This window comes from Drosophila hydei, unplaced genomic scaffold (genome assembly GCF_003285905.1).
Source record: "Drosophila hydei strain 15085-1641.00,03,60 unplaced genomic scaffold, DhydRS2 tig00000172-arrow-pilon, whole genome shotgun sequence".
NCBI lineage: Eukaryota > Metazoa > Arthropoda > Insecta > Diptera > Drosophilidae > Drosophila > Drosophila hydei.
This window is the reverse complement of record NW_022045682.1, coordinates 4,981,586-5,053,674: the sequence shown is the minus strand read 5'-3', so window position 1 is coordinate 5,053,674 and position 72,089 is coordinate 4,981,586. Positions and strand designations below refer to the sequence as shown.

The window sequence follows — 72,089 nt, the reverse complement described above, 5'->3', positions numbered from 1 at the left end:
GCCGTTTCCGCTGCGAGGTATCCGGCGAGGCGCCGTCCTTCCAAACGGTCACTGAGCATGGCGACATGGTTGTTGTGTGTAAGTATGCGAATAATAGTAATAAGAACTGTGTAGATATATATATATATATATATATATATATTTGGTAATTGAACTCTGGTGAAAACTTATAGTTCTAATTGCAATTGGCGCAAGGAAGCCGCAGAGAGTTTATTGAGAATGGCGATTAGAGTTTGGCTATTGCAATTAACTGGACTCAAGTGTAGAGTCTTAACTGGCCATCTATCAATGGCTGAAGTGCGTCTAGAGTGATATTGTGGACTTGAGCATGAGTGAGGTGATGGGCGTGCTACAGATTTGCTGTTTAGTGCTCTTAAAGTTGAGTGTAGTTGGTTGGAGGCATAACAAGCGAAGAAATTGGACATTGCTTATATCTTTCAAGATATAAACTAACCATTCAATGAGATAGATTGACTAGGCTAGGAAGATAGATCCATATCTTGTGCCCCTCAAATAGTTTTAGAATACTTCTTTATATTGATTACAGTAAACTTAATAACTCTAGCTATACATTCCATATCTGCTGAAGGCGTCTGTAATAAGCTGCAAAGAGTTTCACTTCGAGAGGGTATAAAAGTAGATGATAAATAGTTCAAATAGTTCATAACAAGTAGATTGAAAGAATCAGTTAAATAAGCTCTTATTGAGAAGATATTAATGTAGTTAAGCAACTGCTAACTGCTGGCTGTAAAGTGCGAGCTGTTAACTGTTAACTGCGAGCTGTTAACTGTTAACTCTGCTAACTGTTAACTCTTAAAAGCTTTTGTCTGCTTTATGTTAACTGCTTATGTTATTGGTTAGCTGTTAATGGGCAACTGTTAGCTGCTAGCTGCTGACTGTTAACTGCAAACTGTTAAGTGTTAGCTGTTAACTGCTAACTATAAGCTGTTAACTGTTAGCTGTTAAAGCTTAACTATTAGCTGTTAGCTGTCAACTGCTAACTGTTAACTATAAGCTGTTAACTGCAAACTGTTAGCTATTAAATGTAACTCTTCTGTTAGATTTTACCTCAAAATACATTCAGCTTAAAGGCAATTCCATCAGGAATAAGAAACAAAGCCAATCACTTGTACTTGCTAGTCAGTCAGACACATACCTCGAAGCGTTTGGAAGACAGTAATTCTAAGAACTAAGCTAATAATTCATGCCCTGTCATCTCGTGTGCCAATCAACAACTCTATACATAGTTAATTGCATAGTTGATGTAAATCTGTGCATATGTAACATCTAAGTGATTATCAACACGCTCGAAGCAATTATAATTTACAGTGCTTGACCTGCTTTCGTTGTTGTTGTTGTTGTTGTTGGTGTTTCAGATCCAATTTGGGGAGAGAAAATTCAATTGTTGATTGCTGGCTGCTCAAGTGTTGAACTGCATTTGACAGGCTTCATTTGATTTCATGTTTATAATAAGCTTAGCTAAACTCGCAGATGTGGCTCGGCTTGCCGCAAGCCTTGCTGCTGCTTTTGTTGGCCACTAACCTGCCAAAGCTTAGCATCTAACTCAATTTTGCAACTGTCTGTCTTGCTCAGAAATTTTTTGCTGGAGGCGAAACAAAAATTTCGAAGATGTCGCGACCAACTCGCAATGCAAACAAAACAACAACATCAACAAGAAAATGTTGTGAAGTGCTTGCAGGGCTCAGGATTCAGACCGGAAATCACGCTTATTGCCATGGACAACGAGAGTCACACGTGGGCGAGGCAAACCGGAACGCTTTGAGCTGGCGTTGACATTTCGTTTGTTCAATTATAAACTTTTGCGTGGGCAAGAGAGATGCTGTCTCGCTCCTGCTTTCGCTCTCGCTCTCTCTTTCCCTTGCTATCTCTCTCTCATCTGGCACTGGCTTTGTCTTTGTTCTAACGCGCTTTTGTTTTGGCTTTTGTGTTGCTCATATTGTGCAGGCTGCCTGTTTGGCTTTCAATCAAACTTTTTAAAAGCTTCAACAACACAACAACAACAGCAGCAACAACAACAACTGGCACAGCTCGCATATGCCACAGCTCCGAGTCCAGTTTTGGCAGTTTACAGCTCTCTGCGCCCACAGCTGCCGTTAGCCCTCTGGCAAAAAAGCCATTTCCGTTTCCGTTCGCATAGTTTCGCTCGGCACTGATTTATAGTCTTCGAGCGGGTATTAGAACTTTGTCATGATGCACAGTCAACAGCATGTCAGCAGGCATCAGCATGCTACAGCTGGCAGGCTAACTGCATTGCTTGTATTAGTTTGACAATTTGTGTGAATTTTGTTTCAGCTAAGGCATGAAAAGCCGCTAAGTGGACTGTGTTGAAAAATAAACAAATAATATATATATTTTGCATAATATAAATTAATAGAAAAACAACAAAATAAATCAGATTTTATCTAATATGAAATGTGATTTTGATTAACAGTGCAGATATTGATATTTGTATCATGTGCTTCTTACAGTAACACATTAGAGCTATGTTGCCGTAACAGCACTTGAAAACTGTTAAAAGGACAACCAAAATGCAAATATAAGAACCATGTTAGCTTAGCATTGTCAAATCACTGTTAAATAACATAATAATATAAATATGCTATCTTAACAGAGTTGTATAACTGTTAAGAGTTTAATTGATATGCGGATGTACTTTCTTTAACATGTTAGAGCTATGTTAGCAAAACTGCACACAATAACTGTTAACGAATTCCATAATAAGCAAATATGAAGCTAACATATGTATAAGAGCTGGGTTATTAGTTCAAAGCTGAACGGCTGTAAAATGTATCACTGGTATGCAAACTTCTGTAAAAGAACAGAGCTATGTTAGCATAAGGGAACTAAAGAACTGTTAAGTGATGCACTCGTAGGCAAATACCAATTGCTTAACATAGTAGCGAGGTACTAACATAGCAGAACTGAGCTACTGTTAAATATTGTATTCAGTAAAAATAGGCAGCAAATGATGTAGTCACATGAGAATCTCTGTTGTATGATATACAAAAGTAATGTTAGCATAACAGAACAAAGCAAATGTTAAGTGAGTCATTAATAACCAAATATCGTTTTAGGTAACATACAAGAGTTATGTTAACTTTACATATTTGATATTTTGTGTTTGATCTGAAAATCTCTGTTGAGTAGCAAACAAAAGCTTTGCTAACATTACAGATCAACTGTTAGTTAACATACGAGAGCTCTGTTGACACTACAGTGCTGTCGTTGATTGCTGTGGCAAAGCAAGTGTGCATCGCTCAACTAATAAACATGCATTGGCTGGTTAGGGTATTAAGAGATGCGATGCGATCAAGTGTTGATTCGGCTTCATTTCAATTTTATTTTTATTTCACTTGTTTTCTTTAGTTTGTTTTTTGCAATTTTATCAGCAGTCTGTCAGTGCATCAGCGGCTGGAACTTTTATTGAATTTCCGGATGGGCGCCGGCGACTTTGTTGTTATTGTTGTTGTTGGCTTGGGTTTGGTTTATTATGGTATTTCGAGGCTTCGGCAGCAATGTTTGCGGGTTGGGCGTGCTAGGGTGCCGCCTGTGCTGTCTGTAACTAGCCGTAAATTAAATTCAGCGCAGCTTGACTTCGTTAGCCATGCCAGCAACTAACCAGTCTCTTTCGGTTTCTTCTTCCACTTTCATAGCTCTGCCAGATCAGGGACCGCCGAAAATAATTGGAGGACGTCCGCGTTATCAAATTGGCGACTGGGTGCGCATCAACTGCACCGCCGGCCGCTCCAAGCCAGCTGTCAATCTCACCTGGTATGTGAACGGGGAGCCAGCCGAGCCGCAAAAGCTACGCAAATTCGAGACAATTGTATCGGGCCGAGAGGGCCTGGAGACCTCAGTGCTGGGCTTGCAGTTTCGCGTCGAACAGCATCATTTTCGCAACGGAGATATGAAGCTGAAGGTGAGTAAACTGCTGAGATTTTTCTAAAAATATTTAATTAATTGACTTTATTTATTGGCGTTGCAGTGTGTGGCTGCTCTCTCGTCGTTCTACTGGCGCAGCAACGAGGAGTCTGTTGAGGGCGACCGGCCGCAGAAGGCGCCAGTCTTGGAGTCGCGAGAGAGTGACAGCGCCTTTGCCAGCAATTCGCGCGCCGATCCGGTGCAAGGTATGTCATACCGGGAAATATTTGTTACCAAAATCTTATCGCTTTTTCTTCAACCAAATGCAGCCAGCAAAACGGACTCGCTCCTAATGGCCCGGGCGCCCAATGCTCTGCTGTTGCTGGCGCTGGCCTTGGCTGCCACCTTAGCGGGCGGCAGCCTCCACTCCAACTGGCCAGCGTTCAGGCACAGCAAGGCTGGGCTCGGGGCCCGAGTGCATCGAGCTTCGATAAGTGTTGTTAGTCAAGAGCGAGGCAATGAGCCAAATGATAAGCTCATTGCGAAATTCATTCATGTTGAGCAAACGCTTCAAGATTCTCTCTCAGTCGCGCAGCATCGGCAGTTGCTGCTGACTGCGCGGTAGCTGCATTAAGTTAGCCATGCCTCCCATGCCCCGCCCATTTTTTCCACTGAATTTTCCGTCTTCGCTTCGCAGAAAATGAAAATCAAAAGCAAAAAAAAATTTTAAAAAAAAATATGAAAAAAAAGAAAACCAAAAATGAAAAACTGAAAAAAATTGCTAATTTATTTATGTCGTTAACAAAAGCTTTCTTGAATTTAATTTGTATAAACATAAAAGCAAAACCATATTTATATGCATAAAATATTTAAATTTAATAAAACATAAACTACGTATATTTATATATTTTAAATAGAGCCACAAAACCTGTTTTTAGCTGGAGAAAAAAATTGTTGAGCGTATTCAAAAGTTATTGATAAAACTGTACATAGTTAATAATTAATGTGTGTGTATTGTATGTTATTAATTTATAAGTAACTCCAGACGAAAAGATAAACCAGAAAACAATGAAAATTAAAAGAAAAATAAAATTAAAATAAACAAAAGCAAAATTTAAAATTGAAATTAAACGCAAACAACAAATACGAAAACAAAGAGAACGCTCAACGTAGAGCACTGCAAAAAAAACGAGTTTAAACACAAACAAAATATAAATATGCATAAATTTAAGAAAAATATATAATTAAATATAAAGTTAGTTATAAGCATTCTGTAGTTAAAATCATAAAAGAAAAGAAAATAAATAAAAACCAATTAAGCACATAAATTATGTAAGAATAAAATGGAATTTTCAAGTAAAAAGCAAAGTAATTTTGAATGTAATTTGAAGTTAAGCAAAACACTTATTTAGGCTATGTGATTTCATTTTTCCACAATGTTGTTAAATGTTTTCAAATATATTAATTCATTTTCAATGCACTCGAATCAAATTTTTGTATATTCACAAGTCTTTCTCACAAAAAAAATAAAAAGGAAAATAATAATATTGAAATGAAGAAAGCAAAGTTTTTGAATGGAATCTAATCAAATGTAGCATTTAAAAGCTGGTGACTGTCGAAAGGTCTTAAAACTAACAAAAACATATCGTAAATTTATAAATTGCCAAATTTTTTAATGTATGTATATGCATGTATGTGAACTCAATTAACAAATATACAAAGGAAAATAAAAATGAAAGAAATGAAAAACCGAAACATATTTAAACATTAAGTGTTCGATCTGTTCTCTGTCCGTATTTAGTATGTACAGCAACGTACCTATAAATATATATATCTATTATTTAGTCTAAACTGTATGAATTGAGTAAGAGAATGAACTACTAATAACATTCCATGTTATTTTGCCAGCAATTGACAGACAACAAAAAATTTTTATAAATGTTAACATTTTAGTTAGCCAAATTTTAGAAACAACACAAAAAAAAAAAGAAAAAGAAAAATGAAATGAACAAAAACAATAGAGAAATGATTGTGATTAAGCCTTAATGAAGAGTCAAAATACATTCAACATTCAAAACACAATTATTCATTTATGTAAATAGCCCCGAGAGCAGCGCCATATCAAATGCTTTGTCCAATTTTTCTCTCTCTCGCTCGCTTTGATTTCCGATTGCAATTGCAAATTTTAATTTGCATTTTAATTGTCATTAAATACAAAAATAATATTTAAATATATAAATATATTCATAAATGTTATGTGTAAATACTTGAATTAAAACGCTAACTAAATTAGTATTAAGATGTCAAAAAATTAATAATAATAACGAAAAAACAATGCAAAGAGCAAAACCATAAAATGAATGCGAACATTTAAAATACTAAGCGAATAAATTTATGCATAAATTAAATATCAATGTGCAGACATTTAAATGCTAATTAAGTAGCCGATATGAGTGTGTGTGTGTGAGTGACTGTATGTGCGTGTGTGTGTGATCAGATTTAAGTACATCTACATATACAAACTTTAATAAAAATCAATGTGCATTGTTGTAAACTGTAAACTGTTTTTAAGTCCCACTTAATCAACGCTATAAACTACACTTAAAAAAATATTAAAGCAAAATATAAAAAAACGTGTGCTAATTGTAAGTGTAAATTATTTGTGTATTTAAACTCAATTCTTAGATGTATACAAAACAAAAAGTAAGATAAAATGCATTCGAATATATAAATATATATGAATGATGATTTAAAAAAAAAACAAAAAAAAAATAAAAAACGAAAAAAATACAAGCTGCATACTAAATAACAAAAACCAAATGCCATAAAGTAATTTAAATTGAATTTAACAACAATAAATGAAAATCGAAAACGAAAATCTGTAAATATCTTTAAGCATAATTCAAATGAAGATACGAGCATATGATACAACAACAACAAATCTAACAAATTATGAATGAAAAAGCGAAAATCTTCAAAAATAATTATTAATAAAAACATAAAACAAAAATAATTGTTTCGAAATCCAGCAAATTTATTTTCTCTGCTAATTGGAAAAGCAAAAAATTTCTGTCTTGTATGTTTACATCTTGGCCAACATTCGATGGCAAGGCTGACAGAGCTTACGGAAAATTGGGTAATTTTTGGAAAATATTTGAAATACGTGAAAATGTGCGTTGCGTACGTGACAGCTGGAGTCAACGACTGTCCAGTAGCAGTAGCGACAGTAAAGAAAAAAGAGGACAGTCGAAACCGTTTAGCAGTAAAAAAGCAGAACTGGGCATTTGAACCAACGCAAACGACAGGACATTCCATAGGTGCGAGCCCGTGGCACGATGTTACAGAAAGTAAAAAAAGTATAGCATACATCACAGCGCATCCTATTGATAGAACAATTTTCAATAGAGCAACAATTTAACTATTTATATATATACAACATTTTTTTGTAGCATCAAAAGTATGACCACAATATATAAAAAATAAATAAAAATTAATTAAATATTTTATTTTTATTTATTGCAGAACAAATAAAAAGTGCAAAAAATTAATTCTGGAAAATATAAATAAAAGAGATCATAAGTTATGTTTATATATTCAAAGTTTTATTAAATATACAAAAGGTAGATAAAACATCTAACTACTTCACTATTTTTTATTTTGTTTAAATAGCTTGGAAGCTATGGAAACTCTATAAGCATAGCACAAAATTCAAATTCTTATTTATATTACATTTATTTATGAAAATATTTAGAATAGGTAAACAAAATTGCAATTATTTAATGCACTTCTTTTTTTTAAATTTTAGCAGACACAAAACTCGTACAATTTTTTATTTATTTTTTATTGCGCTGTATGGTGGGGAAAACAAATAAAAAAAGCCAAAAATTAATTAAAATTGTTTCGTTAATATCAGTGGGAACTATGGCTTCGCAAGTAACAAATAGATATAAAAAGAGCAAAACTTTAATTTATAAATTTATATATTCGTGTCTTTTTTTAGTCTGTAGAAAGGATGAAGCATTATATAATAAAAACAGCGAATACTCAATTTATTTATTATATTTTGTATGATATATGATATTCTGAATAATACAAAACAAAAGAGTTAAAATTAAATTCATATTTTTTGTTCGGGGTCAATTATGCTGTTGATAGATAGATATAAATAAAGCGAGAGCTGATTTGCATGCAGTAGATAGTAAGTAGAAGGTATTAAATAGTATGTATATATATATATATATATATTAAATAAGATAAAGTATAATTTTGTATTTTTTGTCTTAGCCAGGAATATACATTTGATAGTAATAGATTAATAAATTTATGAATTATTAATTTATAATGATTAAAAAATACATCAAGATTTTTTGTTCGATAGGCAAGTCTTATTTTTATATATATAAAAATATATATAAAAAAGTAATAACTAAAATAGCAAAATATTATGATATGTTATTAAAAGTTATAAATCGAATGCGATTTAATTCCAAACTTGTTACAAAAATATGCTTTAATAGCTCTGATAAGTAAGGTTTTTATGGCAATTAAGACCAGTCTGCTGCACTCTAAGGTTCGAACCGAAATTGCCTGTGGACAACTCATCTACCAAGTAGTCTTATTCTATATTATGTTTCTTCTTGCAAGAAATGTGGCGAAATTTCTGTGTGTCTTATCGGAGTCAGAGCTTACGCCCCATTCGTGGCAATAGCTGGCGTCTTAGCCCTAAGACTTTGCCACTAATAAGCTGCCAAAAATAAGCGCTTTTGATAAATAGATGACAAAAGCCAAACAAATTATAGGAGCAAACCAAGTCGAGGGGTGCCAGCAGATTTATTAAGCCAAGCAAAATCTGCGCACAACAAATTGCTCAGCAAACACCTGCTTGCCCACCTGGCAATGCCTTGGCTCTAATGACACGGAAAATCTCGCATAAGCCAAATACCGAGCAAGTGCGTTGCTGGTCAAGCTTTATTTGCTGTTTGCTGCGGCTATCAAATGTCACATAAATCAGATTTGTCATTTAATTACAACAACAACAACCAGAACAACAAAGTTGTGTAAGAAAATTCTTGGCTCCAATGAAGCTGAACCCACAGCTTAAGCTGCTATTAGACAGACGTTATACAAACAAGCGTAATTTTTATGCCACTTAAGCCATGAGTCGAAGTGAAAAAATGCGGCGGCACCAACTATGTAAGTGTGTGTGTGTGTGTCTGTGTGTGTGTGTGTGGCACCTTTGCATATTAAGCTCAATTGTCTGCAGCTTAAAAACTTTATGTTTGATTTCACACAGATAAAACGGCATAAATTGCCGCACAGGTAAAGTTTTCTCGATTGTTCTTAGTGATAAGTTAAGCTGCTCATTTAATGTCTGGCAGAAAGTTACACAAGTGCCAATTAGCACTGTAGACAGTCAAACTTATTTCAATTAGATCAACTTGCCATTTGAATATTAAAATATTATTTATAGCCAAAATTTAAATCGGTTTGACTTAGCTGGAGCTTGAGTCAAGCAGTAAGTTACACAACTGCCAATTACTACTGTAGATAGCGAGTCTTTAGGACAACTGTGTGGACTCAGCTGAACTCATTCGTATTACACAAACTGAATCGGCTTTACTGCTTAAAATTCTAGTCTTCAATGGCTGACGGAAGAATTGGATTCTCTGTAGTTGTTGGGAGAACCTTTTTATTAGATATTTATATTTCTATTCATATCTTTTTATTACAACTTTTTTAAGTTCCTATCTTAATATTTAAAACATTTATATTGAAATATATATTCCACTTGGTCACAAAAATATAATTGAAAGTATTTGCTGTCTTATTTTGTTCTTGCAATTTACTTCGCCACTTGACACACTCGAACTGCTGTGCTGATTGCGAAAGTTATTTTTTATTCCATTCAAGTTGATTAAATTACTAATTTTTCTGATCTGAGACTGCAAAGCGTATCATTCGAGCTTCAATTGAAAGTTCTGCACTCTGTGTTCTTAAATTACGTTTTACTTGCAATCGATATCAGACTCTTCTCTGTCTAGCTCTTTCTTTCTTTCTCACTCTCTCCCTCGCTCTCTCTCGACGGTCAGCTTTACCTTAACTGTTGCAAATTATACATCGATGTACTGCATAGACGTCTGTTCGCATCCAGCTTCATCTACCCTAAGATTCAGTTGAAAAATCTACTTCTTTCATTGAAACCTTAAATTCTATTTTCAGAGAATGTATTTCTACTTTCTCTGTCTACAAAATAACTCTTTTAATAATCAATTATATTCTTAATATGTATAATCAGACACTCAAAACCTGCTTCATTTCCTCATAGAAGCAGTTGAGAGTGCTTTCAGTGCTTTTATTACATTTTATTTCCAGTCAATATTCCCCTTCTCTCTCTCTCTCTCTCATAGTCTCCCCCTACTTTCTACAATTTTTCCCATCTTATTAGCCTTATTAATAAGCATTCATAATATTTCTAATCTGACACTCAGAACCAGTTGCATTTGCCCTAAGAAAGTTCAGCTTTCTTTCTGGCTTCATTAAATTTTATTTGCAAATATTATCACGCACTCGGCTCTGTATATTCCTCAACTTATGCACCTCTTCTGCTACTACTGCTACTACTCTTTTCTTATCCATTAGCACTGTTTGTAGTGCTGTTGTTGCTGGAATCCGTACAGACAACATTGGCAGGCACGATTTCCATGCAGCACACAAATGCCACACAGTCAACAGAATGTCATGTCTGCTTGCAGCTCGTTTTTAGCACTGCTTCAGTTATTCTTTACTTTATTTGATGTTGTCGTTGCTTTTGTTGTTTTTGTTGTTGTTATCATTTGCAGCATTTGAAATGATTTGCAATAAAAAGTGTCTGTTGTTGGCCATTGGCCACACCCCATTGGCAAATTACGTGCTGCTGCTCTTGCTGCCGTTGTCGTCTCTCCGCTCGCCACGTCTCCTGGTCTCCTGGTTCGAGTTCCTGTGCTATCCACCATTGTCATCGTCATAGCCCCTGTCACCGTCACGTAATTTCATTGCCTTTGTTTATTTATTTTTGGTCTATATGTATTTGCTTTTATCCCTACGCGCTTGCTGCCTTCAGTACAGGACCGAACAGCGCCCAAAACTTTTTCTTTCTTTTTATTTTTTTTTTGTTGTACATTAATTTTAACTAATCTACTTTAAAACTTTCAGATACCTTTTTTTTGTTATAGATATATTTATTTTTTGTTGAATTTATATATACTTTTGCTGCTAATAGATACTTTTTAATCTTATATATATATATATATAAATATATATAAATATATAATTTATTGAATTAACTAAGGAAATGTCTTTGCTTCAAAAATATCTGCAAATATGAAAGAAGCTGAAGTAATATAATTCAATAAATTATATATATATATATATTTATATATAAATATATATATATATATATATATATATATATATATATATATATATATATATAAGATTAAAAAGTATCTATTAGCAGCAAAAGTATATATAAATCGAACAAAAAAAAAAAATATATATATATATATATATATATATATATATATATATATATTTATTTATGTGCATATTCGTCTGTATCTCAAAGATATATTTTTATTTTTTATTTTCTTTTTACAGATACTTTTGCATCTTTAGACATATTGAAAACGAAAAGTTTTCTTTATTTAATTCAATCAATAACTTTTCATTCTTGAGATACTTTTGTATCTTTGGAATACTTTTGTTTGTGTTTGTTAGGCTAATATATTTATAGACTGAGACTCTTTACCGACAGCAACTTACGCATTATGTTAGTTTGTTTCTTTCAGATTCTATATAATATATGATAGCTATTTCTTATGTATATACTCCTGTCTATATAATATACAATTTACATTTTATTTATGTATATAAAAAATCTTCGAAGAAGATTTTGACTTTTTATAGGGAGAAACAATTAAAGGTCTTTACGTTATCAGACTTATTCTAAGAAAGCTCAGATGATATGGTATCTATCAGATAAGTCTAGAACTATTGATAAGAACTTTATATTTGTGATACTTTTACATTTAGATTTCAATTCAATAAATCGCTGTTGACATATTTTGTAACTTACTATTTAAAAGGTATCTCAAGGATGCTAACCAAACTGTTTAGAGTCTTTGAAAATCTTTTTGCATATCAAAAATAGCTGTTATATATTTATTTTTGGCTTAAAATCAGTTAAATAGTTCCAAATATATTTATATTTTAAATTTGAAACATAATACTTATAGAGTCCTCTGGCCGCTCCTTTAAAGCAGCGCCAAAAACCTGATCTAGCCCGAGTCCCATCCTGTGCTGACAAGGGCTATGAATGCTTTGCAAAAACGAAAAATAAAGAAAGAAGCTTGGCAAACAGAGCAGAGGCAATAGAAAACAAAATGCAAGCAGCGGCGGCAGCACAGACAACCCAAAGATACAATCATAATTTTGCGTACTGCAATAAAAATGCGTAGCAAAAATAAAAATGCCCATAAAACGCTGCTTGCCAATTGCCGTCCGTCTGTCTAGCTGTCCATCTATCTGTGTGTCTGTCTGTCTGCGAGGACTCTGTGGATTGCAATTGCTGGCACACATAATTTGGCATTGCCAACGCTATAAATTATATAGAATCTGAACAAGAGTCAGATGGAGTCTAGGGCTGACATTGAAAGGCATTTTTAGTCATGGAAATGATTCCATGTCATTGCAGCTACGTGATCTGTGAAGTGCAGTTGTATTTGGGTCTCTAACTCAACTTTCTTTAAGCCAAAAATAGTTGACTCGTTGCAAGCGCAAAGTTCAATGAGCTGAACTCAGTTTCAGTTTTGCTACTTGAGATTTCTTAACTCCCAATCGAAGAAGTTAGCTTTCCATCCAAAAAAAACTTTTCATCAGCAAAATATTTACTTTAAGCATTTGCAAGTATTTCGCAGATAAGCTGAAGTTGCTTTTGCCAAGCTGCTAAAGTTGTTTTCCAATAAGTAAACGATATGTGCATTGATAAGGTGAAATATCCCCCGCACACATGCGAGACAACAATTTACATATTATCGAGATTTTTTTGTGCTCTGCAAACCTTTTTGCTTTGCGCGTGTGTCTCATTATTGCTGCCCATTTTATTGGCATCGACAGATTTTCAGCTAAGCTAGAAACGAAACTTTTGCTGATTTCATCAGTAAAACGCATTTCGTTACCTTGATTTTTTATGGCCTCGCTGTGAATGTGTGCCTCGTCCTCGATGTCGAATCCTTTTTCTGCCAGGCTTATCTGCCACAAGGCCGAATCATTCGAATGGTTTATTTGCCTGGGCTGCTGTCCACTTTTGTTGTTGTCGTTGTTGTTGTTGGTGGGGAGCTCAAGCGATATTTGATTTTTTATGTCTTGGCTACTTTTCTTTATTTTCTCTTCGACTTTTTACCTTAGCTTCTGCCTCACTCGCTTAAAATAACAATTTCAAATGGATTTTATTGCCTTGGGGTTAGATTTGCGCTGCTGTCGCCCGCTTGCTTTGCCTTTTATCGTTTTGCATAAGCGCCGCTTGTCAATTTCCCAGCTCTCGGACATACTCACATGCGCCTTAAATCTAGCCCTTAAAGCACTCAAGTGCACTACAGACACACACACACACTCACACACTTCGCGCAGCAACCAAAAATATAATCAAAACGACAGCGTTCCAAAACTTTTCCCAACAGACAATAATTGAAAACGCCGTGGCGGTCGCTGCGTTTGTTAGCCAACTTTGTGCTGCCATAAAATTTATGTTAATTGAAATTTATGTGCAGGCAGTGCTCGGCTGCACTAGCAGCAAACCAAACAAAGTCAGACACACGCTAAAGCCAAACAACAAAAAAATCTAGTCCAAACTTTGCGGCAGACGCATCAAAACTCATTTGGCTAACGCATGTGTTGACCAAAAACTTGCGATATCCCATTTTTTTGTAAAGAGAATATGTTGGGTAAGTAAATATGTATATAAAAACATTATATTGTAAACTATTTGGTATGTGCTTTGAATAATATTTGTATGGCTTATTAAATACAAAGTTTGAAGTCTGGCTAAAAGAAAAATATAAAATAAAATATGAATTAATTTATGGAAAATATTTCAAGTATATTTTTGTGTTGCATGAGTATTATTAAAATACTTGATTTTGAATTTAAAGTTATTATCTAAGTGCAATTTAATGAGAAGAGAAATTATATAATGAAAGAGAAACTTTGAATTCAAAGCATTGCCCTCAACATTGTTGCTGGCTGCAGCTTGAGGTCCTTGCTTGGCAGCTAAGCATAATTGGCATGGCAATGTCTGTGTTGCTGGGCGATAGACTTGTATATAGTCACATATTGGACAGTTCAGAGGCACGGGCACTAGTACCCGATTATGTATCGAACACTTAAAATAATTAATCTGGGTCATTTAATTAGTCATGGAATTTATCAGATTATGGAACCATTTTTCAGACAGATCATATGATCAACTAATGAAAACTAGACACAAGTGCCCTCCCACGATCAATGTCACTAATACATAGAAATATTATACATACATGAAAATGTGCTTAAGCACATTTGGTGATAATCTTATTCAAACTCTAAGGACGATGATTGAACAGTCGATTTTCAAATCAACTTCAACGTAGCTAAATAAAAAATATTTATTTTGCCTTAATTGGAAGTGACGTTAAGGAACTTAAATATAAATATATAAACATATATTTATAGCTGCTATTGTAAAAATTTTATATACTATATATATATATTATATTAAAAATTTATGTATATATAAGATATTTATTTGATAAATTTTTCAATATGTTTATAAACCAGAAGCTGTCCTAGACATCTGGCATTTAAGCCGAGTTTTAGTTGTTCAAATGTCGATTTTTCTTTGTAGTATTCATTTATTTGTAGGAATATTTAAAGGGTTATTAATATTTCTATACAAATTTTTTATGGCAGTGCAAATTTGCAGTTGTTGCTGCAGCAGCTGAAACTCGGAATGTTGTCATAAAAACGGTTTCCGGCTGCAGCCTTGCAGTTGGAGTTTCGGAAACGATTTTCCGCACATTATTGACACATGCGGCGCATTATGCAAAAATTTATGGGCGGAAGCATTTAGGCAATGAACATTTATGGGCAGGCACTTAAAAGTGCAGTTAAGCGAGCGGACACGGATTAAATTAGTTAATTTTATGCCGCACGTCAGCAGAAAAAAGTTACAAAAAAAGAAAACTCTCCACTCCCACTCCCAGTCCCAGTCGCAGCTTTAATTTTAAGCACTCGGTAATCGTCTGTGGGAAATGCGCATGTTTTTCTCTTTTTTGAAAGCCCGTCAGATAATAACGAGCAATATGTATCTGTGTGTGGGTGAGTGTGGCCTAGTATGTTTAACATAATTACCTGTTTATAATTAATTAAAATGCAATAAGCGTAAATTTGATAAAAACAGGGCACAGGCTGCTTACTTTGCACTCTTATTGCCAGCTGTGTTTGGGCTCGCGTGTCAGCAATTTTTGCGGGCACTGTATATGACCATTTTATAGCCGCTAAATTAAATGAAATTGATAAACTTAATTACAAAGCGAATAGATAAAGCGATCAAAAAAAAAACTATTGCATATTTTTATTTGCCAACTGCAATGCCATGAAATGAACAAAGGCAGTTGGCAGTTGGGTTGGCATATAAGTAGGCTGATCGAGCATTGTGATTAGGTTTATGGCCCTTAAATTGTATTAAATTGATAAGTAGAGGGTGACCAAGCAAGGGTGATACTATTTGCGTTAGCTACAGCTCATCAGTTTTTTGAGTTATCGATATCATTTTGATGTTAGAATATTAAATAGGATTTGCCATTTGTTCATGCATTTAATATAAGTTGTGATATAGATATAATAGAAGTTGTGAGAGATTATGGGATTTACTATAGAGTGACCAAGCAAGAGTGATACTATTTCAATAACTACAGCTTAGCAGTTGTTGAAGTAATCGAAAACATTTAGTTGTCAGAATATTCACTATGATGGAAATTGTGAAGCTAAAAATTGCTGCGGTTTCTACATCAACTCCTCATGGTAAAAAAAGAGTGAACTACCAAGAGTGATACTGTCTTCGTTAACTGCAGCTCAGCAGTTGTTTGAGCTATGGAGAAAATTCGATTCATAAAATATTTAATATTCTTTGCCATTTAATTACAAATTATCTTATGCCTGCAAAATAATTGAAATGACTAAGAAATGTTGGCCATATCTTTGTTGTTAATTTACAACATTTCATCATGAAGTCGGACTGCATCATTCAATTTAACTGTGAAGGTAATGAAAGCATAAATATACTCTCTGGCATCTTTAGCCAACATCCAGTTGGAGTTGAGTGTGGAGTGAAGAAAATATATCCATCGGAACACATTAGCAGCAGCAGCCGGTTTATAAATTGAGTCTTAAGCTTAAAGCAAAGCTGCAACTGGCATTCTGTATGATGCATAAGTTCCCATCAAGCAGCCCACATTAAGATATCTCGTTTCATTCTAATTTCTCTTACTAGACTCTGCTCACCCTGTATTTTGCAATGGCATAGATAAAGCGTAATACTGCGCTTCAACAACTATTGCAGAAACTGTTTAGCTGAAAAGTAGGCAATACCTTTTAGCCATTTATATTTGTTGCTGCATCGTTTGTGTAAAACACAATTTTCAGCGTGAATGGCAAAAACTAATTTAGTCGCCGTAGTCAAAAAGGGGCTGAAGTGGCAATAGGGGAGGTGGGTGTGTGTGGGTGTGTGCATCCCATTGACAAACGTGCAAACGTAAACACATTGCCAACACCAATGACAGGAAATGTTGTTATTTTTGTTGCTGTTGCTGTTGCTGTTGCTGCAGTTGTTGTTCTTTAATTTGCATTGCATTTTGATTTTATGACTACATTGCATGCATCAGCCGCGTTCATTGACCATGAATAACCAGCGGAAATGCAATGCGCGCTGCGGTTGCGTTTCCTATCTGCATCATACACATTCATTTTGATGAATCACGTTGTAGGCTAGCAAAAGGGTCGAAACCTCTCTGTGTGTGTCTGTGTTTGACTCGTTTTAAATTGTGACTAAACGAAAATTGAGTGTCGTTATTGCTGTAGCCGGGAATGTTTCATTGCGTATATTGCGACACCAAAAAAAAGTAGTCTTTGTGCCTTTATTAAGCAAAGTTGGGGAAGGTGGATAAATAATCATTTGTAATCCTGCCTCGCCAAACAAAACGTATTTAAGAAGACACTTAGCTTTGAGCTATGATTAATTCAATTCAACAAGTTGTATGGAAAACTTAATTTGAATTTCTATAAGCTGAGCTATAAATTGGCATAAAAAATGGTAAATTAATTATTATAAAAATAGTAAATAATTTTATATAATAAAATCTAATTAATATAATTTATTATCGGCCAATCAAATTTTTTGAAACTTACTAAATACTTAGTTTTGGCATACTTCAGCAAATACATGTCTTGTGCTGAATTCATAGTGATTTAAAAAATTCTTATATGAATTATTCTTGAAGTACGTTTACACAGATTTAATTCCCTATGACCTAACATCCTAAGATAGCCTTTAGATCAACTTGTTGATTAGAAAAGCAATCTAAAGTCAAGAATAAGTAATATGAACTGATTAAGAAATATTCAAATTTTCTCCTATTCAATTACTCTGCAAAGAACTCCTCACTTTTTAAAATATATTATTTGATTATCATAAACCTGTTCAATATATAAAATGATTACATTTGTTCGCAATTCATTAGCTAATAGGTATTCAAGTGAAAGAAGGTAATGTGTGGCCTAAAGTTTAAAATTTGCGACTTCAATAAGATATCAAAATTCATTGGAATATATATCAATTATAAGATCTGTGAAAGGAATTGCTTCTACTGCTATTTTCTTATGCAGTGTATCCTGTAAATTATAGTATTTCTTAAGCTAAAATAGTTTCATTCAATTATCTGAAGGACTTTATCAATTTCTTTATTGTTAACTATTAAATCATTCATCAATTAAATTTTATTTAGGAAAATATAGCTACATTTCTATGAACAGCCGATTTTCAACTCTAAAATCGTTAGAATCAAATTAATTTCAGCTACATTCAAAATGTTCTTCTTTTCCTTATACTGTAAACTTACACGCGAAAAATTAACTTTTCATTTGTTTGTGTTTTTCAAAGAGCTGCGCTGAAAAACTACATTTTGTCATATTTTTCATTTTGCCGGCTCTCAACCAGCTGATGCTTAGTTTGTAATAAAAATATCGAAACTCATAGGAAAATATGTTGATCTTAATATTTGTTTTAAGTTGTTTTCAAAATGCATCGCCAAACCGACACTACTACTATTTTTATGAACAAAGCTGTAAATATCATACATATATATAACATATATATATTCATCAGATTATATATATATATAAGCAACATATATAAGATATATTACAACTTAAGCGACACCTTACTTTATATAATATGCTTAGCATGTGCTTAGCAAGAGTTCCAAAGGCAAAAAGACATTTTCAAACTTGATTTCAGATGCCTTCATACCAGATACTAAATACTACATAACCAGATCGCTCTGAAGTTCACAAAATACTTTGATTTGATTTAAAGAATAGAGTTTTTTTTTTGGTTGTTTTGTTTTATTCGTTCTTTTCACATTACAAACTAATTTTAAACATTTTCGCTTTCGATTATCAAAAACTCAATGAAACTTAATATTTGAAATTGAATTAGCACGAAACAAAATACGTTGAGGAAGTGTTATTATTTAGTTTTCTTTACGTTTTCCATTAACCATTTTCCGTTTTCCATTTTCCACTGCTTGTCCTCTGCTTTAGTGTTAAGTTTTGTAATTTTTAAATTTACAACACGCACAATATTTGGGTTTTTTTTTTTTTGTTTTTGCTTAGATTTAATGGAGAATATTTTTCAGAAGCTGCTCGTTCCGAATGGATTGAGTAGTTCTGTTACAGTTCTTAGAGTCTAGGGGGAATGTGTGTTGCGTATTTACAAGAACATTTGATTTGGCTAGTTTCATTTAGCTGCCGCGTGCCACATGCCGCTGCCAGCTCCAGTTATCGTTAACAAATATCAAATATTAAATATATCAATCAAAGTGCCAAGCTGCTGTTGTTTTCTTTTGGACGGCTATTGCAGAAATATGATAAACCTGGCCAAAACACTGGCCAAAGCCAAAATGAAAAAAAAATGGAAAGTTGCTTTGCGTGTGCCGCAGCTGTTCCACTTGGCCTGGATCGAACGCCTTTGTATGCAAATTAGCTGCCTGTGAGAAGCTCTCGTGCAGCTGTCAAGCCAGAGACTTGCAGAAAGAGAGAGAGAGAGGCGCAGTCCATGGACTTAAGGCCTTATGAGTCATATGGTCTTGTTTGTTGCATTGTCTCTTTCTTTGCCTTTGTCTTTTGCTGGCTTGCATGCATGCAGTTTGCGGTTTGTTGCACACCTTTCGTGTTGCTTTTCCATTTTTGGCCTGTTTTTGTATGCTTTTTTGCCTGTTTCGGCTACAAATTGTTGGGTGTGAGCTGTGCGGCCTTTGTGACTCAAGCTTTAGCAAAATTAGCATAAGCAAATGATTATTATCTCTGCACAGGCCACAAATGTGGAATTTGAACATAACAATCAGCTCGAGTCTGAGGTGCTTTACAGAGGCTTAAAGCTGCTTTAGAAATTTTCCAGAATTAAATTGATCAATTTATTTCTGACTGGAAGTTCTAGACGTCTTTAAGAGCAGCAAATCACTTAAACTGAGTAATTTTGTAAGAAATCATATTGTGTTTTTCACTAGCTTAGAGAGTGAGGACAAAGGGTTTAGAAAAATACAATAAATAATAATTTTAAAATATTTTAAGTAAAATATAAATTAATTTTTTAATTGAAAATCATAACAAAATATTCAACAGATAAATATTAATTATTAATTAATAGATAAATCAATTTTAATCATTTTTTTAAAATTGAAATCCACATTTTACAAATAAATATTAACTTTAAAATATTTCAAAATAAAATCTAAGTTAACACTTTAATGAAATTGATAATTTGATATTAAACAAATAAATATAAATTGTTAATAATGTTTAAAATTAAATGTATATATATGTATTTATAGAAATATTTGAGAGTTTCTCACTCTGCTGAGCTCTTTGGCTATTGCACACTGGAGTTACTCGTACAGCTTGACAGCTTGGCTTAGTTATATTTTTCATTTCATAAACTTTAATCTCTTCTATGGTTTTGGTTTCTTCAACAGTTTCATTTGATATTTACAGCTAGTATTTATGTGTTTTGCTTGGGCATTGAATTATTCTCTTAGCTCAACTCTTTTTAGCCCTTTCGAACAGCTTTGGAATTTACTAAATGGGCTGGCTTTACAGTTCTTAAGTCTAGTTGACTAATGTATTTAGGTGCTTGCTTACTCTATTAGTTATAATTTATGTTTGTTATTAATTGATTTTGCTTTTTTAGAAGATTTCAAATATGTAAGTCGAAGTGAGGTGCATTTTATACAATTGAAATATGATTAAAATTTGATATGCTCTAAATGCAGTTCAATCTTAGGAGGGATAACATAAAGAACTTTTAAGTTTCGAAAAATCATAGTCAATTCGATTAGAATTAGAATTAGAATTAAAAAAATATATCTTACAGAGTTTTTCCCTTTCTCCAATTTAACACCAACTGATGGACTAATCTTTACACTAAATGAAAATTATATTTCCATTATTATTTTTCATAGATTTTTCATTTAATTTAACATTTTACGTAAACTTTTTTTTAATTATTTTCTTTTCTTATCTGTTGTTTTCTCTGACTTACATTTAACACTTAATATTTACAAAATGTTTAAGTTTTACTTAAATGCTTAGGTTGAGTAGTTTTTTCCGTCTCATGTAAATAGTATTTAGTTACATAAGAAGTTTTTGAGTATTTCATGTGTTTTCGTATTATTTTTCTAATTTTGAAAGATTTTCGATTAGTTTTTTCCATACACATCGATTGAAAGAAAGTTTTTTTAGTTCTTTTTTAATTGTGTGTAGATTTTTTCTATGAAATTTGGCATAGGATATGTTCTTTTTTTTGCTTTTACACTTGAATTTCTGTTGCTTGATGTCAAGTTGCTGCTGCTGCTGCTGTACTTAAGCAAGACGGAAGTGGCCAGCAATGCGAGTATCTACTGTACCTAGTTAACTTCCAATACAGTCGGGTGGCCAGCTCCAAGATCCAACGACGCCGCAGAGTAGCAGCACAGCTGGCAGCAGCGAGATGAGATGTGAGGGTTGTCTCGAGTCAGCTGCACCTGCAAAATAAATATGTAAATAGATCAGTTTCTCGATATTACTAGATAACGCAGTCTTCTTCTTCGCGCTTGTTATACCAATTGTGCTCGACTTGGCTGCCACAGTTTCGCGAGACTCCAGAGCTGGTGCCCGCTGTTGGCGATCGCTCTCCACGCTCTCCTCGTTGCTCTGCCAATAGAGCGAGCTGATCTTGGCCACGCACTGCAGTTGGACGCAAAGTTAGTCAAGTTCTTAGCAGTTATTGAATTGTTTTACCTTAAGTTTCATATCGCCATTCTTGAAGTGAAATCCACGCACTCGAAACTCCAAGCCCAGTCGCGCCATCTCTAAGCCATCTCGATTCATCACAATCTTGTCGTACTGCTTGAGATGCTGCTTCTGCGCCGGCTCCCCATTGATTAGCCAGCTCAGGTGGCAAACTGGCTTCGACGGTGCCGAGGTGCAATTAACGCGCACAATGTCTCCGATTTGATAGCGCGGCTGCCCACCAGATATCTTCGGCCCATGATTCGGTGTTACTGCAACAGAGAGAGAGAGAGAAAGGCTTGCTTAACTTTTTCCAACAAGAGGTCAGGCCATGAAATAATATGTATCGCAATTGAATTAAGGGCAAAAGCTGAAAGTGGAGAGACGAGCGAGTGGAAGACTGGGAGTCACACACGCTTGCATAATTAAGTCAGGGCTTGAGTGGCCCCTCACATCGAAGAGCCATCAACTAGGACATCAAAAAGCCTTTAACTGTAATTACATACATATGTAAGTATGCCGCATGCTTTGCCATTGTCATTGTACAGTGGAGCAAAGCGAGACAAATGCGTTGAAAAAAAGAAAATTGATTTAGCGGCAAACGAGTACCAAAAGGCACTTAAGAGACCTAAAGCAAAGTAATTCTGTTGAGCTAAAGACTGGAGGTCTGAATATAAATTTAGCTCAGTGAAACGTTTAAGAATAAGGCGAGAAAAGAGATGAGAAAGGTGTTTAAGTGTAATGAGAAAAAGGGAGAGAAAAGAGAATAGAATAGCTAAAGTATCGAAAGTAGATTCTTCTTTTCTTTACGAATATGGTGTGAAAAGAGCATAGAGGAACCGAATAGAAGAATAGAGAGATGTAAAAAGAGAATATCTAAAAAGCAGAAATAATATTCTCGTTACATTTACGAATATGGCGCAAAAAGTCATAAAAAAAAATATTAAGCATCACACCAAGATTATTGATTGAGCACTCGAAGAAGGAGGAATAGAAAAGAGAAGATAATAGCTGAAGAATCAAAGGTATTTTCTCTCTTCATTTACGAATATGGCATGAAAAGAGAAATGGAAAATTAAAGTAAAGAGTACATCTAGTAAGTTGTATACGTACGCTGAGCAGAAGGGGGAGAGAAGAGAAGAGAATAGCTGAAGAGACAGCAACAGTGTCTTCTTTCCTATACGAACATGGCACGAAAAGTAGTCGCAATACTAATGAAACTGGAATGTACTACGAAGCTCCATAATATAAAAAGCATAGCTCTAGTATAATAATTATGCTAAAAGCTGAAAACTTTTACTCCAATTCGATTACGGGGCGTAACGCTGACCTACTTTCCTAGCTAACTCCTTTCCATAACAAAAGCTCTATAATTAGTTTGTTTCAAATTTTCTAATGTTATTTGACCCATTGTTGCGGCGCACGTGTGCATTTAACTCAGGTTCTTTTAGTAGCTACGTTAGCTGCTGATTGGGAGTGAGACAGAAAGATATTTATACAAAGGGAAAGAGCGAGAGAGGTAGGTAGAGAGTAAGTGAGAGAGAGAGTATGTGCTCTAAGCGCAGTTATTTAATTTTAATGAGCCAAGGAAATTGAAATATTTTGTTGCTCTGCACTAGCCGGGCAGCTGGGAAGTAGTCCTTTAACGGAGGCCAGTTGGCTGTTGGCTGTTGGCTGTTGCCAGTTGGCGAGTTCCTTTTGCGCATTTTGCTTTATTACTTTACATGCAGCTTCGCCTATTTGGTTTACTTTTGTGCCCGTTGCGTGGCCATAATGAAAGCCATGTGGATGGATGCTGGGCGAATGGGGAATGGGCATTGAGGATTGGGGCATACTTAAGATTTATGTTGAGATTTGTGCCAGTAAAATACAAAACATGCCGCACAGACCTACACAGCGACGAGTCCATTTTATATACGCATACGAAATGCTTATTCAAAGTTTATTTTAGCGTGTATGTGGAGGCGTGTTTTTGGTGTTGTTGTTAAGCCAGCTGGCTATGGCTATGGCTATGGCTATGACTACGGCTATGACTATGGCCATGGCAAGGACTAACGCCCACAACCACTCGGCCACACTCGCGCGCTCATTGCTTAGCGCTTTTGGGCATATACGGGCGCAAGAAAAAAAAACAAGCAACGAGAGTGCTAGACTAGGAAATACCCTAAATTGCAATAGATATTCAAGCATACTTAGATAAAGATTCTAAATTTCACATTTCAAAGAACCTATCTATGTTTAACGCTTAAAATATTTTAGATTTACTTTAAATGCTAAATGTTGCTATATAATTTAATCGATTTTTATCGATTTCATGAAAAGTTATCGATGCTTGGAAATAATAAGAAATAAATAAGCTAAACTACATAATCTCTTAGTCCAAAAGGCTCACCGACGGAATCATTCATAGCAATTTTCGGAATCGTGATCAAGATTGAGCACATATATAATTAGCCCACTTTCATCTGTTACATATATACGCAACAAAACATGCTACCCTGTTTAGCCATATGGCAGTGGAGGTGCGGCGTATAAAAAGGCACAAAAATGGAAAGAAAGGAATCAAGTCAAGTGTGGCGCCCCCTGGCGTCCAGTTAACGCCCACTGTGAGGCAGCGGTGACGCAGTCAAGTGTTTGTATGCATTATAAATATACCATGCCAAAACCAAAGAGATCCAAGCACAGAGAGAGAGAGGGGGCGGAACAGGGAGAGCGAGAGAGAGAGAGGGGGAGAGACGGAAGGAGAAAGATTCAGCTCAGCTCATTGTGCAATAAAAAGTGGCGTAGAATTTCTTGCTTCATTTTAGCCAGCCTCTCACAAATTTCATAACATTTGCTGTGTGTGTGGGTGTGGGTGTGTGTATGTGTGTAAGCTCTTCCATAAAATAAAATTAATTTTTAATGGTTTTCAAAAAAAATTAATTTTCTTTAGCAGCTGGAGTTGGGCGTGGTGTGGGGTAGGGGCGAGTTTTTGTTGTGGCTTCGCTGACTGTGGCACACATGACAGGGACAGAAAGCGAACCGAACCGAACCCGTAGCCAGATATAGGTTTTAGGTTTTGCAGAGAGGATATGTGCTTAGTCGCACAGCTATAGCTACAGTTGTAGCTGGGCTACGTTGCTTATTTGTAATTTATAAAGTGAAGTTTACTTTACTTGCTCATTTTTTTTAGTCAGAACTTCAATTTAGTGTGGCTCTCGCTGTGTGTGTGTGCGGGTGGGTGGTAAGTCGACCTGCTGGCTATATGGATAATATGAAGCTTTATAAAATATGACCAGACACACATATGTATGAAAATGGCACTCGGTATAAATGCGTGCATATTTAAATGGATGGCAATTGCATTTGGCTTGTAAATTGCATTTCTGTTTGACTTCCACTTCCATGAGATTTGTATTTATCAAAAAAACGAAAGAAAAAATTGTTTGAAAATTAAATTGAAAGAAAATTGTGCCACATGCACGCATACACACACAATGCACTGGGTTACAGATATTTGGGCATTTAAAATGCAGCTCGGATCGTATACAAATTTCCTGCAAAGCATTTCAGTTCACAAAACTTTGATTCCCTTCAAAGTAACAATTTTAGCCTATTATTCTTAGCATTTGCTAATAACTATCCAAATATCAATTTGAGTGCATGTTTGAGGGGATGCCTTTGAAAAAACTGAGAAATTTTAAATAAAGCAGAGACAGCCCTGCTGCTGAGCGAGTTATTTTCTGCCTACTGTTTACATTTAATTTAACACGTTTTATTTTAGTTATAAATCATTGAAAATTACTCTAAATTGGTTCAGATTTAATTTCGTATATTTTTCTTTTATTTATTATTTTTTATAATATAACTTTATACATCAAGTATATATATTTAACGAAACTTGTCTGCTGAGAAAATCGGCTTGAGAAAATTTAAGTGATTTATTTTGATTCAGTTTCCTTTTTATATCCATATATATGTAGACATATATATAATATAGAGTTATTTCTTACATTAATTGTAATTTTATTAATTTATATCTTTTATTATATATTTTTTGATGGAGCATATAAGTAAATTAAATTAAAAAAAATAAATCAGTACTCAAATTTTATTATGTGTATGTGATTTATTTTCATTCAAAATTATTTTATTTAAATTAAAAATAATTTTTTTTTAAATTATATATTAATATATATGCATATATGATTTAAATAAGTATATTTATATATATATGATATTCCTAATTTTCACATTTGTATGCCAATGTTTTAATAAATATTTATATACTTTATATAAATATATTAATATAAATTATTATTTTTAATTCATATTAAGCACAGTTTTTTTTCTGTTCTTTATTTTTAATTGCATTCAATTTTTAAGCGATTTTTCGTTGTTTTTTTTTAATTTAATTAATTAAATTATTTATTTTAATGTCAATGTTTTCTATTATCATTTTTATATCTTAACATGCGTATATATATATATATATATATATATATATATATATATATATATATATATATAAATATATATACTTTATTTGTATATTTTTATAATATTATAATACGTATATATACTACAGACACGTAACACTCCTTATTTATATTTAACACCTTACTTTTCTGTACATATATTTAATATTTATTTATTTCACACTCTTTGTCTGGCTGTTCAGATCAAAGACCTTTTCACACACACACACACAAGCACACCTCTGGGCAGTTGGTCTGATAATTGTTTTCATATTATATGGCTATTTTTTAAGCCAACGCCATATTGTCGCACTTTAGTTTTATTTGTCGCATAAATCTAAAGGCGCCCCGCAGCACACACACCACACACCACACACACAGAGACATGGGTGTGTGCGTGGCTAGTGTGTTTGCAATTTATTCTGGTAAAAACTCAGCACGCAACGGCAACAACAACAAACAACAACAACAAGAATATTTTGGACCTGCGGCGTCGGCTGGCGTAGAGAGGGAGGAGGCAGACTCAGAGTCAGCGGCAGGAGAAGGCAGTAGCAGGGCGCGGACAAAGCCCAGAGCCCGACCATGTGGCCTGGACGAGCTGGCTGCAATAAGCCGAGCGCTGACTGGGGGCAAGCAGCGAACATGGAACATGGCTCAAGTATATTTCAAGCATTTTCCTATGACTAAGCAGTTTGGTTATTTTTTTCTACTTCTGCTTTTCTTTTGATCGCATTTTGGCTGCTCGTTTGCTACCTTTTGTGCAGCCAAAAAGAAAAGCAGCGCAAGATGGAAAATCCTGGCGGAAAGGTGAAAAAGCGTCTAAGGCAAGCAGCATAGCTGCCTACAGGCAGACAAATGCCAGCGACAACAACAAGAGCTTGGGAGCATTTTAAGTGGCAGCAAGGAAAGGGGAAAACGCAAAAGGGGGCCTGGGTGGGCAGACCTCTCAAGCTGTGCATCTAGTCAGCACAGCTGGGGGTGCCTTTTAATATGCTGCGGTATGTTCTTTCCTTATATTATTTATTTTGTTTCTCTTCCCATTTACCTGCCTTCTACTCTACTTACTTTCTTTACTTTTTTCTATTTTTGTCAGGTAAGCGCACTTTGCAGCTGCTGTGAGGCAGGCGATAAGCTGGGCCAGCGCTAGGATATTGCGAATTGGGCCACTTGATCTATATGCAAAGCCTGTGAGTGTGCGTGTCTGTGGCTGTGTGTGTGTGTGTGTGAATTATGCACATGTTGAGCCTTGAATCGCAAATTTCTGGCTGGCTATTAAGTGTTTCCTCAAAAATGTTTCATAAACATTTGCAACCTATGAATGTGGAGCAGGCTAAACAAGCCAAGCGTCGGCTGTAGAGCAGCAATGCAATTGAAATAAAATATTGTTTTAATGTGGCTATAAATTAGGCTTACGGGCTGAAGCCAGTAAACTCTACTCTTCAAACTATCTACGGGCTGAAATGGTTCCCTTTTAAGGAAAAGAAAAAAATGCTTGCAAAACTTTTGCTCAGGGTCTGTTGGAATTTCTCTGAGGTAGCAGAATAGTTATGAATAACAAAAATGTATGTTAAGGATTTAGGAATAAAAACATTTAGCAACAAAAAAGCAACTCAACAAATGTTGCCCAGCATTTGAATTGTTGGACTAAAACCTTGGACTAAAGAGTTGTCTATAAAATAATCGTTTGGTGCAATTGAAAAGAGAGAAAGGGAACTTAAAGCTGTTGAATTTAGAGATAAGGTGGAAGGTGTAAGGCAGTAAGCTAACTCATTGACTGTTTCTGAAATATTGCAGAAGTATGCAAATATTTGTAGAGTAAACTGAACGAGTGTTGACTATATATACATATATAAATATAAATAGTTGGCATCACTATGATGTAATGGCATGATATTGTGAAATTAATAGCCGCGCCTGTCTTTGTTGTTGCTCTTCAGCTAGCATTGGTGGTTGGCATGATTAGCTACTATTGCATTAGTATTAGTGAAGACTGAGAGCTTGTTGTTCTAAGTTGTAAAAATATTATCATTTCTACTTTGTAAGCTCTTTCTGTGGGACAGAGAGAGACAGAGACAGACTTGCTCTTGCTCAACGTAAGCTGGCTATTGCTGAGTGGGAGTGAGATGGCTACTTAGATCCTTCGATCAGTGATTTCATTGGACGAAAACAACGTGACAGGAAATAAGCAGTCTTAAAGTTCATGCTGCAATTTGTAAGCACATAAATAAATTGAATAAATTGTAATGTAAGGCGAGCAAAGTGACACATATATGTATATACATAATATAGTACTTTTCTGTATTGGTATCTTCCCTTAGCGCACTAACTTATATACTAATATTTCCTTTTAAATCAAAATAGACTTTGAATATATATCGAACTGCTCTATAAAGATGTCTAGTGCTGTGCCTGTTGAGCAGTTTGCAGTCACTTTTGAAATTTACAGTTCATTAGCGAGGCCATCTCTGGAGGAGTTAACTGTATGCAGGAGGGGTTCGCAGCTATAAATGTCTTGCAGTTTGCTGCGTGGCCACTCAAAGCTCATAAAAATCACATTTAATTTTTTTTTTTGTTCGCTCCACATGCCGGCCGAAGGGGGGTGGTACAATGGGCATACGGGCTCTTATGCGGGCAATTGCTTTTTATATTGTAAAATCGATAAGCGATCACATTATAAGTAAATGGGCAGGCGAGAAGAAACTCAGCAGGCAGCAGCGCCAAAGTGAGTTATATGTATGTTTGTACTTTAAAGTGCACTTAACCATAAATTCACACAGAGAGAGAGAGAGAGAGAGCGTGGGAGAGAGAGGGGAGGGAGGCTCATAAGGAGACAGCACATATGCAGTGCCTCGCGCCTTGCGTGCTCATTAATTATAAAACAACGCGTTTTACTTTTATTTCTGGGACAGCGGCGACAAGGACATGGGCAATGGAATAACAGTGACTGTAACTGTAGCTGTAACAGTAACTGGTTACAGTAATGTTTTCTTAACTCAAACATGCCCTCAACGACGCACAGCGCAGCGTATCGTGCATTAAAAATCGTTGCCATATGTAAAGGCAAAGATAACAAACGAAAGGATGAGGATGGCGCTCAGGGGAAATGGCGACTGCTGAGTGGGTAACAGCAACAACAACAATAGCGACAACGGCAGCGGCAGCAGCAACTGTCGCGATTCGAAATGCTGCTGCAGCCTTTAAGTCGTTTTCGAAGTGTGCTCGTCCACTGCGGCGTATGAGTAATGGATGCCGCAGCAGCAGCAGAGCCAACAGAGAGTGCATTTTGACCGCATCAGCTGCATCAGAAGATGAAGATGAAGAAGAGGAAGACGAAGAAGACCAGCATAATGTAAATTTCAATTGGTAAGAAGCGGCATGTGAGCAAAGAGGAAGGAAAAAGCGAATCCCTGCTGGACCTTTGGTTTACCACGAACGCAAATAAATGCAGAAGAGCGAGCGAGGGCTGCCCGAGGACATTGTGATATATTCCAACTGCAATTAGATAAGGGCACGGTATATCCAATCGAACCGAAGCAGAGACAATTGTTTAAAGATCTGCTGCGATGCATTGTTAAAATATGATTTAGGAGTTGGCAGCAGTGGGGCACAGTGGGACGAAAACAAACGACTTAGATTGAAGAGCAGGCAGCACAGATGTCTCTAAGCCTGAACTAAAGTACCTTAATTTCCTGTTGAAAAAACATTCCACTGTGCAGTAGCTTGGGCACAGATATTTAGTAAATGAAATTTAGATAAGTTAATATAGAAATTAATGTAAATGAGAAATTTAATTAATTTTTAGTTAAATAAAATGAAAGTTCTTATTCCACAGTGCAGTTCGCTGTGCACAGTGGGTTAAAAAAGAAAACAAAAAAAAAACAACTATATCGGAACCAATTTTTAGCACAACCAACATGAATTAACTATGTTAATGCACACACATTTTTATTCTCTACTGCCACAGGGCTCGCACAGTGGCACAAAAACAAAATTTTATGTTTAATTTACAGCAGCTAACATGAACAAATTCTGCGCATGTTAATATAGTTTTTTATTTGTTAAGTAAACATTTATCGTTTTGCTCCACTGTGCTGCTGGAGCACACTGGAACAAAAACAAGTGAATGACCACATAAGAGCTATGATTTAGAAGTATTAAAATTAAGAATTTGGAATATTTAAATACATATAAATATAAACATTTTATTTGCATTAATTTGGCCCTTTGCACCACTGTGCTATAGCTTGAGTTGGGTCAAGAAAACAATATTTGAGGTAAGTTTTAGACACAGCAGCGATAGGGAAAATTTTAAACAGTTTTTTTTTGGCACATAACTTCATAGTCTTATACCACTGTGCTGTAGTCAAGTGGGTCCCTGGAAAGCACGAAGTAAACGCACTAAAGCATATTTTATGGCTCACTTGCAGCAGCGGCAGCAGCAGCCCCTAAGAAGGAGAGATGGGGCGCGGCAGTCAAACGTTGAGAAGAATGATGTTGATACTGCTGCTGCTGCTGCTGCTGCTGGTGGATGCTGCTGCTGCTGTTGATGATGAGTCGCCAGCTTTGCCCCTTTTGGTTCGATTTGCCATTGGCCGCCCACTCACAGCTCTTCGGGGCCACTGGGGACTGGAGACTGTGGCAGCCTTTTCATTTCATTCTTTTTTGCTCTTTGTTTCGTTTTCTGCTTCTTCTTATTTTTTTTTTTTTTTGTTCATCGAGTCGAATGTCGCCCAATTGGCAGCCCAGGACATTGTTTAATATGCAAAACCATTTCCGCCAACATTCCGATGCGTCTCAGTTGATGGTCTTAGGGGTTTGTGAGAGAGCATGAGGGATTGCCAAAGGCTGCCAAATCAGCATGAAATGTGCTTAAAGTGGGCAGCAGGCTAAAGATGATGATGATGCTGCTGTGTAGCCTCCCCAAGGCATTTGCGGCTGCTGTGGTTGCTGCACATATTGATAACTGTTTGATTTTTTATGAGTTTATAAATTTGTGATTAGCCACAGGCTATCAGCTGGCTGCTGGCTGCCGGCGGCTGGCGGCTGGTGAGCTTTTTGATTGAGTTGCGTGGGCTGCCGCGGCTGCCTGGCGTAAATTCCAATAAAATTCTAAGCCACACAACAGCTTCTCGCTCCGCAACGCCCAAGCACTTTGCATATGCATGTAAATGTAATGCCAAGTTTTTCCGAGTGCTCTTCGCAGAGCATAAAGACAAAAGGCAACAGCAGCTAGCGCCAGCGCCCCACCAGCCGACAGATGGCGCTTTTGTCTTAACCCATTTCGCTGTTTTTTACTCAACTAAATCGCACGACATGAAAACATAATTTTACTTCAAATTGCAATGACAGTTGCAGCAGCCACGCCCACACACTTGCAATTGCAAAAGCACCAGGGTTTTTACACACACACACACACACACACACACGCACACACTCGCATTTGTCCTGCTGGGGAGTCGCATTCACATGTATGCAGCTCTCTGTTGCCTTTTGTTATGGCGACTGCGACGAGGACGACTGCGAAAAATTCCATTTCAATTGTTTGCTTAGCTTATGCAGTTGTGTTAAGCAAAAAACAAGATGAAAAAAACGTGTGTGCATGGAATGGAGCGCAATGGAAAGCAAAAAAGTGCGAAAGCCTTTAAAGCCAAGTCGCTGGCTGTAGCTGCGACTGCGACTGCGACTGCGACTGAGGCCAAGGCAAGAATTCATGCAGCAGCTCAGCATGAATTTCATTATGCTCGAAGGCGACAAGTTGCAAGGTCTCTTGGCAGTGGCAAAAACAATTAAGATATTGCTTTGACCAGATTCCCTCTCACCTGTTTCCTGCATTCATGCCAGAGCATACGTCTCTATGCCATATGTAAAACCCTTGAAATCTGTTGCCAAACTCTGCACTTACAACGACTTTTTCTTCCTCTTACAACATATGACAGCTTTTTGTTTAGATTTCCTAAGCCCAATTGAAAAGGCGAACGCAGAACATGATGCTTTCCTTAGAAGGTTTGTAACAGGCAGGAGGAGGCGTGGGTGCAGCTCAAAGGTATATATGCTTGATCTGAGTTGAGAGTCGAGTGGAATTATATAACTTTCTGTATGATCTCTGGGCAGCAGCTTAACAGCTAGCTTGTCTAGTATTTGTAATACAAAAGTTTTCCGACCAAGTTAAAGTCAATAGAAATGAATTTCCAACTTCAGTTGAGTTGCTAGCCAAAATTTTACAAATAAATCTTTAAAAATTATTCCAAAATCAATAAATGAAAAGAAAACTTAAAGATTAGAAGCTTGGCCTGTCGTTTTTCTTCAGCTAATGTAGTCATGTTCAGGCTCCAAGAAGACAAAATCAGACAATAGATTGGGAAACAATTAAAATAGTTAATCATTCCCAACTGTTCTGTACATTTATTGAAGTCAAATTTATGCTCAAAAAAGATAAGTTTTCTGAAACAGTTTGAAGTCTGGGTATTTGTTAGTCGTGCGCTCTCAACTCTCAACTAGCACTTGGCAGTCCGGGTATCAGTTAGTCGATGACTGCCAGCTATCCTCTAGTTAACGAACAGATATTGCACTCATAGTCAGGCTCTGAAAACTGTATTAAAATAGTTCACAGTCCTATCCTGTGACTTATATACAGAATTGTGTCTCTGAAAACTGCATTATTTTGAAGCAGTTGCCAGTTGAGGTATCCGGGTATTAGCTAGTCGTTCCAACCCAACAATCCTATGACATATATTGAAGACATTCTTCTGAAACAGTTGACAGTGCGGGTATCTGTGAGTCGTTTACTCCCAACTATCCTCTAGGTAACATGCAGAGACTGAAAAAATTCTTCTGAAACAGTTGACAGTGCGGGTATCTGTGAGTCGTTTACTCCCAACGATCCTCTAGGTAACATGCAGAGACTGAAAGAATTCTTCTGAAACAGTTGACAGTGCGGGTATCTGTGAGTCGTTTACTCCCAACGATCCTCTAGGTAACAGGCAGAGACTGAAAGAATTCTTCTGAAACAGTTGACAGTGCGGGTATCTGTGAGTCGTTTACTCCCAACGATTCTCTAGGTAACATGCAGAGACTGAAAGAATTCTTCTGAAACAGTTGACAGTGCGGGTATCTGTGAGTCGTTTACTCCCAACGATCCTCTAGGTAACATGCAGAGACTGAAAGAATTCTTCTGAAACAGTTGACAGTGCGGGTATCTGTGAGTCGTTTACTCCCAACTACCCTCTAGGTAACATGCAGAGACTGAAAGAATTCTTCTGAAACAGTTGACAGTGCGGGTATCTGTGAGTCGTTCACTGCCAACTCGAACACTTTCACTTGTTTCTTTCTTCTTTAGCCATGACAATTATGTTGCACATCTTTTGCAGTACTTTGGGCAGCAGCAGCGAAGCTCACTTGCAGCTGTGCTTCAACGACATTGTTGACTGCTGTGAACCATTAGCATTTTAATTAAATTTTTGTTGTTTCTCCCACACACACGCTCACAGAGTGCAGGTATTTCTGGCAGCAACTTTTTTGTGCCTGAACAGTTTTCAATAAAGATGGGCTCTTGGAACTTACCCACAACGGTCATTGTCTCCGACTCGGAGACGGTGTTGAAGGCGGGCGCCTCGCCGGAGACCTCGCAGCGATAGAGGCCAGAGGTTTGGAGCGTAACGCGTCGCAGCATTACCTGCGTGTCCGACGAGTTGCGCAGCTAGAGTAAGAGAGAGAGAAATGTTTGTTAAATATATATTTTGCAAGTGGAAATTCAAATAAATTACAAAGCCATGACTCGACAAGGCAGCCCAAAGTGAAGGCAATTAGATTTACAGATTTTCACATTCTCACAATTTGAGTGAAAAATTAAGATTGATGACGATTTGTGGCGCTCACAAAAAGAAGTAGAATAGAGTGCTATTCGTTATTAGGGGCTGTGGGCGTGCCCGAAAATGTAATCTTGGCCAAGAGCTGAAGCAGAGCAGAAAGCACAAGTCATAAGGGAAAGCCAAAACAAGCAATGAAATATCTAGAAACAATCGCAACATTCTCTAGTTGATGATTACATAGACGCAACTCTGAGTGTGTGTGCGTAGTCAGTGCCGAACGCATGAGAATGTAAGTGGAAGTGGGAAGTGATGGGAGATGGCAGTTGGCAGTTGGCAGATGGGAGATGAAGAACTGAATGTTGTAAAAGTCACTCAACATCTTTGCCAGAAACAATTGCAGTCAAGTTCTTTAAGTTGCAGTTTTATTATCACACACACACACACACATATGCACAACACACACACTCGCACACACATAGTGGAAAGTGCTTGCCAAAGTTTTCATTTCTTTCCATTTTACTTGACGGAGGCTACCCGAAAAACTTGTCGAGCAAATTTTTATGAAAATTCTTGACTCTACTCCGCCCATCGAGCGCTGCTCTCTCTCCCTCTCTCTGTGCTGCTGCTGCAAACAATCACAAAAGTCACGTTCAACATTATTTTTGGTTTGTTGCTTGTCCTCGTCCCTGCTGCAGCTGCTGCTGCTGCTGCTTACTTCCATTACCCCTTTACAATGCCACTGCGAACTGGGTTTTGTTTGTTTCTTTCTAGTGCTTAAGCCGATTCCCTTCGAGCAGTGGACTGAGTGCTAGATAGAAACTCTGGCTCCGAGTCTGGCAATTGCTATGAGCGCTCAAGTTGTCAGCGCCCGCTACACAAACAAAGTCGAGCGGGCAGCGGGACTCAGGCACAGGCACAGGCACAGGCCTGGCTGCAATTCAAATTGTAGACGTTTATAGAGAGGGGAAGGATGAGGCAGGGGCAGGCAGAGGGTTTCGCATTTATTGCATTCCCCCCTCTGGATACGTGCGCACAGCCATTTGGGTTATGATGGCTGCAACAAAATGCAATGCCAACAATTTATTGTGATTCGCAACCCGTTAAGCGTAGCAGCACTCAAGGAATTTTTATGAAGGTGCCAAACTATTTATGCGCTAATGCGCAAAACCTGTTGAGAGCTTCAATAAGAAACAACAACAAACTAGATCAAGCTACAATGTAGCCGAAAAGGAACTTTAAAAGCTGGCCGTACTATAAACAACTAGTGACTGTCGTTAATTGGATTGCTCACTACACACACACAGACATGTACACACTTTAAGCACATTTGAAGTATCAGCAATTATCCTAGGCAAGCCACAATCCATGTCGCCTAACAACAGCCGAGCCTTTGTTCTAATCACGCAGGCGAACGCACATAAATATCTGTTACACAGGCCACACTTGGACACAACTCTTTCATGTCTAAATGTAGACATTCACGCCTACGCATACGCACAGAGAGAGCGTGAGAGAGACCGAGCCAGAGCACGCACAGGCCATAAAAAATAAGTCGCGCTGGTATTGTTCATACGCCGCGTTAGCCATACGTCAATTGCTCACGGCTTTGCTTCGCTTTCCTTTTTTTCTGCTGATGCAGAAGCCAGGCATTGGGGCGGTGCGGGGCGGGGCGTGCTGTCAACAAAATGCCACACAAAGTAGACGCACTTAAGTGCTTTAGCAAATTATTATTATTATTAGAGACGGGCGTTCGAGGATTGAGGATTGCGGATTGAGGATTGGCAGCTTTAAGTGATTTTGGCCTCGGTAACCTTTTCAATCGCAATTGAAACTGAGTGACGTGTACAATGTACGTTAAAGAGCTCAGACCGCAACGTGACCTAAGCTAACCCAGCACACACTGCGGCGCGGCTGGGAGTGAAGGGCGAAGCAAACATTTTTATGGCTAACAAAAAATTACATCAACATTAAATTAAAGTTAAATGGCAAAACTACGTGGCAGCAATTTCAAAGGCAACTGCGCTGCAACAAGATGTTGCTGTTGCTGTGGCTCTGGCAATTACATGCTCTTTGCAAATAATCATTATGACTCGGCCGTAATACTAAATTTCGCCCTGCTGCCAAATAAAAGTTTAAATCGAGTTTTTTTTTTTTTTGGTTTTTTGGTTCGGGCTGCAACAGGTGCTGGCAATACTCACATCGATGTTGACGCCGGGCAGCGGGAACGCCTGTCCAGGTGGCTTGTCCCGCGGCACATAGCGGTAGATCTCGTGGCCGTCCTTGTACCATTTGACCGAGTAGAGCGACTCGCCATCGAGCGCATAGCGGCAGCCGAGCAGCGCGCTCTTCAGCCGCATTATGTGATTGGGTATCTTCACCTCGGTCATTGTCAGCGCGCTGGTTATATCTGCAATTAGTGAATAAAGCGAGCGTCATTTAGTTTTGGCTCTATTCGGAATTCTCAATTGTTTCGCGGCCATAAAACCAACTCTATCTGAGGTAGCTTAGCTCCCTTTTATGATCTCTTTAACTTTTACGGCCCACATTTGTTGCTGCTGCTGCTGCTGCTGCTATAATCGTGGGGATTTATTAAAAAGCTCACGAGCATGCGAGCATAGACAAGTTATATAGCAGCGCATAACGCTTAACTATGCATGCAATTTTCAAGTACCAAACATAAATTCTTACGAACGAAATTGTGCTAGGGTTGCATCAAGTTTTGATAGCCAAATAGCTAAGGCAATGCAGTCAATGCTTGATTGGAAATATTTCTGCCAGCTTGATATAGGTGTGTGTGATAGCGATAAGAGTCTTGCTGTGCAGCGAATTGAGAATGAAAATTTTTACTGAGACGCAAATGCCTCAACTATGAATATTAATATAAAAATAAGAGTAAGCAGTAAGAGCTGGCCCATGCGTGCACTCTTAACCAGCTCTTCATTTGTGTTGCAAGTAATCAAAACTCTTTGAATTTGAAGTTAAAGGCGATCGATTGTGTTTAGAGACAGCAAAGCTTTTGGAGTAAGACGAGAATACGATGATATAAAATTGTGATTATATGAGATATGTGTGAAGTACTCAATGAAAAACTATTTTAAAGCATTTAGCTTTGCTTAAGGCTCAGCTGCAACTGGGAACATCAGCAGAGATGACAACATTAAGCACAAAGGCGAGGCTTTAAGCTCCTAACAATAGTCAAAATATAGAGAAGCTTCGATAACCCAAGCGATATCTCACAAACATAACTCGAAACTATGCGACTGACATTGTTTAGCTGCAGCAAGACGAAGGCTGCAGCTGATTGCAGTGTAGAATGAGCCTTGAGATTGACTTTAGTGAAATTTTACAACTGGAAAGTGGCCCATTGCGGGACTTAGCGACTAGCAAGAAGTATATTTTTATATATGTTACTTGAGGGCATGGCAAGTGGGAAAAATCTTTATTTTAAAAAGTTTTGTAAGGGTTTTTTGAACTTGAATAAGTATTATGCAGTCAATAGCTTTCGATGGCTATATTTATATATATATATATTTTTTTATTTATGCCTAAATTTTACATAGACTTTGCCATTCTAAATGTTCTGTTCTAGCTGCTTAGTTTGAGTGATACGTTATATAGACTCGTTTGTTCTGTAAGGCTTTTAGTTGTTTCAATCTTGAGATTGAGATTTATATGAAATCTGATCTGATTGATAACTTTAATGGCTATATAGTCTTGATTCTATTGAGTCTTCTGCTCTGGTGGAGTCAGTTAGGCTGAGGTACAGCTTGTAATGAGATGCTGTTAACTAATTGTTTCTTATGGCTTTGACTTCAGTGTAAGCACGTCAAATAAGATTTCCCCCAAGGCTGAAAGTAGTTGCAAAATTCTCATGCTACTCATATGCAACCAGCACTCACCCTGCATAAACTAGTTTGAATCTTGACTCGCACTTGCGCCTCTCTAAGTCGCTCGCTCTCTTTGTTAAGTTACTTTTAGACACTTCTACAAATATCTCACAATTATAACTGCAAGACTTCAGTTGTGTATGCATCTCCAACTCGACATAAAAACATTTTCAGCTTTCAATTAGCCAAAGCTGGAGAAATTCCCAACACAAACAAAGCTTTGAGCATGAGTGCAAATAGCGTTTAGAGCATGCAAAATTGTTTTATGTTGGCAACATATTTAAAAGCGATGCCTAAATATTCAGTTTGGCATATTCAATCGATTTTTGAATGCATAAATGCCATTTGCAGCTCTGGCCTAAGCCAGAAAAATCGAGCTAGAAGAAGCAGCCCCATATTTTGCATGTAAAATAGAAAGTGCAGTCGGGCAGCAAAACAAATAAAACGAGCAGCGCGAGGGTCCTGCCGGCTGTCACATGAATTATGCCAGCGCGACTGCATATGGAGGCAGTGCAGCGCCGGCAGCGACTCGCTCTGCTTCAGTATTACAAATCGTCTGACCAAAGCAACAGCAGCAGCAGCAAAAAAAAATGGCCTAGAGACGAAAGCCCGTCACTGCAGTCCACAATTCACACAGAGTCTAGCTCTAGATATAAACGCCCAGCCATTTGGTCGAATGCCATAATAAAAGCAACGCCAAAGCGTTTAAATCACAAAAAAATCTGATATTTGCTTTTACGACGACATTTTGGCGCGTTGAAGTTGCACGGCAATTGTGCGGCAGCAACAACAGTTGACCAGCAACGAAACGCCAACAGTCAGTAGCAATTGGCAGTTGCTTTGTGGCAGTTGCCAGTTGCCAGTTGGTAGCTGCCAGCTGCTTGTTGGTTGTTGCTTGTTGGTTGTTGGCATTGCCATGACGTGGACACACCTACTTATTTAATATACAGCTATACTTTTCATTTGCGAATGTGGGCAAAGTTGAAAAGGCGCACAAAAAACAACAAACACACACACACACACATGGAGACATTTGTTAGCTGGCTGTGTGTAACGTATACGCCGCGTGCGCCACCCGTTGAATTTATCACATTCACATGCAAATTGCGCCAAACGACCTTATTATGCAAATTGCCAACTGCAAATGGAGAACGAAATTGATTTTCCTGCATTTCAGCTACAACAACAACAACAACAACGGCAACTACATGTGTGTGTGTGTGTGTTTGCTTCTTCATATGTCGATGGCAATGACTATGGCTGTTTGCTACCTGCCTTCATTCATCCCTTGGCGTCGGCGGCCAGGGCACTCGCTTGTGTTCAACAGTTTTGCAACCGCAGCGCTGCTTGGCTACACCTTGCAACCTGCTCCTGTGGGCGCGAACGACGACGGCGACAAATGGCGAATATATTGAGCTGTCACACGCCCAGCCCCGCAGTCGAAGGCAAACACACGCGCATAATATTGAACAATGTCCCCCCACACACAGACGAAGGTGAATCTGAATCGGAATCGCGACTTTTATATAAAAAGCAAACTTGTGAGCCAGACAATTGCCACAGCAAAAAGGTGAAAACCACAAAATGAGTTAGTTGTTTGCCAGTCAGCGTGTGTGTGTGTGTGTTTACTTGTGGCCAACAATTTATGGCAGACATCATAAAAAATAACAACAGCAGGCGAAATATATAAGAAAGGATAAACATAAAGGAAAAACTCGTGCATTATAAATTCATTTCCGTTTTATATTATATGCGAGCTGCTGCCTTGCCTGACAACAACAACAATTGGGTTGAAATAGGCAATAAAATGTGCTAATAAGCAAAAGATTTGTGTCACTTGCAGCGGAAGCCTGGGCAGAAGCAGCTAAATTGTGCGATTTCATTTACATATTTTTGCTTCCCAAACAACTTTTGATTTCTTTATAAATATTGTCAGACAAACAGGTCAAGAGGTGAATAGATATTAAATGTTATCATATATTCATATCATATATTATCAAAGGATAACAACTATTTTTTAAAACATATGAATTTTATTAGAAAAATAATAAAATAAATTAAAATTAAATATTAACAAAAAAAAAAATGTAAACAAAAATTTTATATATAAATTAAAAAATATAATAACTTATGCGATGAAAAAATAATATGGGAGTATATAAAAATTAAAAACAAGACGAGTTTAATTTTATTTAATGAACAGCATATATTTTATTACCTTCATTTAAATATAAAAATTATTTAGCCATTCAGATTTTGAGTAAAACAATTACCATTTATAAAACTCAGTTAAAAGCCAAGACTAACTAAATTTCGTCTATAAAGTTTTTCAGTTTTGCTTTATATATGTCCGTACCTGTTCTTTTTATTAGCTTTCTATTCAACTCAAGGCCCGGACTGTCTACGCCCATTTCTAAACGCCCACCGTTCAAGTAAATGCGCCTTAATTGCAGTTACTGACATTTGACTTTATAAATTGGCCTCGGCCTGTGTGTGTGCCTAGAGTTCTACTTCGGTTCGGTTTCCTTTTAAACGCAATGCCGTTAGCAGCGTAAATGGCGTGTGTCCTTTCACTGTTATCCTGCAGCAAAAATGCTTCAAGTCAACAGCAGCAGTGCCAGCAGCGCCAGCAACAACAACTGACTGCACATTAAAAATTAAAAAAGCGAACTTCGACATGGGCTCCAACTTCAGCTATACCAGCTCCCCGGTCCACGGGTCCTGCAAAGGCGTAGCCAGTGGCAAAGCCAAAGCCAAAGCCAAAGCTAACGAAAAAGTTGAAACAGCCAACAACAACAAGGAACACGAAGAAGAGGATGAACAAGAAGAAGAAGCAAAGTAATTTCATGCATCGTTTAATTTTCATTCGAGCTTAATTTGTGCAACGCCCCCTCCATCTGCTACAGTTGACAACCCAAGCAACGATCACAGCCAACACCCAACACCAAACACCAAACACCAGACAGCAGACTCCCATATCATATGACAGCACTTCTCATTGTACTTCTGCCCCTTCTTTGATTGCTGTTATTGTTGTTGTTGTTTTAAATGTTGTAATACCCCATTTAGACCTAATACCCGACAGCCACTTCCAGCAGCAACTCACAATTGAAACGGCAAACAGAATAAATGCCAAGCAGACGCCGAGTCTAAACAAAAAGCCAAACACTCAAGCACACACACACACACACCAACACACACACAGCTGAAATTGACGCCTAAAATTTTGAGGCAAATAAAATTAAATGAAGCGCACCCCAGCAAAAAATACTCAACCCCTGCAGCGCAACCCACTCGCAGTCTTTTCAGTTGCTCTCAACTCTTTTGATATTATTTCTAGATGTTTTTTCCTTTTCATTTAAGTAGCAAAGTTTAGCTGCGTATTTCAGAGGCATTTTTCATGCGTTTTTATGTTAGCATTGCATTTAATTTTTACTTGAGTTGAGTTATGCCTAACATTTATTTTTGTTTCAGTCAGACTTTAAGGTTTTTGCTGGTGCTGAGTTTGTTATTGTATATTTAATCAATTCAATCAAATCAAACAACTTGACTCTACGAATGACAATTATACAGAATATTAGACAGAAGTCTCCAACCTCAAGCAAAATACTCAAGGCAACTCGCTGGAGCAGAGCTAGCTAAGAAATACATCGTTTAAAATATACAGCTGAAAATGATCATCTCTATTGACGTACGTATGAATATGTATATGTATAAGTGAGAGAGCGAGACGAAACGATGTTTTCTTATCTCCTTTTCGTTTTCTCCTTCGGTTTCGATCTGGCTGCGAGCAGAACAATGCTCAGTCACAAATCAGCCATGCTAGACTGACCAATGGGAGATTAATGAGTAAAGCAAATTATTCCTCACTCAGATGAGTTTGTTAGTTAGTCAGTCCATAAGCCAATCAGTTCTTACAGCGATCTTTATGAAAGAACCAACTGAAAAATGATTGAGTTTTAATCAACTGCTCGTAGCTTCCCTTTTAACTCTCATATCAGTAGGAATATTCTTCTTGCTAATAGACATCTCTTGTCTCCCAACTCCATAATTTTGCATGTAAGCTCCATGTTCATGCTTGAATAACTGAAATTGTTAACTGTTGAAATTCTTAGCTGTTGAGATCTTCAATTTCCATTTTCTATTTGACTGTGATTCTTACCAAAATTAACAAAGCCAAGCGGCATTAAAGTGCTTTAGCCATGCATAAGGTAATGCACAGCCTTGTTCATAAAAATAGTAGTGCAACTGCGCTAAATGTTGGAAAACAGAATTTTGTGGCAAAGGCAATAGTTTGAAAACAATTTAAAATAAATATTACGATCAATATAATTTGTTATTAACTAAGATGTTTTTTCTTTCGCACTTCAGGTTTTTAGATAGAATAATTAACAAAATGCAGCTGTTCATTAAAATAGTAGTGGCTACTAAGCAAAAAGGCAAAACTATTTATCATTAATGTAGCTTCATCTTATATATATCTATTTATGTATATATACTGACTAAAAGATCCAAAAATAGAATTTTAGACTATTCATCCACTCTGTCAATTATTTTCTGCTCATTTGCAGTCGAATGTTAATTCGACCAAAATAGCCGAGGCTAACTATTACAGCAGATATTTTGCTTTTACAAGTTGTGCTATATAGAACACTTCTATTAGCCTTACTAATGACAAATCAATTAGTAAGTCACCAGTTTAGTTTTTACACTCGTAAAGTAAAGTTTTCAAAGGCACGCTAGATGCACATCTTTAATCTATGAATCACTTTATCTTATCTTCTTCATATCCGTTTCATTTGCTATAATCAACGCCTAGCTGCCTTTCGCTCAGTGTACACTTGCAGCTGTGCAGCGAGCAGCGTTGCTTTGGCTTTGGCATTTGTTGGTTCAATTCGTGTCGTTCTCACACGACTTTTGCTGCCTTTTGGTCTTTTTTTCTTTTGGAAATTTAATGAAGTCAATTTAGGTGACACCGCCGCCGTCTCGCTCCAACTCTGCAACATACCCTTTCGTGTTGTAATTGAAATTTTTATAGTTGTCGCGCTTCGTCTGGCCTGAGGGGCCTGAGCGGCTGGAGGGGCTTGAGCGGGGCGCGAGCGCGCGCAAACTTTTATCAGCGCTCGACGCGCTCTTAAAAACAATTTTTAGTGGCTGTTTGCCACCCCTCGCTCTCCACCCACTCGCCTTCACTCTGGCAACAAATTAATCCCTTTATTTGCATAATTGAAAAACATCAACTGAAGCTGGAAGCCAAATATCAAAATGGCAGTCAAGCAGAATGCCCTCTGGCAGTTTCTCACTAGCTCCAGCCAGGCCCGCGCGTAGTTGGCCGTTGGTGGGTTGGTTGGTTGGCTGGGAGGTGGCAGTTGTCAGGCCGGGGCCAACTGTCGCCACATTTTAATGTGGCCACCGCCTCCGGGGAGCTATTTAACATTTTTCCAACACTTTGATAATCGCACTTTGTGGCCAGATTAATTATTTACGAGCCGGCGCTACCTGCGCGACGTCGTTTAACCCGCAGCCTAACAAGCGCGCGCACACACACACACGCACACTGACACACACTCACACAGTTACAAACAAAAGGCCAGGAGTTGTTGTTAAATCTTGGGTAATGCCCAAAGCCGAGCCGGGACACGGCGCTCAAGTATATTTGTCGCCGGTCTTAAGAGATTGCGGCGCACAATTTCCGTGCTACAGCCCAAAACCACCTGCGCCACCCGACCTCAAGCCAATTCAGACTCCAATTGCGACCTGGCAGCGCGAGACATCAAAGCGCGCGCTCAGAGTCAGAAGCCAAAAGGCAAAGTAACAAATGCCATTGCGACACGGCTCGCTGGCTGCGCACAGGCCTCGAGCTGGCGCGGGCCGGGTCAAAGGGGCCAACGCTGCAGAGAGCCTCTGGGGTCTACCTGGCTACCTTGTCGCTTAAATGGGCGACAGTTATCAAACGTAATATTTCAATTGTGGCCCTTCAAGTGGCGCTAAATTGAAAAGAAACAAACGGCACTGCGAGTCGCTGCCCTTATCGCACTGCTTAAAGCTGCGTCGCTGCGCCGGGGGCGTGGCGAAAGTGCAGCATGAGAATTATAGACTAAGAGAGAGCGTGAGAGAGTGACTGACTTGTGCATGCTCTAGAAATGAATAGAAGAAGAGGGAAAAGTAAACTTTTGAGTAAACTGTTGACTCTTGCTTAGCGACAGTGACTGACTTATACATACTCCTCAATCGGACATTAATAGAGAGCATTGTCGACTCTTGCCTCTAGATATATTTGAACTATTAAGCACTTTTATGAAATTACAGGGTATACACACTTCACAGCTAAAGATGTGTTAATCAAGAAAAGATTAGTCTTTTAAGCTATTCTCGCCAGCACAGGGTATTCTCAATGCAGCATAAAATGTTTAGGGATTAACTGACTTGTATATACCATGACTGAAGCTTAACTCTAAAGAATTTTCATACATAATTGTAATAGCTTTAGGTGTATTTTCTAATGTATATGTAATACAGCATAAACTGTGAAAAGAGTACCTGATTTATATATACTTCGATTTATATATATTTGTATAGAAAATTGAGCAGTTAAGCTAAATAGAAACAATATTCATTTATTTATTTACTTATTTTTTTTATTTTATTTATTTATTTATTTATTTTACAGGGTATATACAATTCGACAGAATTAGTCTGAGTATAAAATAAAAATAATATTAATTAATTCATTTATTTTATTTTTTTATTTTATTTATTTATTTATTTATTTTTTTTTTACAGGGTATATACAATTCGACAGAATTAGTCTGAGTATAAAATAAAAATAATATTAATTAATTTATTTAGTTATTTATTTATTTATTTTATTTATTTATTTCTTTTTTTACAGGGTATATACAATTCGACAGAATTTGTCTGAGTTCTATGGAAACATACTTAACATCTGCTGTTGAGCTACATATAGCAAACAGGCCTAACAAGTGAGCTCTAAGAATGATAGAATACAGGGTATACAGCAGTCAGTAATGTGTTCTTGCAACTGCTATATACTCTATACTTGAAACTGATAAAGGCAAAAAGAGAGCAAGAAAAATTATGTAAAAGAAGACCAGACACAGTCAACAAGAATACAGGGTATAATGCAGTCAGTAGTGCCACTATACTCTATACTATATACTCTACAATTCAAACTGATAAAGACACTTTAAATAGAGAAAGAAAATTAATGTAACAGAAGCCTAGACTTAGTCAACTATTAATATGATATACTACAGGGTATGCTGCAGTCAGCAGTCCCTTCTTGCCAACTGTCAGTTACTATATACTACTACTATATATATGCTCATAATAAGTTGAGCAAGAAAACAAATTCGGTATCTTATACTTTACAGGGTATTCACTAGTCAGTCAATATTGTTACCCCATTAAAAACGCGCACATGCGGTAAAATTATGAAGGCGCAGCTGAGCTTAGCTAGCGAATTAATACGCCTAATGCAATTTGAGCCACAAAAAGGTGGCTCAAAGTTCATCAAAGTGGCGTCCGCACAGCCATTGCAGCCCCTTTGAGTTGGCTTTGCCTTTGGCAGGCTTTGCCAGCTGCGCGGATTATGCACGCTGCGCTCTAGCCAAGCGCTAAGATTGACTTAGACGCGTTCTTTAGCTTAACTAAAAGCGACTTTAATTTACATTCTGAATGCTGAGCTGCGCCCTCAGCTCACATTAAGTGGGAACAACTGAATAAGTGTATTAGACTAAGGCGGCTGACATCGAATTTATAATGCAATTTTGGTTGAATAATGCAAACTCAGAACTATTGAAATTAATGAAAATAAATGAAACTATGCTGAGTGCGAATTTCTGACTAAAAGTTGATTAATTTTTGAGCTTTTTGCTTTTCAAAAATTCTTAAAAATATTTTTTTATATTATTTAGAATCCAATTTTGTTTTTATTTCTAAAGAAAATTAAATAAAAAGAAAAATAAAAAGAAAATTATTATAAGCACTGTAGCTCGTATGATAAAGAAAATATTCAACATTAGTAGAGAACGTTAAGGCTGTGCTGTGGAGATGTTGCGCAGTGCATCAATCAAGGAGATGAGCTGGGATGCCTCTGCAGCTGATGTCTAGGTTGAAGATCAGGCAGGCGGTTGTACGAGCTCTGCTCGATAAGTATCGAGAATTTGAGGTTTCTTTCAAAAGTTCTTTATTGATGCATCACAATTTATTTTAACCACTCCACAGTATTCCCCATCAGATCTTATAGACTTTTGCCAACATTTTGTCCCTTCTCTGGTACTTAATACAATAATTTTATATGGTTTCGTCTTCATCTACTGAAGCGTAGTATAGCGCCGATCTTTCATGTTACTCTGCAGTTTCTGGTAGCAGACAAAGTTGCAAAGAGGCATGTGTGGCATGTGATTGTGGCAATATTAGTATCCCTCTTTTGGGCAACAATAGACGCAGATTCTTAGCTGCAGTTTTAGGCATGTGCCAAAATCGAAGACGAGTTAAGCACACTCAAGGAAAACTTAACTGAGCTAATAAAATGGACAAACTTCTAAACTTCAGTGGGGCACATGAGAAGCAATAAAAAGCCGTTAAAATGTGAAAAATCAAAAAAAATTAGTTTATGGAAATTTTAACTTTGACGTTACTTATTGAGCACATTTCGCCTAAGTTTGCTTACAACTTTAACTCTTCTCCATATTTCTTATTTTTTTTTTTGTTTTGCAAATATTTTACACCTTTGACTTCGCCCTTTTCTCTACGTTGCCCTTCATTAAAATAGTAGTAACAACAATTATATTTATAAAACTTCATTCGAGCTCATTAGCAGCAAAACTTTTATAACATATGTAGCATGCTAGCTAATACTGTATATTTAAATTAATTATTTCATTATGGGACGTTGCTGTTCTGAATAGCTGACACAAATGGCAACTCGGAGCCCATTTGGCCATGTTCCCAATTTAAAAGCATTTTTAATGCCCGTGGCCAACTGGGCTAAAAAACTATTTAAAAATAAATACATGCACGTATTCATTCACATGTGTGTGAGTGTGTGTGTGTGTGTACCTGGCTAAGCATAGCAGTTAAAATAAAAGGCCAAAGTGAACCCGGTCCGGCTTCCTCGTTCGCTTTGGCCTCTGCTAACGAAAAGTGCTACCGGCATAATTTGCAGCACTTCCTTTTATTCAAGTTGCCCAAAAAAATAACCAGGAGGAGGCACACCTTGGCCAAAAAATAATATATATAAAAAACCAACCCCGACCAGGCGCCGTTCTCCGCCCCTTCCATATGCATGCCCATGTCCGAAAATTCGTTCTACTTGTATATTTCTTTCGCACAGCGTGCCTTTATAAATAATTCAGTGGGCCAAGTCTGGCCCGGGGCGCTTTAATGAGGCCAAAATGCATGAAGATTGGCAGCCCGGCCAGCGCAAAGTTTAAACAATTTATGTAACTTTCATAAGTTGAACAATTTGAAATTTATGAAAATTTAACAGACATCGAGACACAGTCAGGCAGTCAGAGGCAGCGCTGAAGATGGACCTGAAAATCAGACCAGGTCCCAAGGCTTTCGATTTTCTAAAGGTAAAATTGTGCACAGCATCCGAACGGATGTGGGCATGACACGGCTCACTGAGAGAGAGGAATCAATTTTATATAAAAATTCAAGTAAAAATTGTATGCAAGCAAAACTTATTGGCAATATATTTGTGTGTGTGTGCGTGTGTGTGTGTGTGTGAACTTAATGATTATGCAAATTGGCATATAAATCGATTGGCAATGCCACAAATTGATGTTAGTTCAACACCGGCGACAGTTTCGACCCGACCAGCTGCCAACTGAGCCATAATAACTCATGCACCCAAGTTTTGAGGCCCTAATGGCTGGCGAGCTCGTCAACGCACTATAAAAATGTCATTATCAGTGGCAAAAGTTTTGCTTATATCGGGCATCAAGTGTTAAAAAAAATGAGAAGAAATTTGCATATTGCGCAAAGAGCAAGCACCGCAAGGACCAAGGAACAAGGACCAAGCCATAACGCCGTCTGCTGTCGCTGAAGTTGAAAAATGAAAGGAACGGAACGACTGCCGCAACTACCGCCCGCTCGGCTCTAGTGTCGCAAATTCAATTGGCAACTCAATGCAGTGGTCGTCTTATCATTAAATTCAAATATCAATCAATTTATCATAGAAACGCCGCACAAAGCAGAAAGACAACAGTAGACGCCACAAAGTTAGCCCAGCTTTGGCCAATCAGGCAACAGTTGCAGCTGCACTTGCATTAGCAGCTAATGCAAATGCAATTGACAGTTGACGTGACTAATGAGCTTATTAACATGGACTTAAATATCGATTCGAGTGTTAGAAAACTTACAACTTCACCTGAAGTGCAGCAGTAAATTATACAATTATGAACAGCGCAGTCTTCGAAATGTCTTGCATCTTTTATAGCTGCCCTAGTTATGTCAAGCTCTGCCTCACAACTTCTCCACATGAGTTCTACTTTCAGACTGACCAGAACTCCACACTGCTAAATTCACTCAGGCTGCTTAGGAGAGAGATCTCTGCTGGAATCACAGCGCATACAGAGCTCTCTCAACTCGATCCGTTCACTCACACAGCTGGCAATCAGAACGACTCTGTGCGAAGCGTATGAGTAGCCGTCTCGCTCTCACTCACAAGAGCTCGCACTATGTTCAGCAACCGCTAGCTTTGCCCCCCTCTCTCTCTCTCTCTCTCTCTCAGAGCAGTAGTGCAAACTCACTCGGATAATATTTTTACAACTCCCTGCAAGCTCTCTGCCGCACACTAATACAGCTGCAACTGTAGGAGACAATCACGTATAAGAAAACATGAGAAACAGAGGATGCTACTCATTTGACAGCATCAGCTCTTAAATCTTTACTTTTCAACTGAATGCTAAAGAGACATTTGTGTTATTTGTTTTAGAAGTATGTTATTGCAGCTTTTGAGTGTATTTTGTAACTTTTCAATAAACATTAATTTTTGTTTATCATCCACTTGGCGCATAATTAAAATATAAAGAAACATAAAATCAACAAATATGCGAGAAAGCATAAAAACAAGAAGACTAGACTTAGTCAACTAGTAATATGATATACTACAGGGTATGCTGCAGTCAGCAGTCCCTTCTTGCCAGCTGTCAGCTACTATATACTCTGTAACTGCAAGTGCAGAAGTCATAATAAGTTGAGCAAGAAAACAAATTCGGTATCTTATACTTTACAGGGTATTCACTAGTCAGTCAATATTGTTACCCCATTAAAAACGCGCACATGCGGTAAAATTATGAAGGCGCAGCTCAGTTTAGCTAGCGAATTAATACGCCTAATGCAATTTGAGCCACAAAAAGGTGGCTCAAAGTTCATCAAAGTGGCGTCCGCACAGCCATTGCAGCCCCTTTGAGTTGGCTTTGCCTTTGGCAGGCTTTGCCAGCTGCGCGGATTATGCACGCTGCGCTCTAGCCAAGCGCTAAGATTGACTTAGACGCGTTCTTAAGCTTAACTAAAAGCGACTTTAATTTACATTCTGAATGCTGAGCTGCGCCCTCAGCTCATATTAAGTGGGAACAACTGAATAAGTGTATTAGACTAAGGCGGCTGACATCGAATTTATAATGCAATTTTGGTTGAATAATGCAAACTCAGAACTATTGAAATTAATGAAAATAAATGAAACTATGCTGAGAGCGAATTTCTGACTTAATGTTGATTAATTTGTAAGCTTTTTGCTTTTCAAAAATGCTTAAAAATATTTTTTTATATTATTTAGAATCCAATTTTGTTTTTATTTCTAAAGAAAATTAAATAAAAAGAAAAATAAAAAGAAAATTATTATAAGCACTGTAGCTCGTATGATAAAGAAAATATTCAACATTAGTAGAGAACGTAAAGGCTGTGCTATGGAGATGTTGCGCAGTGTATCAATCAAGGAGATGAGCTGGGATGCCTCTGCAGCTGATGTCTAGATTGAAGATCAGGCAGGCGGTTGTACGAGCTCTGCTCGAGGAGTATCGAGAATTTGAGGTTTCTTTCAAAAGTTCTTTATTGATGCATCACAATTTATTTTAACCACTCCACAGTATTCCCCATCAGATCTTATAGACTTTTGCCAACATTTTGTCCCATCTCTTATACTTAAAAAAATAATTTTATATGGTTTCCGTCTTCATCTACTGAAGCGTAGTATAGCGCCGAGCTTTCATGTTACTCTGCAGTTTCTGGTAGCAGACAAAGTTGCAAAGAGGCATGTGTGGCATGTGATTGTGGCAATATTAGTATCCTTCTTTGGGCAACAATAGACGCAGATTCTTAGCTGCAGTTTTAGGCGTGTGCCAAAATCGAAGACGAGTTAAGCACACTCAAGGAAAACTTAACTGAGCTAATAAAATGGGCAAACTTCTAGGCTTAAGTGGGGCACATGAGAAGCAATAAAAAGCCGTAAAAATGTGAAAAATCAAAAAAAAATTAGTTTATGGAAATTTTAACTTTGACGTTACTTATTGAGCACATCTCGCCTAAGTTTGCTTACAACTTTAACTCTTCTCCTCTGTGCGAAGCGTATGAGTAGCCGTCTCGCTCTCACTCACAAGAGCTCGCACTATGTTCAGCAACCGCTAGCTTTGCCCCCCTCTCTCTCTCTCTCTCTCTCAGAGCAGTAGTGCAAACTCACTCGGATAATATTTTTACAACTCCCTGCAAGCTCTCTGCCGCACACTAATACAGCTGCAACTGTAGGAGACAATCACGTATAAGAAAACATGAGAAACAGAGGATGCTACTCATTTGACAGCATCAGCTCTTAAATCTTTACTTTTCAACTGAATGCTAAAGAGACATTTGTGTTATTTGTTTTAGAAGTATGTTATTGCAGCTTCTGAGTGTATTTTGTAACTTTTCAATAAACATTAATTTTTGTTTATCATCCACTTGGCGCATAATTAAAATATAAAGAAACATAAAATCAACAAATATGCGAGAAAGCATAAAAACAATAACAAAAGTAATCAAAATTTTGGAGCACTTTAGTGTTGTTGCTGTTGTCTGAGTATTTGTGTTTGGTTTGGCTGCTGAGCTTTGCTATTGGACCAGCTCAGCAGCTGTTTTTATAGCTCATAAATTCGTAAGATGCTGTTTTCGCATTGGCAAAGGCACTGCCACAGTCAAGATATGTATATATATATATATATATATATATATATATATATATATATATATATATTTTCATCCTTTCACTGCTTGCGCCTTGGCATATAAACGCGGAAATGGGCGCTCGAGCCAAATCGATACAAAATTGATGAATACAAATGATCATAAAAAACAATAAAAAGCAATGCCAAAAAGCATCTGCTAAAAGGAAACAAAGCGGCAGCAAATCGAAACCAACCTGCCAGCCAGTTGGTTAGTCAGAAACAGAAACAGAAGCTGAAGCTGAAGCCTTGTTCTGATTTGGTTATAAAAATCCCAGCCACGTATTCTCTTCCGCCTGTGTGTGCTTGGATTGGGTTTCTCTTTAAGAATCGTAGAGAAAACAACTTGGATTTAGCTAAGCGTGCATTTAACTTATTATTTGTATATATGTACGAGTTTATATGAATCTCAATAATCGTCATCAGTCACTCAATTGAAATTAATTTCGCGGAATAAGGCAGCAGTCGCTGTCTGCCAGGCTGTCCTTGTCGCATGTCTGCTATTGGCATCTATGGCCAAAGCCAAGGAGCGAGTCGTAGCCATTGCTTTGCTTGATTTCAAGCGTATCGTCGTTTAACGGCACACACACGCAGCACATATCGAAGAAAGAAATGAAGTTTAAGTAAATATGCATAGACAAATAGACACACACACGAACACACACACACACACAGGCGCACACGCACACTTGGGAATGCAGCCATGCAGACTTTGCCTTTGACGGGAAATTGATTTCAATCAATCAAATGTTGTGATTACTTTACTGGAGTGCCACATCTTGGCACCATTCTGTCAGCCATCGAGCAGTTAAAGATCTCCCCTGCTCGCCTGCCTGTTTGCAAGCCATTAGCAATAATTTACTTAAAGGCTTAAGTGAAATTTAAGACCCAAACTCACTTAACATCAACGCTTACACACAAGCACATAAATCCTTTGATATTCGAGTGCAAACTAAACATTGAGCAATGTCAATTATGACTATGTCATGTCAACAAATATTTTACTCAATCAAAACATTTGCATAGCTTGTTAAGGGTTTTTAACTGAGCTTTGATAGTTTTTAATATGAAATATATTTTATTTTTCATAAAAAGTTGAATTTTTAGTAATTATAATTAAAAGTCATAATTTCAGTAATTATAGCTGAGCTTTTGAAATTTTAACAAATTTTATTTAGCCTTGAGGCTCAATAAAGTTGTGACCAGGCAAGAGTGATACTATTTCCGTTAATTAAATTTAAACAATTGTTTAAGTTATTGGTAATATTTAAATAGTGAAATATTGTAAAAGATTTGCCATTTAAGTATAAAATATTATAAGTTGGTTAAAATAATAAAATTTGATATATTAACTAAATTGTTGCAATGCATATCAAACAAGCGCAGTCACGCTGAAAGTTTATTTATAGCAATAAAAGCTCGCATATATTTAATCAATTTTTATAAATACTATAAAATGGCATGCCTCTAGCTGCAAAATAAGTATATAATCATTGACATATCTTTAATTAATTTTTATGCTTTTGCAATTACTTTTTCTATTGCTCAGTTCTGCTGCAGCTGTCTTCTGCTCCACTTCCAAAGACTGTTATCAGTTTTATTAAGCACTAACTAAATATTGCGCTTATGATGTTTGTTTTATGGATTCCATTATTTAATATGTGTATACATATATATATATATTTATTTTTTATGTAATTACAATTAACATGCGAATGTCTCGATGCTCGCTGCACTGTCCGACGAGTCAAAGGCAATGGAAATTAATTTCATTTGTTCAGTGATGCGCACAAATATTATTGATAATTAACTTTGCGCGAGACGCAGAATAAAAGTCAATTTGGAGTGGGCGTCCAGAGTCGCAGCGCACTGCCATCGCATGGCATATTAAATATTTAATTAAGCTGCGCGCGCATATGAAAATTGCATTAAAAATGTCATGCAAATATTATTTGTTGGAATACGTTGCCTGCTGCCACGCCGCATTAAGCCGGAGCGTAAAAAATGTATCCATGCAGCTGCGAAATGGCAGACGCAGCCGCAAAACCTGCGCCACGCGCATAAAAAATTGAATATGTGAATATGTGAATATATGAATGTCTGACTGAAGTCCGTGCGGAACGAGGCCAAATGGGTTGGCTAACGCGGCGAGCCCCCAAAAAGCCGAAAAGTAGTTGTCAGTGCTGCTCTCTTTGACATTGAGCCAACGCGGCGTATGAGTGCTGGGAGTTGGCAGTTGGCAGTTGGCAGGAGGAGGCTGACGGCTGGATGCTGGCGGCTGGCATGAGGCGGAATATCGCTTGTCAAAGCTATTGACAGCTGTAAAGTTTGTCTGCGCATCATTTGGCATCTCGTTCTCGCAAATATGCATAATAAAATGCATAAATTCAATTAAAATTTCATGATATGCACAAAGCGCCGGGATGGGGCGTGGCCCAACAAACAAAACCCAAATATCACACAGAGGCAAAATAAGCGCATAAAACTCGCGACAAATGCACAAAGTCCAAATGTGTGGCCTGAAATTCGACTGTCGACTGTCGACTGCCATAATGGAAACAGCTGCACAGCGCCCAAGACACACACAGAGATAATGTTGATACTGACTGTGCAGCTGTGGGGGCCATTGGCAACTGCACACGAGAGCTGCGCATTTGCCACGAAAAAAGGAATGTAAAAAATACCCTACAAGTGGATCACATTGACAGTAAGACAGAATCGGATATATATGAGAAATTAATATTATATTATTGTATATTAATTATAGAAAATATAAAAAATACTTTATAAAAATAAAGACTTGTTAGTAATAAATAAACAAGTGACGAATCAAAGTTATAGAGACACAATTTATACATTCAAGTATTTTGATATTAATTAATTATTTTCTATGCATTTTTAATATTTATAAATGGTATAATTACTACTATTTTATCTGGCTATGTTTTTCAATTTAAATGAATGAAAGGTATATAAATATGAAAAAGAAATAAGTGAAATATAATATATTTATATTTAAAAACTATATATGATATTATACACTGCAATTAAAGAGATAAACCAAATATACACTTAAGCTTAAGAAATTTATTATGAATAACATATGAGTGAGTAATTAATTTTTTAAAAATATTTTATTTATTATTAAAAAATAGATTTTCAAATAAAACAAAGTGGAAATATAGCAGTCAACATAGTACTCATTCACAGCCTCAAATGAGTTAAATATATTCAATAAGAAGTACTACACGGAGAATATATTATTAATTATCAATTGCTTACTAAAAATGTACAAAAAAAAAAAAAAAAAAAATTCCAAATATAAGAAAAACTTTTATTTACATATGTGTGGAAATTAAAAATAGAAATAAAACTGTATAATAATCATTAATTAATAAATTTTTAATTTGGTATGTTTTAATAATTTTGTATGTTTTTTAAATTCACATTTTATCACATATTTTTTGATTTTATATTTTAGAGAATAAAAACAGCAATAAAAAAAAAAATTTTAGAGAACAAATTATGATAAAGTATGAATAATGAAAACATAGTTGACTTATTTTCTAATGTGATCTGAATTATATATTGAATTTTCATTGAAGTAAGGGCATTCAGCAATCTTCATAGATTTTCGTCATTTCAGCTATTTTGTTATAATAAATTTTGAAATTGTTCGCTTTTGGCATAATTTGCGCAACAATTTTAATGCTGAGTTTTGCACTTTGTCACAAAAAGAAAATAGAACAGAAAAAATTGGGGAAAATGGGAATATGGCAAAAGGGAAAAATAACATTTAAAATGATGGCCATAATTTAGCTAAAACTTTGTTGTTGCTGTTGTTGCTTTTGTTAGGGCAGCTGCTAATGCTGCTTTATTGTTATGGATACTTTTTGGCATTGCTTTCGCTTGCCGCACATTATTCGCACACATGATGCGAGCACTCGAATGAGTGCTCTTTGAGTGTGTGTGTGTCATATGCATATGCAAATGCTGATGTTAACAGCATGTTGGGAATGCTAATGCCTCAGCATGTTGTCATAAATTTCGGCCACAAATCTTTTGCCATCTGCGGTGACCTTTCAACTGATGGCCATAAAACTGCCGCTTTGGCTACTTTACAGCTTGAAGAGGCCCAAAGTCGCGATAAGCTCCACCGTTCCACAGCACCACTGCTCCACCGGCAGCATCGGCTTAACCCATCCAACTGGGCCTGTCGTATATCAACATCAATGCCGGCACTGGACAGCCGCCCATTGATTACCACTTACCAAATAAATTACTCGCCTGGCCGGCAGCTAAGAGCCGCACACAAAACTTTCGCTTTACAACTTTCACTGGCTGGATGCAGCAGGCGAGCTGCACAGCTTTGCCCAGCCGGAGGCGCAATTTTTCTGCTCTATTTGCGCTCGTCTAGTGCCAAAAAACTAACATCGAGATGCCATTTGCCGGCGCTGCCCCAGTCGCGGCTGAGTGCGTCCGAGTCCTGGGCGAAAGTGTTGGGCGCGGCTTTCACTGGCACTGCGCCGCCTCGCCTCAGCGCCACAGCGCCACAGCGCCATTAGCACCCAGCGATGGGCACGTGACAAGACTCGAAGTGTTTTATGTACAAAGTATAGAAATGATATCGGATATAGAGATAAACTGCGTACTATCTGAACGATAGGCACCTTGGCTCAAAGATATCTAAGTTCAGAGTTGTCTTTTAGTAAATGTAAACAGTTCTCAGAGGCTATATATTTGACTGAGTTGCTTTAAGCAAGGTCTCCTTCTATGCTCGTCTTTTATCTAATTATTCTATTCTATTTTTCAAGCGCATATAATCTGTGTATAATATGTAATCTAACTTTAAGTAAGCTGGGGTTAAAGTCGCCAGTGATATATGTCTTATAGCAGCTTAGGATTCAGATCCAGAGAGTTACTTTCTCTTCTTGAGAAAGTTCCTTTGCTGCTCTTTCTTTATTTCCTTAAGCTTTAAATTATTATTATTATTATTTCAAAGGAATATATTGATATAACTTAAAAGAAACTAGAGCTAAAGACTTCAGTGTATTATGTCTAAAGTTTTTGTTTTTAATGCTGCACTTCAAGAGACTTTCACTCTCTCTCTCTCTCTATCTCTGGCTCCATCTCCACCCGTCTCATTTCACTAAAACCCTATTATTATTTCAACAAGTTTTATCCAGTTCTCATAGAACGAATTGCCAGCTGCACAGCTGTGCAAAGATTTCCTTGATATGCTTTCTATCACGCTGCCATCGCCAACTGCTCAGCTTGGCGCAGTGCCTCGAAAGTATGCTACATTTTCTTTAACTTGTGCGTTAACATATTTCTGGAGCGTTTGTCGCTCTTTGTTTGAATTTGAGGAATGCCATGCGAGCAGGAAATGACAAAAGTGAAAATATTTCAAGCACTTGTGCAGCGCTTTGTCTGCGCGCGCCCCTGCCCCTGCCCCACATACCTATCACATGTGCTACACTAACTATCTCAGATGTTTGTGTATTTCGTGCAAAGCGCATTAAACACACACATACATGTGGGAGCAAATCGATTGAATTGTCTTTTCCGCTTTTGTGCGCTGCTTACATGACTTAAACTGAGCGCTGATTTGGCCCCCCAAACGAATTTGTTCTTTGATTATGTCAAATGGGGCAATTGGTTAGTAAAATATTTAAATTATTTAAGCATTCGACATTTCAAATTTTCGTCTTTTGGCTTCATTTGACGCTGGCTGTGAATCAAATCAATTTGGCGCCGAGCGCAGGGTCAGCGCCTGACCTGAAAAGCCTTTTAGCCTTAACATTTGCCTTCGCCTTTGCCTTTGCCTTTGCCTTTTCTGGATCATTTCTGGCACCGAGTGCTGATTATTTTATGCCTGCCTCTTAACTGACTGCCGACTGGTGTCATGTTGTTTGTGGGTCTTGAATTCTTTTTCTACGCTGCTCTTCTTTTTTCTCTTTTTTTTTTTTGATAAATTTACCATATCGTTAGCGCGACCCTTGGGCTGCTCCTTTTGTGCCATTATATATATGTGTGTGTGTGTGTTGGCTTGGGCTGAGCTGCACCAATTGCTGTAATACAATATTTTTGCCATTAGGCAGCCAGTTACAGTGTTTGTATTTTGTTGGGTTCGAGCTTTTGGGTCTAGCTGTTGCCCACATTGCAGCGCTGCGCGAACCTTTTTGGCAGGCCATCAGGCCGTGGGTGGCTGGCCTCTGTCGAGGGTATGGCCGAGTCGGTCAACTCATTAAAAACTGACCACAGGTTGCGGCCCGTGGGAACTCTCATATCATGCCGCAATGATATACCAAAAAGTCGAAACGCCTTTTGGCCTGTTGAAATGTTCGTGCCTAATGGTACGTAAAGTCGGCATGATTAATAGGCGTCAGTCGCTTGTTTGTTTGTTCGTCAGACATTAATGCCACGCCCCCTGCCGCCCCTGCCCAGCAGTTTATACAAGCTGCCGTTTCTTTCTGCGCTCTAATGATTTCAATACGAATCGACTGAAGGAAAAAAGAAGTCAACACACGCACCGAAATGTGTTTCATTTTGTTTCAATTTGCTTAGCTCGCTTTTTTGTTAGGGGCGTTGGCCGGTCAGGCTGTTCAGACCGGCTCAGCCATTGTTTGTCTCCATTTCAGGTTTTTATTCCTCGCTTCTGGCTTTTAGCTATGCCCATCATATTTAATTGAAACGTTTCAATTTATGGCTGCGCGCATATCAATTTACCAGAAGAACAAAAAGGGGCGAATGGCATTTGTATTTCACTCTTTTAATTGTTGTTCTTAAATTTATAATGATAGAGCCAGACTATCAACAGCATTTAATTATCTATCGAACCTTTAAAGACCAGAGTTGATTTAAGAATATATAATGTCTTAAAAGTGGCCTGTCTGTATGTTTGTGCCTTAAACGAATTCGATTTGTGCAGCTGATTGTAGAGTTCATAAAAATGTTGACACTAAAAGCATCATTAAATATGAATGAACGAATTACGCCGATGAGCAATGCGATTGTCGAAAATTTATTTCTATTTAAGCTACCTGCTGTTAGCGTCAATCTCAACTACACTCAAATCGACAACAACAACAGCAACTGAAGCAGCGGCAGCAGCAGCAGGGACTCATCAAATCGAGCACAATAACAAAAGCCAAGCTGCCATCATTTGGCAAATGCAAAGATAAACTTCAACAATGGCTTAGTGGCTCAGAATGATTTTGTTGCTGTTGTTTTTTTTTTATGTGTGTCACACGAATAACAGGAAGTACATATGCGTGTGTGTGCAATCAGACAGCTATCATCATCTATTGTCGCACTCTGCCGCTCGCTCTGCGGATAATCAAAACAAAAACACTTGCTTTTGCCATTGTAGCGAAACAGTTTTATTTTGAAAATAAAACAAAAGCCCACTTGAGCTTTTGCTCAGTTCGCAAGAACAATTTAATGCGATAGTGTGTGTGTGTGTGTGTGAGCGCACACCCAGTGTCCCCAATGGCCGAAAAGGTGTGTTCAGCCTTGCATTAGTATTCTTGCTGGCAGAGCGAGACAAAAAATATTAAAATTCCATCCAAGTACGTGAAATAAGCTGCTCTACATAAATAATATATTTATCAAATATTTCAGGCAAGAGAACTCATTCGATTGGTGAAATGAATAAATGAATAAATATAATCATAAAGCTGATTGCAACCTGTTTTTTCACTCTCTCTCTCTCTCGAGTGTCTGCTGGAATTTAAGTTGTCAACATTTTTTCAGCTGAATATAATACGGCTTTATAGCATCCTTTTCAGAGCTTTCAATGAGCCTCAAAACGAGGCTATGATTAGTGTGCCACGATGTGGATAATTGCCAGCGAGCGCTGGACATTATTTTTGGTTGCTGAATAATTGTTTAATATAATTAAGGTAAACAATAATAAAAATAAATATTGTATTCATTTGTTACAAACAAATATGCTATAGACAAATTATTTATTATTTGACCAAATAAAATGGGAAATAAAAGAGCAGAGGAAGTCTGTGTTTCCTCTCTTAAGTAATTTTTAAAATTAAAGTTTGATTTGTTTTCAAAACTAATCAAAATTAGTTATTAGTTAGTTTAAAATAATTTTAGAAAAATTGTTTAATAAAATAAGAAATTTGATATGAAGTGAAAAAACTGTTTGAAATAAAAATTGTTTCTTAAGATCTATATAGTAAGCTGCTTCAAAAGATATTTATAATTAAGTCTTAATCAAAGATTTTTTATCGCTTCTTCTCAAATTTACTTAAATCGTAGTCCCATTTTTATTTTTTTAAATATATTTAAAAATCATTTATAAATTCTTAATATTTTCAACATTTTTAATTTTATCTGATATCTTTCCAGCTTAGCAAGCACTTGCTCAGGATAAACATAGGCTTCAATATATGTAATAAATAATGAACATAATTATATAAATTCACTTCTAATTTACTGTTTTATTTTATATGTGTTTTACAGGATATGCCATAGTCGTTCCTTTACTTAAGCTTTATCTTCCTTAAAAGCCCAGCTGTGCCTCTCATGTGAATCAAAATTAGCCCTGTGTGCCGCCTAGATGAGCAGCTGGCCAACTAACTAAGTCAAGGGCAACGTTTGATTTTTTGATTTTTATTTTGAGTTTTTTTTTCTCGTCTCGTTTAGGGCCGACTGCTGATTAATGAGGCTGGCTAATGAGAGTAGGCGTCAAATTTCATGACTTGGCCTTTGCGCACTTTGCTAAAATTCATATTTAAGTCAGTCAGTTTATTTTTGGAGGCGGGGGCGTGGCTGTCAGAGGCAATCAGGCTGCAGGCGAAATGCGTCGCAAATATCAAAGAGCGTATTTACATGCAAAACAGGAATTGTGGCCCAAGTTCAGGCTTGGGGTTCCGGTAAATTCCCTTTTAATACTTATTGAATGTGGCTGAAGAGGGTAAAATGTTATATTTTCTTCTCTTTAATTTTCTTCTGTTTTCTTCCCTTTTCTTTTCATCTCTTCTCTTCACGTCTCTTCTATTCTCTGCAGAGTATTTGAAAGTTGGGTATTCCCTACCCATACAAAGTATTTTATGTTTTTTAGCTGCTGTCGCTGCTAAGTTGACTTGCCACAGACGCGCGTTTCAGCCAGAAAGAAAAAATTGAAAACCATTAGGATTAATGTTTAGTTGAAAGATTTGCGCGTTAAGCCATTTTTACATGGCCGCAATGCCGCTGCGGCTGCGAGTGCTGGCGCTCGTCCTGATGGCTGACTCCTACTCGGAAGCTGGCGCTGGCGTTGACTCGGCTCTGGCTCTTGCAATTGCTAATGTAGTTTATGTGTAACAGGCGGAGGCTTCTTAACGTTAACTGACGGCAAACCGTTATGGCTTAAGGGCGAGCGACGCACAAACGGCATGTAAAATGTGACATTTTAATGTATGCAAATGAGACGTTGAATTAAGCCCCTGGAACACCCACTCACACACACACTGACACACATACACATCAGTTGGTTTCATATCCGTTTCCGTTTGCTTTTGCGCCATGTGATATGATTTAAAAATAATGAAAGCCAACGCTCTTCAATAGCTTTAATGTTGTTCCCCACGCTCTGAGTCTCCCCTTCTCAGGGTCTATCGCTCTCTCTCTTTCTAGCAACGTGACTTGTATATCATCTACCCTCTCTTTTTCCTCCTTCGCTGTGTGTGTGTGTGTTTGCTCTGCGGAAATGTCAACTTAACTTTTTTGCGCTTTGACAGTGACACAACAACAGGAGCAAAGCTCGCCCCAACGAGGATTATGCGAGGTAGCGGGTCCTCGTCCATCTAGAGGCAATTTATTAATTTCTATGCAGCGTGCGTATCGTAATTTGTTTTGTTGTTTGCTTTTTCTTAGCTAGAAAATTACTTAAGTACCAGTTGCTTCGTTTCGATTATTTGAACTTTGCTTTGCAATTTCGTTGATTGTTTTTTATTGGCATAATTTTTCTGCCTGTCCTTGAGTTGCTTCAAGGCAAAAATTTCCCTTTGACATATTTCAAGTGGCTGAAAAATTTAATTGAGCTCACGTATTTTTTCCTTAATATTTATGGCTTTCATTTGGAACTCAAAGTTGCCCGAATATGCATAAACATTTCTCAGTATTTAACTGTAAGCGGCTCAATCGAAGATGTAATTCATGGCAAGGTTCTTTGAAGTGGCACTTCCTTTCTTGAAACATTTTTTTATTTCATTTATATACATTTATTTCACTCTTTTAATTAATATATTATTTTCTTCAATCAGTTTTTATGAGTAAATTTAATTGTAAATATTTTTTACTAGTATTTCTCTCGCTTATTTTGGAATTTTTTTTAACAATTTAATTAGTCTAATATTTTCATTGTTATTTATTTAAAGTATTTAATTATTGTTTATTTTTTTGTTATTTATTGTTTTCTCATAAATATGGTTCATATATTATTTATTTATATATTTATTATTATTATTATTATTATTTATTTATATAAATACCCTTAGAGAACATTTTGTTCAATTATCTATTTTATCAATTTTGTTTTAATATATTTTTTTCTTTCTTTATTTGTGTATATATTATAAGAAAAAAGATTTTATTAAGTTTTAATAGTATCTATTGAATTCTTTTTAAAGACATTAAATAATTTTCATTAAGTTAGCTTTATCTTCTATTTATTTACTTGTTTTAATTAAAATCAATTTTTGATATATATATTTTTTTTTTAAATAATCCTCTTTCTAAACTGCTTTCAATTAGTTCATAAATATGAATAAAATGCAATTAAATAAATTGCATTTAGCTCGATTTTAATTGCACTTTAAGCCTAATGACAAGTTAAATATAAAAATACATTTTATATTAATTAAAAATGTATAGAAAATTTCAATTCTCAACTAGTTTCAGTCTAACATTGTTGCAATTCTTTCTACATATTTTTCATTATCCAAAAGTAAACTTTGTTATTTGAATAGTCAGTGAATAATTGAAATTATGGAATATATATATTATCTTTGGCAAATGCAGCTAACATCATTTGCTTATACAAATAACATTGGCCGAGCGAATAAGGCAAATGTTTGTCCAGCTGCAGGCGTTTCAGATGGTTATCAGATCATTTGCTGCTTAAGCCAATGGGCAATGAATTTCTGGAGAAAGAGTACAGGCACACACACACACCCACACCCAAACACACTTAATGTTAAATGAACAAACATTTTCAGCTTAATTTGTGCCAGTTTTGGCAACATTTAAACATAATTTTTGGGCTCTGGCATTAATTGCAAACCATTTAAAATAATTGTTTAAAGAAGCTAAAATATTTGGGCTTTGTGGAGCACTCACCGATTAGCACTAATATCACATGTAGCATATACCAAAGCTGCAAATGCGTTGCTCTTGTCCTTTTGGCCAGGCCAACAGCTTGGCCTGCCTGTTGCTTGTGGCTGTGGCTATGGTGGTGTTGCTGCTGCTGCTGGTGGTGCTGGTGCTGGTGGCTGTGTTGTCGGTGGTGTCCATGTCCATGACTGTGACTCAGCCTGTGACTGTGACTGTGACTGCTCGGCTCTGGCATACACATGCTGGCAGTTGAAACACTTTCACTGGCTGCAAGGCTCAAAGGGCTGACTGTTCGCCTTTTGCTATTTGTGTGTTTATTTATGTGCTGTGGGCAGCGTCCAACGGGCTCGCCCACGCGCACACAGAGAGCGATTCTCGCTCGCTCTCGCCCTTTCTATTCGATGTGTTTATTAATTTCTGTGTGAAGCAAGAATTCACTTATTTAATTTAGACATTAAGTTGATATAGCTGTTTGTTGTTCTTGTTATTGTTGCTGCTCTTGTTGTTGTTATTCTTATTTTAACTGCCTGGCAATTAATCACTTTTAATCGGGCGCGCGAAATGTAGCCGGAAAACAAACGAGTAAAAGAAGAAGACGAAAAAAAAACGAAAAGCAAAGCGAGCGAAACTATTAAACGGCCAGGACGCAGCCGAAGTTAAAGACATAAATTTTGCAGCATTTTGGCCAAAGATTAATTACAACAGCAAAGCAAGGGAGAGACAGAGAGAGAGAGAGAGAGAGAGAGAGAGAGAGAGAGAGAGAGAGAGTGAGAGGCACACAGTGAATGGGACACTATTGAGGCGCATGCAACATAAATTCAAAATTTAACCCGCCCCCGCCTCCGCCTCCGCCCCACTCGGCTGTTGCTGCCTCGCATTTGATTTACTGCTAACTGGCAAACGCTTACAACAAGGCAATTGAGAGTCCTTGTTCAAGCACTTTCTCTGCCCGCTGTCGTTGTCGTTGGCGTTGGCGTTGCCGTTGTTGATGCGCCGCTGTTAATATAATAATGCCACACGCTTCGCTGACCCACATGGGCCGCACTGCAGCCAAAAGCCCATCAAACTTGATTAGCGGCAACTGCTGCCGCTGTCCCATGCCTCCCCACCGTCCCTTCCTCCACCCACTCTGATAACTTTCTCTATAAATACGCAGCCCATTTGACCTTATTATTATATATTTATAAATTGTCATTAGCTTGCACATCTGTGCAAAGCCTTTAAATATTACTAAATTGCTTTAATTCATTTTTAGAAAATTAAAATGTAAATAAAAAAATTTTAAAAATATTATATATTTACTAAAACAAAATAAAAAATAAAATGCAGAAAAATGTTCAAATTATAAATATTTTAAAAGTTTTCCTAGGTATTAAAGCAATTCAGAAAATTACACATTTCTCCCTTTCTCGCGCTCTTAATAACCCTTTACAAATTCTTAAAATAAAATTTAATAAAAATAGTTCTTAGACTGCTTTTGCAATATATATATATGAAGACCCCTTCGAGATTTTAGCAGTTACACAGTGTCCACTGCCCACAGATATTTAATTTGCAACCTGCGGCTTCTTCGTTCATGGAATCACTACCAAAGAGTGCTCACTTATGGTTTCCATTCAACAATGCCTTGTGCCTTATGCTTTTGCTCAGCTGCAGTCAGCGAGCACAGGGAGAGCGGCATTATTTCTCTTTCAATGTTAACTCCTACAAATTAATCATATCAAAAGTTTTCGTTATTTATCACTATCTTGATAACTTTTGATTTATATAATTTTCTACATATTTAATATTATGAGAATGAATATAATAAAAATATAAAAATAAAATTTGTTTGAAATTGTCGTCGGAAGCTATTGTCTTAGCTAAAACCAAATCTAATATCTCTTGTAATTGTAGTAAAATAATATACATCAAAGTTTGATCATTATAAGCTCTTAAAGACTTAGTGTACTGTAGTAAGAAACGTTCAAGAAATTTATCTAATATAGTTTGAGCTTCTTCTGCAAATTAATTATTTAAAACAATTGAAGAGATTGCACGCATCTATCATAGAGCTATATATAGATATATTGGAATATTATTTTACTATATAGACTGAAGACTCATTAGTGACATGAATGTGAGCTTTATATTCTTCTAAAATATTTTTGTGTTTGATATTTAATTAATAAAAATGATTATATTGCTGCTATTACTTTAACATCGGCTTACATATTTGCTGAATGTTTAGAATTCAATTTAAAAAATTTAGTTTATTACTTATTATTTATTATTTATTATTTACAATTTATTATTTAAGCTACAAATCAGATTTGATCACAGCACATCTACGCAAATTTCACACGTAAGTCACACTTTCAATAGTTAAAAAACGCATCTAGAGAAATGCCTGATAGAACAGCTAAACAGGATTTGGGCTGTTAAAACGTTAAAAAATCAAAACGATAAACAAAAGCCAATGCATAGCTCAACAAACAAAGCATTACAAAGTGCTTTTAATGACAACAGAAAAAAGCACAGAACAAAAAAACATAAAAAATACTTGACAAATTTTTTTACACACACTTGTACACAAAATGTTGTTGTGGTTGTTTGCACAACAATGGCAGCAGCAACATCAACAACAACAACAAAATGGCAGCTAACAAGTCGAGCAGAGATAATAAAGCAGCAGCGACAACAATAACAAATAACAAATACAAACGATAACAACAAAGCCAGAGGACACAAAAAAAAAAAAACAGAAATTGCTGCGTCATTGTTTTGAGAGCGCCTAAAAATATGCAGCACAAATTTTATGCGTGGCATAGTGAGAGCCAGCCAAGACTCAAACCAAGCGCCAAGAAGTGAAATTAAAACAATAAACACGATGAGAGGGGAGGCACAAGCAACAGAGCGGCGTACATAATTAAGTTAAATTAGTGAGTTGGCAGAGAAAAATAATGAAAATTACAATAGATGCAAATTAAGTTTAAAAAATACATAATAGAAGAAAAGCAGGATTTGTGTTGCGCGAAGAGCAATGGAAAGTCTAAAGAGAAGAGATCAGGGGCAGCATAGACACAAGCCAAAGAACGAGGAATAGGGGGAACACACACAGGTACAAAGGCAGATCGGCAACAACCAAGACTCAAACCAATCTGTGAGCAAAAACTTAGAACAAATATGAATTGAAGATTCTGACTTATATTAGACGTCATATAATAAAATATAAATGTATATTTCATATATTAAAAAATGAACTAAATGTAAATAAAATACAAAATACAAAGGAGAAAGAGAACAGATCAGTAATAGCCAATACTCAAACTAAAACTGAAACAAACTGGTAAAATTAGTGAACTCAAATAAATGAAAAATATAAGAGAAAATAAGAAAATGCTATGTAAATAAAACCAAAAGCAATATGAATAAGAAACACAATAAAACTTAAGCTGAGGAGTTCAAACTTTCTGAGCAAAAAAATGAACAGATCAGTGACAGTCAAGACTCAAACCCAAGCTGTACAAATATGGGGAACAGACGATCCAAAGGAACATTAATACAAATTTTAATATAGAACACAATGAAAAAAGAATTTATTATATTACAGACATTTTCTTTTCTATGCTTTTTCTGTCCAGTTGTAACGCTTTTATTTTAATTAACCGCAACCGCAGCAGTTCAAAATTTTCCACAAGGAACAGCAGCAGCAACAACAACAAACAAAATGCTTGATAAATGTTTGTGGCACGCAAATCGCATTTATTTTTATACTTTTTTTTATTAATATAATTTTATTTTTAAATTCGTGTTTGTCAAATTTATTCAAGCACACTTACAACTTGCACTGTATTTTCTCTGTTTTCTTTGAAATTTATTTTATTGCTCAATTTTTATTTTTTTTTTTATTTTTTAATGGAACGAGCAAAACTAACACGAAACAACTTTTAAAGCCCGCACACGACGCTTGTCCATCCAAATGCAAAAGTATTGCTGTGTGTGTGTGCGAGTGCGTGTGTGTGTTTGTATGTATATGTGCGTGTTTCTGGTTTCTGGTTTCGGTTTTTCAGTTCTGGTTCAATTCGAATGCCAAATAGCAGCGCGCGCGCGATTCAAACGACGTGCGTTCGGACTGGAGTGCAAATCATAACTAAAAAAAATTTTCAACTTCTTGTGCAAGCTTGTGGTGCGCCATCCGGCGGTCAATGCCGGAACTAAGCGTGCAACTGCAATCCTTGCGCATGCCTGAACAACGCATGCAAAACCGACGGCCCTTGAGCGAGGGCAAACAACATGCACGAGCGGCAGAGAGAGAGCCACAGAAAGCGAGAGAGCAGCGATAACACTCTCAGCTGAGCAGAGTATGCAGTTGTTCTATTTCCAAAACGTTGCGCTTCATAGTTAACAGAAAGCTCAACGCTGTTAAAATAATGGGATTTTTCGTGGACTTAGGCGGCAACGCGTTTGAAATTTGTGTTTTTATGGTTGCAGTTGATATGGAAAATAGAAAAAAAAATAAAATAATTATAAAACGAAGTATACCAATGTTGTTTAAAATTTGATTTATTGTAATTTAACTAAAGAAATATATATTATATAGTAAAGTAAATTTTGTTTGATTGATTGATAATTCGATATATTAAGAAAAATTATATATAATTTATAATACAAAATAAAACTAAAACGTCAAATGTTAATAAGTTCGTTTACCTAAAATACAAATAAATTAGCTACTCTAAAAAGCTCTTTAGGCCTTTGCTATGATAGTCACATTAAGCATACGCACTGTGGCGTGCTAAGCGAAAATCTTGAGACAATTCTTGATGAAATGAGCAATGATATGAATTAGAAATATTTTAATATAATTTAATACTTAAAATCTAAAAAGATTTTTATTTACGAATTGAATTGAAATCAAAGCAAAAGCATTTTCTTTCTCACGTCGCTTTTCTCTGATTTTTCTTAGGAAACTTTTGGAGGCAACACATTAATCAAGCAGCGTGGAGCAGCTTCCAAGCGGGCAGAGCCAGCGAAACAATTTCTATGCGCGACAATTATGAATATTTAACGAGCATTCGTTGATATGCTGCACAATTAAAAGCTATTAAAGAAAAGTAGAAAATTTAATGAAATTATATGTAAATTCCTTGCTATCTGCTGGCGGCCAAAGCCACATGCAAATAAATATGATAAATTATCACAATGTTTAATGAACCAACAAGCCAACAACAGCAAGGGCAGCCTCATACACGATATATATATATATATATATATATATATATATATATATATATATATATATTGCATGATATATGAATTTATCTATTGAGTGCAGAGGCAGCCGCATAGATGCGAAGGCAGCAAGGCACAAAGTCCCAAAGTCAATGCTATGATTAAATTTGCTTTTCATTTCTGTGTTAATAATTACATTTTATGCAGGTTTTTCAACACATTAATTAAGTATACGCAATGTTAAACGCTTCATATGAAACTGGAATTTATATTGCAGCACTTGAAACGCTCGAAAAGGTGTTGCCGGGTGTCAAAGGACATTCAAACACACACGAGCTACTTTAGCCATACATATGCAAATTTCTGACCAGCGTTGTTAGGGATACTAAGCAGCAGCAGCAGCAGCAGCAGCAATAACGTGTCCTGGGTCAATGGCATTTAACTTTATTTTTACTGCCGAATGCTTTGAGTGCAGCTGTGCAGCTGCTTGGCGCCCTCCAAGGGAAGAACAGTCGATGCGCTTAGCAAAACTATCGAAACTCTCTAAAGGCAAGGCAAGTTGGAAATGGAAATTTGATAGAAATTTGAATAAACAAAATTTTGAATAAAAAATTTGATAAAAATAATTTAATATGAAGGTTGATTTTTTAGAGGCTAACAGCTTTGAGTAGGCAGTTTTGCTTTATATGAGAGAACATTTAATAACTGAGATTGATATTTTTTCTTTTAATTTAATCTGACGTTTTAATATAATTAGATTTATTTCGAGCAACACCTGCAAATTAATGAAATTTTTAGCAAAGTTGTATTATCGAATTTCACAAGCACTTCAATCATTAGTAGCTCATCATTAGGCGGATTGTCTACGCAAGCAGAATTTTCCTTCTTAGAATTGGACTAAATTAGAAGTCTCTGTCGTAACAAAATTTTAGAAAATTAGTCTTTGTTGCGCTTTATGGGCTGGCGAAGTCATTGAAGAGGGTCATGATTATGATGCTTATAGAAATTGGTGTTCCAAATGGCTCTCACCAATTATATCAAAGTCATATTTATACATAAATGTCATCAAATAATGCATGCAATAAAGCTCGATTAAATGATATTCATACTTAATTTTTCTATTTTATTGTTACTTAAAATTGTGTAACTTTAGAGAAAACACCCAGCACAAGTGATTTTTATTGATTCTTTAGAGTTGTCCCCCTTAAACTAAAACAGAGATGAGAGTTAAATGTTGTTAAGTTGACAACTAGTAAAAAAGGGCTGTGGACTTTCGACAAAAATGTAGCAAAAGGTTCACAATTTCCACGAAAATGCCTAAGACTAAACTTTAATTGTATTTAGGCTCGAGTTTTTGGCTGTTCTTTACCAATTTCTTTACCTGGAAAAGGCTTAGTTTAGCCAATATACGGCTCGAGCTCTCAAGCATGGATTTCTATGAATTCGTAGCAAAAGATATAAGAGGCAAAGGGTCGTTTCATAAGTGAATTATGAATTAAGCTCAACAGAAAGAGAATTCCTATGAACGTTCGCTTTAAGTTTCGGCAAAGCAGAGATTAGCGAATTGAATTTGCAATGCCAATGCGAGTTGTTTGCGAATATTAAGTGCAATGCCCATAAGAGCCATGGGGCATAAAGCAACTTTGACTGCCATAATTTTGCAGCTGTCATAAAAATGGTGCACGGCCTGTTGGCGCTGCGAGCTGGGAGCTGGGGGGATATGGCTGGGCTTTGAAGAAAGGCTCTCCAAATGGCACATAAATTAATAGAAGCTGTTGCTGGCGAACGAGCGATGAGAAAAAGCAAAGCAGCACAAAGTTTGCAGCATACTTAAATAAAAATAAAATATTTCGCAATGAAAAGAAACTTCTGCACCTTGCGCCTCCTTCGGCGCCCTCCTTGCACTCTGTGGCATGGTTTTTATTGATTTATAGCGTTAATATTTTTGCTTTAATGCGTCAAATAAATTAAATTGTCTTACGCACCTTTTCAGAGCGCTGCTCGCAAAGGGCCAAAAACTTTGACGACCTCAGCTGGAGGCAGGTGGGCCGGCCGGTGGGGCGGCAGTTGTGTAGGGGCAGCAACAAATGCATAACTTCGATTTCAAAAGCAAATAAATATTCATAAAAAAATATTTTTGCACTCTCGAAAGCACTTTGCGGCGCAGTGCCAAGACACAGAATTATAAATATTCATTTATGCTAAGCGCCGACGCGTGAGTATTTGCAGGTGTCTGCGTGGGCGTTGCCACCTTCCCTCAACTGAACTTGTTGTTGTTCTTATTCTTGTTGCTGTTGCCACTTTTCGCGGCTTCTTCGGATTACTTGCCCTGGCTGGCGCTGCGTGTTGCGCGCTTTGCTGCCAATACGGGGCGTATGATTGATTTAATTACCGTGCAATGTAAGTTGTCTAACAACAGAGGACACCCTCAGCGTCCCCGCAGCCTGCATTTCAAAGCGGATTTTTTTCTTGCGGCACAGACTGTTGCGAGACCCATGACCTTTGCTCTACCATCTTGTGGCCTTGTAAATTGTCTGCGCAAGGTATTGAAAAAGTAATGAGATGACAGCTGAACAACAGCAGCTCACAGCGCCGACATTTATTGTGTACAATTATTTATTTTATTTTTTTTATTTTATTTTTATTATTTTTTCTTATTTTTTTCTTATGATTACCTTTAAGCTTTATTTTCAATGCACTTATCACAAGAAGTAATTATTATTAACAGAATTTTCAAATTCCGTTCAATTTGATCGTGGCTGCTATTGTTACTGTGGTGTTTGCTGAGACACTGAGAGCTTGCATTGCTTTGTTGTCAGAAATAATATCCGAGTGAGTTTGCGTATGAGTTGCACGCATTCATTTCTGCCTGCTGGCTTCAAGAGCCAGAGAGAGAGAGACAAATATAGCGGTTGCTTAGCATAGTCGCGGCTATTGCTGCGCGAGAGCGAGATCGCTAGTTAGACTCTTCGGACAAAGTTGCTCGACGTAGAAAACGCGTACAGAAATGCTCAGTCTGAAAAACAACATCAACATATGTATATAAATATTTCTTAATATATATCTTGCTGCTGAGTCTAGGTATCAAGGAGAGTGCTCAGTGCTTCTCTGCTCTATTTTTTGCTATCGCTGTGTGCCATCAGTTTCCATTCTAGTAGAGATCTCGCTCCTGAGCAGCATGGCAATGCGTTGAGGTGAGTGAAGTGTAGGATTTGAGTGAGGAGGTGTGAAATTCTGTCATCACAAGGCCAGTTTGAAAGTAGTTTTCGTGCAGCGAAGTTGTGAGTAATGAAGCTACGGTTAGCTAAGCCGATTTTATATTTTAGAGTCTATTCTCTGCAAGGAAACTTGTTCATTGAGTTATATTCTATTTGGCCTGCCTGTTAAATACTTTTGCATAAAAACTTTAGATTATTTATATTTACTATATTTTAAAATTTATATATTAAAATATTATATATTATATATTATTTTATATATTATAAATATTATATTAATATATTTTTATTTAATTTTATTTTTTATTTTTACTCAAACAAAACCCATTTTTTTAGATTATTTATATTTACTGTATTTTATATAAATTTATATATTAAAATATTATATAACATATTATATATTATATATATTATATTAATATATTTTTATTTAATTTTGTTTTTTATTTTTACTCAAACAAAATCCATTTGATGTTCATTAAATTCCAACTAATTTTTATTTAAAAAAATTTTTCTTTTTCCATATGCTTCAAAGCTTTCTGTGGCTAATCTGCTTGCTGTGTTGACTGCCTTTTTATGCTCAGTTTATCGAGTGTGTTGCTGTCTTTGTTACTTATTTTTTTTGAGGCAAATTCTTTATCTCATTTACTTGGTTAATTATGGCTCAGTGTTGGGACGACATAAAAGCGGAGCTCGTAAATCTTATCGGACGGACGAACGGTTACATTTTATGCGCCAGTTGTTGTGCCCATTGTTGTTGTAGTTGCTGCGGCTGCAGTCGCTGTTGTTGTTGTTGAGGCTTAGCTAAGCGCTAACGCCCGCATACACATAATTTCCGTTTTCCTTTGTAGCGCCCACAGCAGCGGCAAACAAACAAGCGGCAGTCGTACTTCATGTAATCAACATTTTAATTGCGGAAGCGGAACTCGCACACGCACACACCCACAGAGAGACACGCACACATATGTGGCCAGCGTGGCAGAGTGGGAGAACAAATTTAGCGTGCATATCTGTTACACATTACGCATACGCAATGTGTGCTGCTGTTGCTTTGCTTTGCGTTGCGTTCTTTGTCGCTGGCAATGCAGGTGTTGTATCTATAGAAACCCGCTGTGCACTCACTGCATTAGTGACAGAGAGGCAAGAAGAGTGACAGAGAGGGAGAGAGTGACAGCAGCACGTCGGGAATTCATTACATCAAATATAAAGAAAGTTTTAGGCAATTTGACAGAATCCGCTCACCCCAACCCAAAAGCAGAACGAAAATATATATATATATATATCTGAAAAGCTGTAAAAAAAGAAGAGAGAGAGAGGGATGGATATGGATATATTCCCTTGGCTCTGCAGCTGTAACGAGCTGCCTGCATGCAGGTAGCCCGAAATCTACTTAGCAAATGGGGGCAACGTGAACGTAAACGAATTTGCGAATATGCAGCAACAGCAG

The 72,089-nt window shown here is 36.9% G+C and overlaps 2 protein-coding genes across 3 annotated transcripts in view; one reads left to right on the top strand and one right to left on the bottom strand.

Moving 5' to 3' along the window:
* Positions 1 to 4,631, top strand: part of LOC111603524 — a 93,284-nt gene extending 88,653 nt beyond the window's left edge. The window contains exons 4-7 of one of the 2 annotated variants that reach the window (XM_030223384.1): positions 1 to 78; positions 3,675 to 3,940; positions 4,007 to 4,148; positions 4,212 to 4,631. The exon at positions 1 to 78 is cut by the window's left edge and continues 58 nt beyond it. In XM_030223384.1, coding sequence (XP_030079244.1) covers positions 1 to 78; positions 3,675 to 3,940; positions 4,007 to 4,148; positions 4,212 to 4,507 — 782 coding nt within the window. In that variant the 3' untranslated portion in view covers positions 4,508 to 4,631. Of the gene's footprint in view, positions 79 to 3,674; positions 3,941 to 4,006 lie in introns of both variants that reach the window. The other variant, XM_030223383.1, reaches the window with a different exon arrangement.
* Positions 4,632 to 21,065: 16,434 nt separating this feature from the next.
* On the bottom strand, positions 21,066 to 66,541 carry LOC111603529. The gene is made up of 7 exons (XM_023321161.2): positions 66,032 to 66,541; positions 62,217 to 62,627; positions 35,962 to 36,170; positions 33,516 to 33,651; positions 21,508 to 21,770; positions 21,330 to 21,453; positions 21,066 to 21,251 (listed from the first exon to the last, which is right to left on the bottom strand). Exons 2-7 carry the CDS (start codon positions 62,449 to 62,451, stop codon positions 21,139 to 21,141), a joined length of 1,080 nt encoding a protein of 359 aa, XP_023176929.2. The 5' UTR covers positions 62,452 to 62,627; positions 66,032 to 66,541; the 3' UTR covers positions 21,066 to 21,138.
* Positions 66,542 to 72,089: the final 5,548 nt, after the last annotated feature.

Bases quoted from the DNA above. Each gene is read 5' to 3' on its own strand.
- LOC111603529 (XM_023321161.2), bottom strand. From the start codon at position 62,451: ATGTGTATGCCAGAGCCGAGCAGTCACAGTCACAGTCACAGGCTGAGT. The intron at 33,652-35,961 runs GTGAGTATTGCC...CTCTTACTCTAG, and splicing joins TGCCCGGCGTCAACATCGAT to CTGCGCAACTCGTCGGACAC. The intron at 21,252-21,329 runs GTATAACAAGCG...TTTATTTTGCAG, and splicing joins AGCCAAGTCGAGCACAATTG to GTGCAGCTGACTCGAGACAA.